Source organism: Delphinus delphis, chromosome 6 (genome assembly GCF_949987515.2).
Source record: "Delphinus delphis chromosome 6, mDelDel1.2, whole genome shotgun sequence".
NCBI classification, from domain to species: Eukaryota; Metazoa; Chordata; class Mammalia; order Artiodactyla; family Delphinidae; genus Delphinus; species Delphinus delphis.
The window spans coordinates 29119102-29191190 of NC_082688.1; the positions used below are offsets into that span (position 1 = coordinate 29119102).

The following is a 72089-nucleotide window of genomic DNA, read 5'->3' on the forward strand; positions in this document are numbered from 1 at the left end:
GAAATAAAAGGACATGTTATATTAACTTTGCTTGTACTGAGTGATGTAGATTGTAGTTTCAATAACTAAGCACAGCCCAATTAAAGTCATGCATTCAGTGCTGAAATGTAACATTAAATCAAACACTAGACATTTTAATTCATGTTTTAGTACTTTCAGGTGGTTGTATGAAAACATTAGTCATCATAAGCTGCTCACTGTGCTCAATAATGTAAGATCACCTGTTTGTCTTTTCAACTCACACCTGGAAATCACATTCATTCTGCCTACTGCTCTCATCATACAGTTTGGAAAAACAGAAATACAAGGTCATAATTTAATTTCACATCACCTCCTAATCTTCCAAACATTTTTTTCTTTTGAGATACAGATATATAAATAAATGCATTCTCATTATGAAATCAGTGATTTTAGAAAGTTTTATGAACCAAATAATCCTTGGGTTATTTTATAAATTAACCATATTTTAATTATAAATATATACACATTTTGTAAACCCTGACTTTATGGAATATTGGTGTTTTATATTGGGTTCATTTGCCAGCACCCTGATGGAAATGTCATCTCATTATATATTAAAAAACTTAAAATATATAACTTTGGAATAAATAATACTTGGGAAATATTCTATTTTTGCTATCTATTAACTGAGGAAACTTGGTCATGTTATTTAAACTTGCTACACTTCTGTTTCCTCATCTGTAAGGTATAAATACAAGCATCTTTCTTCCATGGCTACTGAAAGGAATCATCATTATATATATATATATATATATATATATATATATATATATATATATATATATATATATATATATATATATATAAAAGCCCTTGGTAAATGGCATCTCTTATAATCAACTACTTCTCTTCTATATGATACTATTTTTTTTTAATGCCAGCCATAATGATTCCTCTCTTCCCATCCCACTTTATCCAATCATTGTCAGTTGATATCTTTCCACCTTTAGGCAGAAAGTGAAATTACTAAAATAAAATTCACAGAATAGGGGTCTAAATGTAGCATATTCTAAGTGGATTCTTTAGTCCAAATTTCTAAAGTGTTTCATGTGAGACCACTGCTGTTAGCAGTATATACTTAGAAAAAGAATTTCCCACATATTCTAAGGTTTTAAAATATTAGAGGATTTAACATGCAAGTTAGCTCCTGAAGAGATAATGAAAATCTTCTAGAAACCTAAGGCCTGGGAAGTAAACTCTAACCTAACTACCATCTGAGAAGAAAATCTGAAATGCCCATGTAAACATTGTAGAATAAGAAAAATCATAAATCCTGTTTGAATGAAAATACAGAATCCAGCAAGATTCCTTGCTTAATGCCTAGTAATGAGAAGAAAATACAATCTTACTTGAAGACTACTAAATAATACTTCAGATGAAATAAAGAGATCATTAATTTATAGATTCAAAGAAATAATATACATTCAAAAATTATAGGAGCTGTAAGAATATATATGTTTGGCATAATAAAAATACAATATTAATATGTGACTTTTTTCATACTATTTCCATAGTTATATCGTAAAGAGGCATGTATGTAGGCAGAATTGCTGAAGCCATTTTTGTAAAATAAGCTACCATAATGGAATACCATACTTACCTATGAAATTTTCCCCTAAAATAGAAAAAATGGAAAATGCCAAGTATTGGTGAGGATATAGAACAACTGCAACTCTTCTCACTGCTAGTGAGAGTATAAGTTAGCACAGCATTTTGGTAAACCGTTTTACATTACGTACGAAAGCTGGATATATGCATACTCCATTACCTAAAATTCCACGTCCAATTATATATCCAATATAAATGTACATAGAAATAATTTTATCTAAAAGAATTAAAATATTCATGGCAGCATTAATAGTAGTCAAAAAACTGAAAACATCACAAATGCTCATCAGCAATAAATGTTTTTAAAATTATGGTATATTCACACAATGAAATACTGTACAGCCAGAGCCAGTGTCACATGAGTGCCACCTGGGAAGTCACATAGAGCCCTTCACTCAAAAGGGCCTTGTGCTTGCTTGGTTGACTATTATGTTGTCACCATCTCAAATTCTTAATAAATTTTAAAAGGGTTTCTGAAAATTACGTAGCTGGTCTTGCATACATCAATGAGAACATATAACCTACAAGTATGTGCAAAGATATGTATGAATATCCCAAGCAAAATATCACATAAAAATACATATTTTATTATTCCAACCAGGTAAAGTAAAACAGACAAGATGAATTAATTCTATTAGAAGTCAGGGGAGAGTTTAGTAGCTAGAATTGGATCATGAGGGAGATGATTCTGGGATATTGGTGAACCACATTTCATAATCTGAGTCTCAGTTACATGTGTGTTCACTTTGTGAAAATTGATTGAGCCATATTCATAATACCTGTTCATATTGCTTTATGTATACTACACTTCAATACAAAAATAAAGTGAAGATCACTGAAACCTTGGTGTGTGAAAATAAGTAAAAGTAGGAGTAGGAAGAGAAGGAGGAGGAGTAGAAGAAAGAAATGAAGAATGATCTACAAAATTTAAATACAGCATAATAATAAGCCAGTCATTATTTCATATACTCTGATGATGGTATAGTGCTCTCGGACCACCAATTCTTAGTCTACCTTTCTTGGCTTGTATCTCTTAATGAGACTCAGGATTGGGCATTTATAAATACATGGCCCTGTTCTTTGTTTTGTAGTTTTTAATGTTTAATCAACTTTATTGAGTTAACTTACATACAATAAAATTCACTTATTTTACTTTTACAATTCAGTATGTTTTGATGAATGTGGATGACCAGGAACCATCATCACAGAGTGTTGAACACTCCCACCACCCCAAAAAGGTCCTTCAAGCTCCTTTGAAGGCAATCCCCATCTACCACCGCTAGCCTGAGCAACCACCAATCTTTTTCCTATTACCACAGTTCTGTCTTCTCGAGAATATGAAATATGTGGAGTAATATATTAGGTAGGCTTCTGAATTTGGCCTCTTTAACACAGCATAAAGCTTTTGAGATTCACCCATGTTGTTTTGTGTATTAGTAGGATTCTTTCCTTTAAATTGCCAAGTAGTATTTCATTGTATGTGCCACAATTTGTTAATTTTCACAGTTAATTTATTTGTGGGCATTTTGGCTGTTACCACTGTTTGGTAATTGGGAATAAAGCTGCTGTGAACATTAGTGTACAAGTTTGTATGGATCTGTATTTTCATTTCCTTTTGGTAAATACATAGGAGTGTGATTGCTAGGTTATACAGTAAGTATATACTTAACTGAAGTGCCAAATGTGACTCAAAGTGGTCATACCATATCGTATTCACACCAGCAATGTATGAGAGGATGAGTTGTTCCACATCCTCTATGACACTTGTTATTGTCAATCCGTTTGATTTTAGCCAATTTAGTTGATGTGTAGTAGTAACTTCCTGTGACTTTATTTGTACTTATCTAATGATGAGTACATTTTAGATATCTTTTAATGTGCTTGTTATTCATATATCTTTATTGACAAAGTTTCCTTTCAAGATATTTTTTCCTATTTTTAAAAATTTATATGGTTTGTCTTCTCATTTTTATTTGCAAGAGTTCTTTACGTATTCTGGATATGAGACCCCCATCAAATACCTGTTTGGCAAATATTGTCTCCCAGTTTGTGGTTCACCTTTTCATTTCTTAAGTATCTTTCAAATAGGAAAAAGAAAGTTTATTACTGATGGTGTTCAACTTATCACTTTTTTCTTTTACAGTTCATTTTTTTTTTTTTTTTTTGCGGTACGTGGGCCTCTCACTGTTGTGGCCTGTCCCGTTGTGGAACACAGGCCTTGGACATGCAGGCTCAGCAGCCATGGCTCACGGGCCTAGCCACTCCGCGGCATGTGGGATCTTCCCGGACCGGGGCACGAACCTGTGTCCCCTGCATCAGCAAGTGGACTCTCAACCACTGCGCCACCAGGGAAGCCCTACAGTTCATTTTTAAAGAATATCTAAGAAATCTTTCCCTAACACAAGGACATAAAGATTATATCCTATATTTTTTTGAAAAGTATTATAGCTTGAAGTTCTTATATTAGGCCTATAATTCATGCCAACCTTCTTTATCTTTTTCTTTTTTTTTTTTGGTACATGGTGTGAGGTAAGTTTTGAGGTTTACTTATTTATTTTCAAATGAACATCCAGTTATTTTAGCACTATTTCTTGAGAAGATGATCACTGACATATTTGCAGAAGATCAGTTTACCAGCCAATCTCTGGCTCTGGCCCTTTCTCCCCATACAATCCCATAAGAATAAGTTCCTGTATTCTTATTCTTCCACTATGGGCCTAGACCCTGCCAAGTTTGTTCTCCTCCCCTTGCATGGGCACTTCCAGAAACCTTAACTGGGGCCCCAAGGCAAATTCCACCCTCTACTCCCATCCCTCCACCACCAACCTTGGCCCTCCAAAAGAAGGGAGAAACAACACCTGAATTATGATATGCTCAGCCATTACCACTCTGGTGATCCACCCGGCCCTCCTTCAAGCTGAAGCTGACCTAGATTATCTCTTAAATCTAAGCCATGTACTCTGTCTTAAATAATGTATTTGTTTTGGAAACACTTTACTGCCATACCTTCACCTCTATCTGATGCTGTGCCAAGATGCCCAAGGTTACAGAGAAAGAACAAAGGGCAATCAATGGTCAGTTGACAAGAGCCTAATCACAGCCCACACACAGACAGAGAAAGGGCAGGGGTACACATCATCACTGCCAAGATTCTGGGAATCTCATCCTACAGTATTAATCTAACTGGTGGCCTAGGTTGCAACCACTGACCACTGAGAACTTCAGCATCAAAGATGTGCCAGGGAAAGGGGCATTCTGGTGTTGTCTGCTGCCCATCCACAAGCCTAGCTCTGGATAGCATGGGGATGGGGTGGAAGCAGTTCCCCTGCAGCCCTTGCTATCCTCTGAGAAGGATCTAAGTCCTCTCCACCTCCTCCCCATTCTGCTGGACAGCTTCAGTTTCAGGGAAAATGAAGGAGAATTCTGGGTCCATACCCCTCTCAACCTTGAGCCCTGGACCAGGCCCCTCCAAAATGCTTCAGGGTATAATGGGCAGAGGTTTGATAGGTAGGCACAGGGCTTTGCCTACTTCCAACTAGCCCATTACACTTTCAACATAGAAATGATCCTAGTCACTAGCCATGCCCTCCATGGCCTTTGCACCCACCCAGCTCCAGCACACTGGGGTTGCCCAGTGCTTATATGTCTCTCTTTCTCCACTACTCTGGAACCTAGATGTCATCTTCCAGAGGGTACCACTCAATAAAATCATTTGTGAGTTAGCCATTCTCAGACCTGGCCTTGCCAGGGTAATGTTTGCCCCAAAACCCAGTTGACTGATCCCCTGAGACATTCTGTAATTGCCTCCCAGGGAGGGCATGTCCTCCCTTTCCATCCCTTTTCCACCAATCCAAGTCCTCACCCAAGGGTTTGTGGACAAGAATACCAGGACCAATACAGTGTCTACAGACACACAGCACCCTTTCAAAATCAGGCAGCAAACAGGCTAAGCATCCAAAATATTTATTGGGCTACTTCATGGCTAAGATTCTGGTCTAGCTGGGTAAAACCTTGACCTTGATGGACAGTCATTCCTTTTCTTAATGCCCAAGAGGCTAGGATGGAAAGAGGAAGATGTATCTAGAGTAGCTCTTCCTGTTTCCTTCCCATTCTGATCTTCTCAACTTATCCATGTATCTCTCCATTCATGATCATCTGTCACCACACTCTCCCTGACTCCAGGCTGAGTGAAGGGGAAGCTAATTACAGTCCTAACTAAATTATCTGGGAAGACAGAGACAGCACCTATTTTTTGGTAGGTGGGTAGGGGTGGAAGGCTGAAGAATTAAGACTGGATCACATATTGTCTTCATGGATGTGAGGAAAATAACAATAAAAGAACTTGCATCAAAAACAAAACAAAATATCAATGACCATATATGTGTGAATCCTTTTCTAACGTCTCTATTTCATTTATCTGTATATATCTTTTTACCCTAACCCAACATTTTCTTGATTACTGTAGCTTTATAGAAAGTCTTAAAATCATCTAATATAAATCTTCGAATATGGTATTTCTGTTTGAAAATTTTCTATTCTAGATCCCTTTGAATTTTCACATAAATCTTGAATTTTAATTAGGTTTGCATTGAATCTATAGATCAGTTTAGGAAAATCTGACATCTTAACATCTCTTGACTCATGAAAATGATGAATCTCCCCACTTATTTATGTCTTCTTTCATTACTCTCCCTGAGGTTTTACAGTTTTCTTGCACAGAATTGAATAAATTTATTCCTCAGTATTTCATGACTTTCTTGAATATGGTATTTTTAAAATTAAATTTCCAATTGCTTGTTACTAATATATAGAAATACAATTTAGTTTTACATAGTAGCCTTGTATTTTGTGATCTTGATAAATTCACTTATTCTAGTAGTATTTTTGTAGGTTCCATAGGAATTGCTGTATAGATAATCATATCATTTGTTACATGTTTTACTTTTTCCTTTCTAATATTTTTTTATTTTATTCCCTTTTACTGCTCATTACTAGGAAAGACCTAGATTATAAAAGAGAATACAGACAATATCTCTGCCTTACCCTAATTTTAAGGGGGAACTGTTCAATTTCTCACTGTTAAGTTTGGCATTAGCTGTAGGTTGTTCATGAATAATCTTTACTGGGTTGTGAAACTTTTCTTATAGTCCTAATTTGCTGAGAGTTTTTGTTATGAATTGGTATTGAAAACTGTCAAATATTTGATATACACCAATTGAAAAAATCATATGGTTTTCCCTTTATTTTCTTAATATAGTGAAATATATTGTTTGGTTTTCTAATGGCAAACCAATTTTGCAATTCTGGGATAAATCATACTTAGTCATCAAGTATTTTCTTTTTTTAATATTTCTGGAGAGGATTTGCTAATATTTGTTAGTGATTTTGGCGTCTACATTCTTGGGGTATATTGATTAATACTATTCTTTTCTTGGTAATGTCTTTAGTAACAGGTTAATGTTGATTTCATGAAATAAGTTGGGGATGTTTGCTCAGGAAAAATTCATATAGACTTATTTTTTTTCCTTACATGGGCCTCTCACTGTTGTGGCCTCTCCCATTGCGGAGCACAGGCTCTGGATGCGCAGGCCCAGCAGCCATGGCTCACGGGCCCAGCTGCTCCACGGCACGTGGGATCCTACAAGACCGGGGCACGATCCTGCGTCCCCTGCATCGGCAGGCGGACTCTCAACCACTGCGCCACTAGGGAAGCCCTCATATAGACTTTTATGATTTCTTCCTGAAGTGTTTAAGAGAAACCACCAGTAAAGGCATCTGGACTTGATGTTTTCTTTCAGGAAAATTTACTGTTCATTAATTTCATTTTCTTTATAAATGTAAGTCTTTTCACATTATTTATTCTTTTTTTTTTTTTTTTTTGTGATACACGGGCCTCTCACTGTTGTGGCCTCTCCCATTGCGGAGCACAGGCTCTGGACACACAGGCTCAGCAGCCATGGCTCACAGGCCCAGTCGCTCCGCAGCATGTGGGATCTTCCTGGACCGGGGCATGAACCCATGTACCTTGCATTGGCAAGTGGACTCTCAACCACTGCGCTACCAGGGAAGCCCCACATTATTTATTCTTGAGTAAGCCTTGGTTGTTTGTATCTTTTAAATAATTTTTAAATTTCATCTATGTTGTATAATATGTTGAGATAAAATTTTAATAACATCCCACTCATTATCTTTCTAATGTCACTATTCTATACAGCAATATCTCATTTTTCATTCCTGTTATTAGTAACTTATGTCTTTATTTTTCTTTGTGACTCTGTTCAGATGTCTATCAATTTTAGTGACCATTCCAATAACCCTTACTTAGCATCAGTGGTTTTCTCTATTTTCTGTTTTTCTATTCCATTGATTTCTGTTCACATTTTTATTATTACTTTCATTCTGCTTACTTTGCTTTTCTTTGTCTACATTCTCAATCACTTTGGACTTTTATTCTTTACTACGATAAGCATTATAAACATCCTTTTATGCATTGCTTTAACAATTGCCCACATACTTTGATATCTCCTGTTTCCCTTTTAATTCTTCAAAATAATTCTAACTTCCTTTAGATCTCTTCTTTAATTAATGTCATTTACAAAAATGTTTTTAAATTTTGAATTATGTAGAAATTTTCTAGATCTTTCTATCAATTTCTAGCTTAACTACATTTTGGCTAGAGACCACACTATAATTTCAATATTTTTAAACTTGAGATTTATTTTTATGGGCCAGAATACTGTCTGTCTTCATGAGCTATCCATGTGATCTTGAAAAAAAATACGTATTCTGCTGCTGTTGAGTGGAGAATTCTATAAAGGTGAAGTGGGTTGACTTATTCACAGTGTTACCAAGTCTATTAAATCCTTACTGACTCATCTATTCTTCTATCAATTTCTAAAAAAGGAGTGCAGAAATATGGTCCAAATTCCAATTTAGTGTCTTTTTCTCTGCCTGAAGAACTTCTGTTAACATCAAGTGCAAGTCCGACAGATTTTTTTCCAACTTTTAACATTTTAGAGATGCAATTTCATTGTCTTCTTGCTGGCATAAGTTTTCACAAGAAGTCTGCAAAACTTTCATTCTTCTGTAATGTGTCTCTTAGGTTGCTTTTATAATCTTTTTCTTTATTACCATTATTTAAAATTTGATTATGTTTTGCCTGGAATGCGTTCTGGGATTTTTTTGTTTGTTCTTTGTTTCCCACATGGGATTTGTTGAGCTTCTTTGTTGAGTTAGAGTTTTCATAAAAATTGGAGCATTTTCAGTCATTCTTTCTGGTTTGTTTTGTCTTGATTCCTTTCTATTTTCTGGACTCAAATTATACACATACTGAACCACTTGAAATTTTCCCACAGGTCACTGAGTCTACCTTTATTTCTCTCTCTGTGCATCATTTTGGATAGTTTCTATTCTTACATCTCCGAAGTCTCTGAACTTTTCCCCCACAGTCTCTAATAGTCTATTATTTTTACCCAGGCATTTTTCATTTCAGATGGTGTATTTTTCATCTCTAGAAGTTTCATTGTTGTTGTTGCCTTTGCAATTGTCCTTCCATTTTTTACTAACTTCCCCCCCTAATTTGTTCATAGCTTGCTTTGTATTATCATGCATATTTATAACAAATATGTAATGTAAGTAAGTATTCAAAATATTTATAAAGTTTTATAGTTGTTGTTTGCTTTTTCTTTGTAATGATTCTTATTTTTCATGTTTCTTTGCATGCCTAGGAATTTTTCATTTGATTACAGATTGAAGTTTAGATTGTTCAGTGCTAGATTTTCTTGTATTCATTCAGTGTGCATTGGACTTTGTCATGGCACACTGACAAATGCCTTGGGATTAGTGTGATCCTGTCAAAGCTGTTAAAATAGACTCAGAGCAGCATTTACTCTCCCACTGACTTAGCTCCATTATTAAGTTGTGACACTTCTGAGGACTTACAAAGGTATTTTTCTACCTGGTAGGAACACAAATCCTTCCCAACACGTGGGAAAACAGGGAATTTTTCAGCCTTTCTGGTATTTATTTTCCTGGCATTATGGAGTTTTAGCTCATGTGGGTACAAGTCAGTACTTATCCAAAAATTTAAAGGAATTACTCTGGAGTTGCTCTATATTCCTGTATATCTCCCCTTTATGCAGGAGCCGTGGGGTTGACAGGGTCTTGGTGCTCCGGCTGGGTGTCAGGCCAGTGCCTCTGGGGTCGGAGAGCTGAGCTCAGGACATGGGCTAACCAGAGACCTCTTATCTCCACGTAATATCAAACAGTGAAAGCTCTCCATTTCAATGCTAAGACACAGCTCCACTCAATGAACAGCAAGCTACAGTGCTGGACACCGTATACAAAACAACTAGCAAGACAGGAACACAACCCCACCCATTAGCAGAGAGGATACCTAAAATCATAATAGGGTCACAGACACCCCAAAAACACACGACCATACACGGACCTGCTCACCATTAAGACAGGATCCATCCTCATCTGCCAGAACACAGGCACTAGTCACCTCCACCAGGAAACCTACACAACCCACTGAACCAACCTTAGTCACTGGGGGCAGGAACCAGAAACAACGGGAACTACAAACCTGCAGGCTGCGAAAAGGAGACCCCCAACACAGTACGTTAAGCAAAATGAGAAGACAGAGAAACACACAGCAGATGAAGGAGCAACGTAGAAACCCGCCAGACCAAACAAATGAAGAAGAAATAGGCAGTCTACCTGAAAAGAATTCAGAGTAATGATAGTAAAGATGATACAAAATCTTGGAAATAGAATGGAGAAAAAACAAGAAACGTTTAACAAGTACCTAGAAGAACTAAAGAGCAAACAAACAATCATGAACAACACAATAAATGAAATTAAAAATTCTCTAGAAGGAATCGATAGCAGAATACCTGAGGTAAAAGAACACATAAGTGACCTGGAAGATAAAATAGTACTACTGAATAACTACTGAATAACTACTGAAGAGCAGAATAAAGAAAAAAGAATGAAAAGAATTGAGGATAGTCTCAGAGACCTCTCTGAGGTTAAAGGCACAAACATTTGAATTATAGGGGGCCCAGAAGAAGAGAGAAAAAGAAAGGGACTGAGAAAATATTTGAAGAGATTATAGTTGAGAACTTCCCTAATATGGGAAAGGAAATAGTTAATCAAGTCAGGAAGTGCAGAGTCCCATACAGGATAAATCCAAGGAGAAACATGCAAAGACACATATTAATCAAACTATTAAAAATTAAATACAAGAAAAAATATTAAAAGCAGCAAGCTGATCTTTCAGCAGAAACTCTGCCAGAAGGAAGTGGCAGGACATATTTAAAGTGATGAAAGGGAAAAACCTACAACCAAGATTACTCTACCCAGCAAGTATCTCATTCAGACTCGATGGAGAAATTAAAACCTTAACAGACGACCAAAAGCAAAGAGAATTCAGCATCACCAAACCAGCTTTACAACAAATGCTAAAGGAACTTCTCTAGGCAGGAAACACAAGAGAAGGAAAAGACCTGCAATAACAAACTCAAAACAATTAAGAAAATGGTAATAGGAATATACATATTGGTAATTACCTTAAATGTAAATGGATTAAATGCTCCAACCAAAGGACACAGACTGGCTGAATGGATACAAAAACAGGACTCGTATACATGCTGTCTACAAGAGACCCACTTCAGACCTAGGGACACATACAGAATGAAAGTGTGGGATGGAAAAAGGTATTCCATACCAATGGAAATCAAAAGAAAGCTGGAGTAGCAATTCTCATATCAGACAAAATACACTTTAAAATAAAGACTGTTACAAGAGACAAAGAAGGACACTACATAATGATAAAGGGATCGATCCAAGAAGAAAATATAACAATTGTAAATATTTATGCTCCAACATAGGAGCACCTCAATAGATAAAGCAAATGATAACAGCCATAAAAGGGGAAATCGACAGTAACACAATCATAGTATGGGACTTTAACACCCCACTTTCACTAATGGACAGATCATCCAAAATGAAAATAAAAAAGGAAACACAAGCTTTAAATGATACATTAAACAAGATGGACTTAATTGATATTTATAGGACATTCCATCCAAAAACAACAGAATACACTTTCTTCTCAAGTGCTCATGGAACATTCTCCAGGATAGATCATATCTTGGGTCACATATCGAGCCTTGGTAAATTTAAGAAAATTGAAATTGTATCAAGTATCTTTTCCGACCACAACGCTATGAGACTAGATATCAATTACCAGAAAAAAAATGTGTAAAAAATATAAACACAGGGAGGCTAAACAATACACTACTTAATAACTAAGAGATCACTGAGGAAATCCAAGAGAAAATCCAAAAATACCTAAAAACAAATGACAATGGAAACACGATGACCCAAAATCTATGGGATGCAACAAAAGAAGTTCTAAGAGGGAAGTTTATAGCAATACAATCCTGCTTAAAGACACAAGAAACATCTCAAATAAACAACCTAACCTTACACCTAAAGCAATTAGAGAAAGAAGAACAAAAAAACCCCAAAGTTAGCCGAACGAAAGAAATCCTAAAGATCAGATCAGAAATGAATGAAAAAGAAATGAAGGAAACAATAGCAAAGGTCAATAAAACTAAAAGCTGGTTCTTTGAGAAGATAAACAAAATTAATAAACCATTAGCCAGACTCATCAAGAAAAAAAGGGAGAAGACTCAAATCAACAGAATTGATTGAACTGCAGAAATACAAAGGATCATGAGAGATTACTACAATCAAATACATGCCAATAAAATGTACAAATTCTTAGAAAAGCACAACCTTCCAAGACAGAACCAGGAAGAAATAGAAAATATATACAGACCAATCACAAGCACTGAAATTGAAACTGTGATTAAAACTCTTCAAAGAAACAAAAGCCCAGGAGCAGATTGCTTCACAGGCGAATTCTATCAAACATTTAGGAAAGGGCTAACACCTATCCTTCTCAAACTCTTCCAAAATATAGCAGCAGGAGGAACACTCCTAAACTCATTCTACGAGGGCACCATCATCCTGATACCAAAACCAGAAAAAGATATCACAAAGAAAGAAAACTACAGGCCAATATCACTGATGAACATAGATACAAAAATCCTCAACAAAATACTAGCAAACAGAATCCAGCAGCACATTAAAACGATCATACACCATGATCAAGTGGGGTTTATTCCAGGAATGCAAGGATACTTCAATATACGCAAATCAATCAATGTGATACACCATATTAACAAACTGAAGGAGAAAAACTATATGATCATCTCAATAGATGCAGAAAAAGCTTTTGACAAAATTCAATACCCATTTATGATAAAAACCTTCCAGAAAGTAGGCATAGAGGGAATTCACCTCAACATAATAACCGCCATATATGACAAACCCACAGCCAACATTGTTCTCAATAGTGAAAAACTGAAACCATTTCCAGTAAGATCAGGAACAAGACAGGGTTGCCCATTCTCACCACTATTATTCAACATAGTCTTGGAAGTTTTAGCCACAGCAATCAGAGAAGAAAAAGAAATAAAAGGAATCCAAATCGTAAAAGAAGAAATAAAGCTCTCACTGTTTGTAGATGACATGATACTATACATAGAGAATCCTAAAGATGCAGAAAACTACTAGAGCTAATCAATGAATTTGGTAAAGTAGCAGGATACAAAATTAATGCACAGAAATCTCTTGCATTCCTATACAGTAATGATGAAGAATCTGAAAGATAAATTATGGAAACACTCTCATTTACCGTGGCAACAAAAAGAATAAAATACCTAGGAATAAATCTACCTAAGGAGACAAAAGACCTGTATGCAGAAAACTATAAGACACTGATGAAAGAAATTAAAGATGATACAAATAGATGGAGAGATATACCATGTTCTTGGATTGGAAGAATCAACATTGTGAAAATGAGTCTACTACCCAAAGCAATCTACAGATTCAATGCCATCTCTATCAAAGTACCAATGGCATTTTTCACAGAACTAGAACAAAAAATTTTCACAATTTGTATGGAAACACAAAAGACCCCAAATAGCCAAAGCAATCTTGAGAAAGAAAAACTGAGCTGGAGGAATCAGGCTCCCTGACCTCAGACTATACCACAAAGCTACAGTAATCAAGACATTATGGTACTGGCACAAAAACAGAAATATAGATCAAGGAACAGGATAGAAAGCGCAGAGATAAACCCATGCACATATGGTCACCTTATTTTTGGTAAAGGAGGCAAGAATATACATTGGAGAAAAGACAGCCTCTTCAATAGTGGTGCTGGAAAAACTGGACAGCTACATGTAAAAGAATGAAATTAGCACACTCCCTAACACCATACACAAAAATAAACTCCAAATGGATTAAAGACCTAAATGTAAGGCCAGACACTATAAAACTCTTTGAGTTTTAGGCAGAACACTCTGTGACATAAATCACAGTAAGATCCTTTATGACTCACCTCCTAGAGAAGTGGAAATAAAAACAAAAATGAACAAATGGGACCTAATGAAACTTCAAAGCTTTTGCACAACAAAGGAAACCATAAACAAGACGAAAAGACCACTCTTAGAATGGGAGAAAATATTTGCAAATGAAGCAGCTGACAAAGGATAATCTCCAAAATATACAAGCAGCTCATGTAGCTCAATATCAAAAAACAAGCCACCCAATCCAAGAATAGGCAGAAGACCTAAATAGACATTTCTCCAAAGAAGATATAGAGAATGCCAACAAACACATAAAGGATGCCCAACATCACTAAATCATTAGAGAAATGCAAATCAAAAGTACAATGAGGTATCACCTCACACCAGTTAGAATGGCCATCATCAAAAAATCTACAAACAAAAAATGTTGGAGAGGGTGTGGAGAAAAGAGAACCCTCTTGCACTGTTGGTGGGAATGTAAATTGATACAACCACTATGGAGAACAGTATGGACGCTCCTTAAAAAACTAAAAATAGAACTACCATATGACCCAGCAATCCCACTACTGAGCATATACCCTGAGAAAACCATAATTCAAATAAAGTCATGTAGCACAATGTTCATTGCAGGTCTATTTACAATAGCCAGGCATGGAAGCAACCTAAATGTCCAACAACAGATGAATGGGTAAAGAAGATGTGGCACATATATACAATGGAATATTACTCAGCCATAAAAAGAAACAAAATTGAGTTATTTGTAGTGAGGTGGATGGACCTAGAGTCTGTCATACAGAGTGAAGTCAGAAAAACAAATAGTACATGCTAGCACATATATATGGAATCTAAAAAAAAAAATTTTAAAAAGGTCCTGAAGAGGCTAGGGGCGTGACAGGAGTAAAGAGGCAGACGTAGAGAATGGACTTGAGGACACAGGGTGGGGGAAGGGTAAACTGGGATGAAGTGAAATAGTGGCATGGACATATATACACTACCAAATTTAAAATAGACAGCTAGTGGGAAGCAGCCGCATAGCACAGGGAGATCAGCTCAGTGCTTTGTGACCACCCAGAGGGGTGGGATAGGGAGGGTTGGAGGGAGAAGCAAGAGGGAGCAGATATGGGGATATATGTATATGTATAGCTGATTCACTTTGTTATAAAGCAGAAACTAACACACCATTGTAAAGCAATTATACTCCAATAAAGATGTTTAAAAAAAAAAGGAATTACTCTGCATATGTCAAGAGTTGCCATTTTCTTTAGCACTCTGCCCCCCAACTTTTCACTACCTCTTCCTCCTTGAACTCTGGTCTCTGTCTTCTCAAATTCACACGACTGACACTATTATTGTGTTCTCTCTCCCTTCTCTAGAGCCTGGTAACCACCTGATAATCTAAAGGTGATCATTTACTTCTCTTTTATCTGAAATCACAATCCTGTGCTTCCTGTTTTCCAGTGTCTGAAAAAAATGTGGTTTCACATATTTTTCTATTTTTCCTGTTGTTTAAAGTAGAATGGCAATTATCACTGCAGTTAATTTATACATAAAAGTAGAAGCTCAATAATCCTGTCTTTTAAAACAAGCAATAAACTTACAACCTATTTGATAAATTCTCATTTGTATCTAGAAGAACTTGAGTTCTCTCTTTTGGAAATTAGTGTAAGTAAAAATAAAATTATTTCAGTGTATTATTGGCTTTTAAGTATGGCCACAGGTGACTAAGTGGTACTAGTCAATTTTAAATCCAGATTTCCAAAACAGGGACAGTAAATTGATGGCATGTATCTGAGATAAAAAAACATTGCCAGTATATTGTTGAACAAATTGTCAGAAACAGAAATTTAGTAAGAGGAATAAAATGATGTTCTATTTCTTGTTTTCCTGATCTGCATAAATTTTGAGTACAAGATTGTTCCGTTTCTCTTCAAATCAAGAATGGTAATTTAATACCCGGCTCTTATGTTCCTTGTATAATAAGGCTTCTTATAAATCAAATGACACATGTATGGAATGAAGTGATTTCTCATGGTAGTTCTGTATGTCTTAATTATAACAACTTGTTTCTCTATTTGTCACTGACAAGATTCTTTTATTAAAAGGATTAAAATGTTCCCATTGTCTGGGAAGTTTTAATACATATGGTCTCAAGGTAGCATACATTCTCCATAAATCTAGAAGTCCGTTTTGTCACTGCTCTTTTCCCCCGCTTTTAGAATGCATGATTCATGTGTACTGGATGCACTCATTTCAGTTGAGACTTAAAAGCATTAGACTTACCTGAACATTTAGAATTAACAATCAGATAGCTATGCATACGACATATATAAAGACATTCTCAGAGCGGCATTTCTATACATATAAGAATACACTCTAGTCAGTAATTAAACTTGCCAAGGCACAAGATACAGATATGCTGATCTAGGAGTAACTCCAAAACGGCTCGTGTGATTAACTCTAGCCGTCCTCCCTCCAAATCTTGCAAGCACTGTCCTTGGTTCCTTCCCTTTTGAAACATTTTATGGTTCCTCTGGTGTTACTTCTCCCTTGCTAAAGCACATTAATAAAACTCTCTCCAGAACCTGACCATAATGGCACCTTAATATCAGACTTCCAGCCTCCAAACAATGAGACAATAAATTTCTGTTAAGTCACTCAGCTCACGGTATTTTGTTATGGAAGACTGAGCTTACTACAACAATGTTTATGATACAATTTAAGTGAAAAGAGCTGTTTATAAGCCTATCTAAATAGCATGATCACAATTTTATTTTTAATATATTTATATGTATACATGATTTTATATAAATGTATCTACATGAAAAATAGGTAGTAAGATTATGTGTGTGGTCTTTATTTTGTGTTTTTACTTTCACTATTGTCCTATTGTCTGCAATGTAGAAAACTCTACAAACATTTTGAGATTAAACTTTATCACGTACTCCATCAACCGTCTTCCCCATGCTGTGTGCTCTTTCTCATGTATAAATAATAAGCAAAGCAAGACTTAGGGCTTACTATGGGCTTTTGCTTCCCTGTTACCACCCAGGCATTCTCAAATCCATCCCACTCTTTCCATTCCCAATACGACTTCCTCTGTCTGGACCTCAATTTCTTTTTCTTTTATCAATGATTGGCCTCCTTACTTGTGTCTTACATCACCCAAATTTATTCTCCACAATGCAGCCAAACTGAATTACTTCTCTAAAACATAAATCTTGGCTGTTTTCTTATCTTCCTTAAATTTCTTTTAAAGGCTTCCCACTTATACACAAAATAAAAATAAAAATTTTAGTTAGCATGGTTTACATACTGCAGTCAAACAAATTCCTGAGGAGGAATGAGTTTGTGGCTTTTCTAGCTCTAGCTTGTTGTGACTTCTCCATTGGGATGCCAGCAAACTGCATTCCTGTGACTTAGGAAAGAAGACATGGATATGGTTAAGTGCCACCTGAGGCAATGAACTCATTGCAGAGTATGTTTTGGCACAATCATGATTTTTTTTTCCTCTTGAGAGAGGTAGGCCAAGGAAATTAGGTGTTTAATGACTGATTATCTGTATAGGATAATCTGTGTAGGATTATATATTATTAATTAATATCATTATGCTCTGGGGCTCTTTAGAAAATCTAGCTTAAAAGCATGAATATAATAAACAAAAGATGGGTATTTCAAGAAATAAGGTAATATCATTTTTCTAAAATTTCAAAAAGTTTATCTAAGTGTTTTATTAAAAAAATTACGTATTGAGCACTTCCTATTTACCAGGGACTCTGGTCTTTGGGACAAGAATATTAGTCAGAAAAATGAGACAGACATTGTATTGATAATATGTATAGCTTTAAATAATTAATATCACTGTGTACAATACACTGCTGTATGATAATATCAAGTTTAGCAAATCCAAATTATCTCAAGTTGCTGAGTTAGGAAAAAAACTTTCTGCATACCATTTATTATATCTGCCTACCTGGTCTAGGAATAAGCATTTTGCAACATACTGTTCAGGTTGAAAATGCTCCTGATATCAGAGTGCAGTAGGGGAAATAATTGCTTCACCAATGATAATTGAAAAGATAGCACACAAGTAAACCTTAAAGGTGAGGGGTTATACCTTGTAATTTTTTATTCATTACGCTTAGCTATTTTCTAAGGAGGGAGGCTTTTGCCAGCTACAGAGACCTTAGACATTAACTAGACTCTGAGATTCCTGGAGGAGGGTAAGCCCTGAGAAAGAGGAGATAAACATATAAAGATGGAAACAGTAATTTCACAAAATCATCTTTGTCAACAGGTTTTACTTCCTAGTTGCTGAGTGGCACCACAGGTCACATAGCCATATATAAGCTTCAATTTTTAGGAATTTAAAAGCAGTTTAAAAAATATACTACCCTTTTTATTATTTCAGGATCGTATTAATATAAAGTGAAACTTTGTCTCAATATTGGCTAATTTTTATATTTAAATGTTAATGCAGTTGCAAAAGACTTTTGACTCATACCAACAAAAGCTTGAAATTATTCATTTTGAGATTAAACATGTAAAAGTTCCTTAAAGATATATTTTTTAAGGATAAACTTTTTAAGACAAAATTTCATTGTTAATATATTTTAATTATTTAATGTCTTTTTTATTTTTAATTAAATTCAACCCATATGCACTACAACTTGCACTTTGTTTATCAATAACAAAGGTAGTAAATAAATACAGGGTAAGATATCAACAGATAAACATTCTTAATGGAAAATCATCCATATAATTCGTTGTCTTTTCCCTTCAAAAAAAGTGTTACATGTGGAAAAGGAAAGGACAGACAGATGAAACTATTTAAACAAAGAAAAACCATTAACCTGGGCTACAGGTGCATATTCCAAGGGAGTAAGTAAAATAAACCCTGCTACAAATGCATGATATTCCTTTTCATTACCCTTCCATAACTTTTCTGCTTGACCTGATTACAGAAAGGGAATTATAATTTAGTGTTGCCAGCATTCATTACTAGTGATATGAGAAGGAAAAAAAAAGAAAAATATTTAGTTGCATCAATTAGTGATAACTAACATTTAAAGAGTGCTCTGAAATTCACAAAGCACTTTTTATACACATTGTTTCTTTAATTATCAAATTAACCTTTAATTAATGACCTTCTCAAAAAAGCTTTTGCAATTGATCACCCACCCACTGTTCTCTCCTTGTGGTATTATGAAAGTAACACTTAAAAAAGAGAGAGTCTATTGTAACTATTACTAAGCCAGTGAAGCTAGAAGATGAATTAAAATGTAATAACTATATGAAAATGAAACCACTGAAATCTAATACATAAGAAAGGCATTATTTCTTTGGCATTGACTTAGGATATACCTTTTCATATATACAATAAAAGGAAGAAATCATTTTTAAAAATGTATAATGTTAGTCACAACTATATAAATAAAAAGGAACTTTATACCATTTAATACTGCAAACAGAATTGAAGGCAAACAATAAACTAAGACAGAATACATGTAACATATATAAAAAGAGTTACAATTTGTAATACTATATTTTATCTGTATTATGTTTTAATTTATACCTGATTTTGTCCTCAAAATGGGGTGTGGTGGACTTAATATACAAGCAACTTCAACATAAAACAAAACTAATGATCCAGGGGGGAAATATGTTGGACATGAATAAGAAATATAATGAAAATAATAGAAATGGCTGATAATATACAAAAAACTGTTCAATCATAGCAATAATTAAACATGCAAATAAATAATAATATACAGATTTCTCCTATCTTCATGAAAAATTCTCATTACAGCATTATTTTTTAATAGTAATATATGGGATAAATCAAAATGCCCTTATAAGGACACTGTTAGTTTAAAATGATGAAATAAATCAGGATTTGAAATGTTTTATAACTTATGATATTGATGTGAGAAAGTTAAGTGAACATAGCATTAAATAAAATGTAAATAGCACATTTTATGTATGTTCATATATATATGTAGAGACTTTAATATGTAGTATCTCAGATGAATACATATATATCAAATACTGGAAAGGAATCAAATCATAAATGTTTGTATTAAACCAAAGACTTCGCTTGGAGAATCCAGACATGCTTACTATGAAAATATTCATTTTAAAGTAAGTTTTGGACAGTTTCTATAACTACAGAGGAAAATAAAATTTATTAATTTTAATTGCAAAAGTATAAAAATACTTTTTAATGAGAATTCTGATTAAGATAACCCTTTTGAAACTTTTATCTTTTATTTGATGTTAAATAAACAAGATTGGAACAGAAATGCCACAATGTTAACAATTATCTTTTCAAAACACAGAGCAGAACCTTAAATCTAAGAGCAGCTTTTTCTCAAGCTATATGTTAATTTTCAAATAGGGAAGACAGAGAAAATGCTAAGTAGGTGTCTCACTGGGAAACTGACAAGATAAATAGAAGAACAGATCAGAGCATTTAATTTAACATCTGCAGCTGCTTTAAATGCTGTTTGACAGGTATTACATTTAAATCTGTTGGGAAAAACTGATTATCCAAAAGAACACACACACACACACACACACATATGTGTGTATATATATATATTTCTGTTAAACAGAATAGCTATAGGGTACTTGTGGTTTATAGCAAAGATGTTTAAATCCTCCATGTCACTATTTTACCTTCAAAGATATTCTTAGAAAACTATATTTATTTCCCGTACCAAGCTCCAACAGCAAAATGCTGCCACAATTCAGACTGCATATTTTAAATATAATTCCACAAATAAGCCCAAAATGAGCCTTTCACAAAAAGTTTTTTCTTGGCTGTAGCACTAAATCTACTGAGCTAAAGTCTTTTCTCAAACACAATTTATATCCACACTGATTATTCAGAAACGGATTACCTAGTTTATGGGTTTTCTAGGTGTTTGACTTCTTTCCTCTTTCAGCTTTTCTTGCCTTTCAGGTTGCTCAATAGCTATGCTACTAACCTTAGAATGCAGCTCAAACCGAGCATAAATTCTGAGGTTCAAATAGACCTTATTGAAAATGTTAACTAGGTCACATATTAGATGTGAAACCTTCAACAAATAAGTTTGAAAAGCACAGCGTCTAGGAAATAAAAATAGTGACTATTGACTACTTATTATGTACTGGTCACTCCTCTAAGCTACCTTAACTCCTTTAGTCTTCACAATTAATAATAAGAGATGAGGACAATGAAACAGAGAGGTCAATACATTGCCAAAAGTCAAGGGTTGTAGGTGTTAGTTGTACTTCAAAGTTAGGAAGTTTGAGTGAGAACATGATCTCTTTACCACTCAATCCCTTTAATAAACATTTGCATTGCTGAATTAGATAGTCATGACAGCTACCCCACTTTTTATTTTTATTTTTTTACAATTTAAGAAGATACTGTTTTATTAGTTACATTTTGCTGATTCTTTCCTTTAAAAATTGGGCTATGGTCCTAGAAAAATAAATGGATAGACATCTACCCAAACAAGATATATAAATGGCCAATAAGCATGTGAAAAGATGCTCAACGTCATTAGTCATTAGTGAAGTGAAGATCAAAACCACAGGGAGATATCACTTCATACCTATTATGCTAGCTATTATAAAACAATAAACAAACAAACAGAAAATAGTAAGTGTTGGCAAGGATGTAGAGAAATAAGAACACTTGTGCATTGCTGGTAGGAATGCAAAGTGATACAGCTGCCACAGAATACAGTTTGGCAGTTCTTCAAGAAGTTAAAAATAGAATTACCATATAATCCAGCAACTCCACTTCTGGATATATATACAGAAAAGAATTGAAAGGAGGAACTCAAACAGATGCTTCTATATTAATGACCACAGCAACATTATTTACAATAGACAAAAGGTGGTAACAACTCAAACATCCCTCAACAGATGAATGTATAATTAAAATGTGGTATGTACATATAATGGGATATTATTTAGCCATAAAAATAAATTCTGATTTGTGTTACTGAGGCAGGAAAGACAGGGCTGGGTCCAAGGACAGTCTCCTCATGTATAGGCATTAGGCAGAAGGCAAAGCCACCTCCTTGTTTTGCACTTAATGAGGCCATGATGCATGTAGGAATGGCATCTAAAACAGAAACTTTGTAACAGCTGAGCAAGAAATTGACCATGGAAACTCTGGAGTGCACAGCATATAAAAATGTACAGGTTGCTGATGATGCTTTACGACCTTCCAAGTGTGGCCCTCGACTAGTAAGGGAAAATTTAAGGGAAAACAGCTCTTAGAGCTCATGTGCAGTGGCTTCAGGAGATAAATGCACAGGACCAGAAGTTGATGCAACCTGGTGCAATCCAGGCCATACCTCAACCCAACCCCCAATGAATATTCTGTCCCTAATCAAAAAGACCCCTACCCATTCAAAGGGCTAAAAATAAGATAAAAAGTGGGGATCAACAACCCTGCAGGGGGCGCTCCTCACTCCCTCCTACACTCTTCTCCTATGGAGTGTGTAACTTTCGTTTCTGCCCTAAATAAACTGCTTCTTTGTTCTCTATGTTCCTCAGCCTCAGTGTGCGTGTGTGTGTCTTTATTTTTCCTTGGTGCCTTTTGGATAAGTTGAACAAGAGCCTGGACTTCTGATAAACCTCTTCCAGTATTACTACAATATGAACGAACCTTGAAAACATTATGCTAACTAAAATAAACCAGACACAGAAGGACAAATACTGTATGGTTCCACTTACATGAGCTGCCAAGAATAGCGAATTCATAGAGGTACGTAGCACAGTAGATATTATCAGGGACTGGTCGGGGGGGATGGGAATCACTATTTAATGGTTACAGAACTTCTGTCTGATGATGAAAAAGTTCTGGAAATGGATAGTGGTGATGATTGCAAAACACTGAGAATGTAGTAATGGTAATAAATTGTACACTTAGAAATACTTAAAATGGTAATTTTTGTGTTATGTATATGTTACCACAAAACAATTGCCCCCCCAAAGCCACCTTATGAATTCCATTCTACAAAACAGATCTAAAAACACCACCTCTCCCTGTTTCATCATTTGCCACCTTACTCCAAGCCACTATCATCTTTAATACAAAATTTTGCAATTGTCCCAAATTGATTTTTCTATTCCTATCCTTGTCCACTTCATTCTATTCTCCATACAATATCTAGCACCAGCCTTTTAAAATGTAAGACAGATCATGTTACTCTTCTGCTTGAAACCTTCCAGTGACTGTCTATTTTATATGGTTCTTTACATAGTTTTTAAGAACATACATGATCTGATTTCCCCATTAACTTTTTGATCTCACCAAGGTCAAATCAAAGTAAGAATGATGGAAATGGTCTGCCCTGGGGAGAGGTTAAGTTTTACCACTGACATTGCATATAATCGCCAGATACATGGTGACAACTGAAAGCAAAATTACTTTTAGTCAGTTTTATATAACTTTATTACATTTATATAACTTTATTACAAGTTATAAATTTTCTGCAGAAAATACACCCATTCTGCCTTCATCCAGGATTGGGCAGCTGCCACAGACTCCTTGCTATCCCATAGACTCCTAGCACTTTTACTTTCTTCACTCCACTCTCTCCAATTTGATCTCCTAACCTGTTGAATCAGTTGACTAAGTAAGTGTATGACTCAGGGCCTTTGCATTTCCTGTTCTCTCAGGTTGGAACACCAGTTATCTGAGAGGCCACCTCCATTATCTACAACAGACATTATCTCATACGTCACTTTCTCTATGTGGTCTTCCCTGACTACTCTTCTGCAAAGTACACTGTCACCATCATACCCTAAATTCTTTCCATCTTCATTTCTTAGCAGTTTTTACCATCTAACATATATATTCCAGTTATTTACTGTGCTTATTTCTTGTCTCTTCCACAGGAATAAATGCTTCCTGAGTGCAAGGATTTTTCACCTGATTGTTCAATGTTATAAATCCAGCAAAGAGAGCACAACCTGGCTCACACTGAACATTTAATAAATTCTTGTTCAATGAATGAGTGAAGGAAGGAAGGAAGGAAACAAGTCATTGGTGCTTAACTATATAACAAGTCATTGGTGCTTAACCATTAGATCCAAATACCACTATCTGCCTATCCAGAACACATATGAAAATGTTTATCACTAATAATTGAAACAAAATAAAGTTAAATGATAAGCATCCATTTTATCAATTATCAAATTCAGAAACATATATAATTGCAAATGGGTTAGCAAAGGAAAGTGAAACAGGTCTCTTTATACTACTTGAGACAATGCTAAATGGTATATTTTTTGAGGGCAAATTGGACAAACATAAAAACAGTTTTAAGATGGCCAAAATTCTCACTCAATACTTAATATTACTTCTTTTAAAATTTAAAGGAGGGCTTCCTTGGCGGCCTAGTGTTTGAGGGTCCGCCTGCCGATGCAGGGGACATGGGTTCGTGCCCCGGTCCGAGAAGATCCCACATGCCGCGGAGCAGCTAGGCCCGTGAGCCATGGCCGCTGAGCCTGCGCGTCCGGAGCCTGTGCTCCGCAATGGGAGAGGCCACAACAGTGAGAGGCCCGCGTACCGCAAAAAAAAAAAAAAAAAAATTAAAGGAAATACCCATGAATGCTATATTTATTTTTAATATGTTCATATGTTCACATATATATATATATATATATATATATATATTTGGGTGTGTATGTATGTACCTGTGGGCCATGAAGATACTTCCTTCCCAAGAGACCCTTCAGAGGTACTCTATTCATCTTTTAGTATATTTCTGTGAATGGAGGCCACCATTAGTTCCTATGAAAAATAGATGCTGTGTTCAAGAGTAATTTGATTACCTACAAAGGACTCTATGGCTGACTAAATTAGACCTCTGAGGAACGAACTATTTGGTTTAGTTGCAAAACAGGAACATATGAATGATGACATCAAAGGGAAGTTGGACATTTGGAATATTGTAGTATAAATTTGCCTACTGCAATATTCTAGCCACCTACCAAGACCTGATTTACAAATATGTTTGAATCTGTCAAACTGTTTGAGAGGTTCATATCATGTTGGCATATTTCCACACATTATTAGGGTATGCACATCTTTTAGTCACTTGGTAGTGTTTTCTAAAACACTGCTTTTGCTTATCTGGGAAGCAGGAAGTAAACCTGTAAAATAAGTTATTTATAGATTCAAATAATATATGTGAATGAGCTTTGGGACTACTAGAATGCTTATGTGAAAATGAAAATCATCGTTCTAGAAGAAACAGTAAAAATATTCCAAGTGTCATCTAGATAAGTATTAAGCAAAACAGGCAGAAAATATGTATTAATTCCAGTGAAAGATTTCCTTCCAATTAAATACTCTCTGCTAAAAGGTATCTGACAACAGTAGAGGTCCCTGATCTATGAAATCATCCACACCCACTAAATCTGAGCCTAACTAAGTAAAGCACCATGCAGGAGAAGAAGAATATTCTATAAAGTAGTGAAAAAGCATTCTGATTCATACTGTATCTATAATTATCACTATATAGTAGCATTAATTCATAATTATAAATGGTGCCCACATACTATTATAAAGCTCAAGGAATGTGATCAGCCTCCTTCAGCCTTCAACTAATTTTTAGATAGCCTTTTTGTGGCTTCAAGAAAATTGACAATACTGACACGCCATTAAGTTTGACCTAATTTTGCAAAATTTCACTTAGAAGCAAATGGTGAACTCAAGTTGAATGAGTGAATTGATGAATGAATGAATTCATTAATAATCCAATAACACTTATCTCACCTATTTTGGCTGTTAGAACAGAAATATCATAGATTGGGTGGCTTATAAACAAAGAAATTTATTTCTCACAGTTTTGCAGGGTGGAAGTCCAATATCAAGGCACCCACATGGCTGTGTGAGGGACCGCTTCTGGGTTGCACACTTCTCATTGTACCCTCAAGTGACAGAAGGGCAAGCTAACTCTCTGGGGTCTCTTTTATAAGGGCACTAATCCCAATCACCAGAACTTTGCTCTCATGACCTAATCATCCCCAAAGGTCCCACCTACTAATACTATCATCTTTGGGGATTAGGATTTCAACATATGAATTTTAAGGAAAAATATTCAGACCCTAGCAATACTTAAAAAACAAACATTTTTTTAAACAAAGAACTTTTCTTTTGTCCTGTAACATATAATGTCACCAGCCTATTAAAGACTCATCCTCTTTTTCTTCTGAAGAAATGGAGGCTTGGAAATGCATCTCAAAAATATCTCCCAGATATTTAAAGTATTTTATTGTCATTATCCTTTTAAATTATTACGACTATTATATTTCATCATCTATCCCTACATTACTGACTTCACCATTAACATAATACATAATCTTTTAAGTTGTTTAAAACTATTTCTAGTCTAAAACATCATCTTGCTAGGAAATTATGGCATTGTCTCTCAAATTCTTAGCAAACTATTTGAAAATAAGAAACAAATTAGTAACTCCAAAAGGGAAGTCTGAAAACCGACATAATGCCTGAATATGAGTGGTATTTTCAGTAACTACAGGACAATGGTATTGAAGTCAGAATTCTCAGTGATGAACACAGGTTTTACCACCATAAAAGTCTGCTAGACTGAAAAGAAAATGGGTGCCTCTTTATCTTTCTGCCTCTACCTGTATCTAGTTCAGGCACTCAGAGTCTGTACCAAAGAGATAACTGGGCAGTCAACCATCGATTTCTCAACCATTGATTCCTCTAGTGCTAGAGCTTTGTCCCTATATCCTAACAAATACCTCTATTTCTACATTAATTTACTGCCTGAAGTTCTTAGGAAACAACTGCACAGAAAGTGAATGAAAGAACCAAAGGGAGCAAGGTGGATCCTAAGTTGCTCATGCACAGTGACGTGTAGTTCTAACAAGTATATCATTTAGGTAGGGTTGAAATTAGGAACACATCTCTGGTTGAATGCAGCTTAAAAGTTTTCAAGTGTTAGTCACAATTTCTACAAAAACTATTTATTAGTTTTAACAATTACTTTTAAGTCATACATACTTTCCAGTAAGACATGTTCCAAGGTGCTGGTTCCCAAGAGAAAAACTTTATAACTCCACTACATTCCCTTCTCTTAGCACAATGAGTAAAGGTGTGGTTAATCACCTATCTACTTCTTCCTAGTACTTGACATGTTCAAAAATTAATTGTTTGTACTTTGAAAATGGTATGTCCCACATCCAGTGTGGTGTTTGGCATTTTTATAGTAGTGGCAAAAAAGTATGAGCATTTAAAGCCAGTAGCAAATTTTTTTAATGGGGTAACAGTAAGGAAGGTGGGCCATGAGACATGGGGTGGGTATGTATGCTGGAGCCAAGAAAAAACAGTCACAATTCTCAGCAAGACAAAATGAGAGATTTGGTTTCCTCATGAGAAAGATAAAGAAGAACTGAAAAGGAGAGAAAAGAGAAGCATGAAAATGTCCAGAGAATTCCAGGCTACAGAAGTTTAAGTGGGTATTAAAAGTCCTCAGTGGCCAAAGGCTCTTTACGAAACAGGGTTGCTAATATTCAATTTGAAGGTGTTTATGTTGCTCTGATATCACATTCCCCTTCCCATCTTTTCCCAAATCTTCAATAACATCTAACAAACAATTGCATTTCTTGGGTTAAAGTGGTGTGTGTGTTTATGTGCGTGTTGTGGGGGGGACGGGTGGTGTTATGTTTTATTTTTCCTCAAAAGCAAGGGTTTGGCTCATTTTCAAGTCTACGTTGACATTATGTAGGTCAGATGTTGCACATATAGAATGGCAAGAAAGCATATCAACCAAGGAAGTAAGTGAACCATGAGAATATGAATCATTTTTACCGTCTTCCAAGACACTTCAAAATACTTGGGGACAATTCTGGAATTCCAGAGCATGAAAATTTCCATTTTAGCCAATCATATCTAGACCTCAAGTGGGAAGAAGAATCTAAGACCCACGTAGCACGTGAGTTACAATGAATAAATTGATAAATATTTATAGCATTGAGGAGACCAGTGAAACCAATAGACCATTCCCTCATTTACATATAGGAAGGAAAAGCAAAAAGAGGTGAAGTGATCTGATTAACTACATCAGCAAGAAGGTGGCAACATCAAAAGTATAACCCAGGATCTCTGCTTCATAGCATTCAACAATACCAGAGCTCTTTGTAATAGTCTAAGATTCTATGACTCAAATCTCTCTGCTGTAATAAGGCTATACACTCTGAATTTAGATAAGGAACATTCTTTAGATAAGGAAGATTCCTTCAGATTTCCTATCTGAATGCATTTCAATGTATAAATGGATTTGAATGTAAGGTCACACTTCAAAAATCATGCTCAGAGTACAGTGTTTTTTCTATCCATTTATCCTGGTTTATACGATACATGCTTAACTAGCATATTACCTTGGATAGAAATGTTCTTCCCTGGGTCTCTTAATATTAGTAGATATTTTTGAGCTATACTGTTAAATAAAACATATAAAACCAAAACAGCTTTTCTAATCTATTGCTTCCTAAGTTTTAACTTAATGCCTTCCTTAGGCAGGAAAGTTATAAGTAGCTGAAAAAAGGGAACTACAGTATAAGTGCTATTACTGGAAATGCTGAAATACATATAGAACTGTGTTTGATTCTTTCAGAATTACTCATTTTATATTGTCTGCTTCCATTCTTTTTCCAAGCATTAGAATGAGGGATGCTAAGAATAGCAGTTACAGCATTCTCCATGAGTAAAAATGGACTGGGTTTCTATAAATAATGTATTTTAAATTAACTAGCTGCAACATCCCTGACATGCAAAATCCTTCCTGGATCTGAGTTTCACAGATATAAAATGTGTATACAAAATATACTCACCACCATGCATTACTACTACAGACCTTTATTCTTTTGCAATTGATTGTTACCCAGCTTATACTAAGAAATTGTTCAGCTGTGGAATTTGAAGTGTGTTCATATTTATGTTTTCAAACTTCATAAATATTACAGAATATTAATAATTGTTCCCTGGAGACAAAAATATGGTGCTTATTTCTGAAATTATTATACAATCCATTTGAACATTTTTGAAGCACTGGAAAAGTGAAATAATTAAGATAAGAGTAGTGATATAACTCTTTATACCTCAAATTTAAAATAATAAATTCAGGAATTTATAGATGATAAATATTTTGGATATATTTACTAGAAACTAAATTCTCAGAGACAAGAGCCCAGATGACTTCGTTATCTCTTAACTGCTTCCTTCCTAAGGCATCCAAGCATTTTCTTTATACTTCCTATCTGTATTAACATTATTAAATTATTTGTAATTCTGACTGAGTTCCATATTTTTCTGTAAAAAGTGTTTTAAACGTGCCTTGATAAATAATATCCAATCTGATCGTTATTATGATACGTGCAGGTATGATATCATGATTCATAATAAATATATAGCTGGTCTTTGTTCCTTCTCTGGCATAGAGTTCCTAAATTGAAATTTGAAATTTCCTAAGTGATGACAGCAATAAAGTTGTCTTTTGTTATGTTAATGAGACGACACTTGAACAGCACTTAAGGTTGAAGGTTGGTTGCCAGGAGAACAAATCTAATGGTCAGAGGGTTAGACTTTCCAGTCCCACCCACCCTGACCTTTCAGGGAGGGGAGAGGAGCTGGAGGTTGAATCTGTTGCCAATTGACAATGATTTAATCAATGATTCCTATGTAATGAAGCCTACAGATACCCAAAAGAACTGGGTTCAGAGAACTTCTGGGTTGGTAAACATGTGGAGATTTGGGAAGAGTGGCAGAATTAGAACATGGAAGCTCCGTGCTCTTTTCCATATACCATGCTCCATGCATCTCTTCCATCTGGCTGTTCCTGAGTTATTCATATATACTTTTACAATAAACTGGTGATCTAGAAAGTAAAATGTTTCTCTGAGTTCTGTGAGCCACTCTAGCAAATTAATCTAACCCAAGGTCTTGGAACCTCCAATCTGTAGCTGGTCAGTCAGAAGCACTAGTAATACCTGGACTTGTGACTGGCAGTGGAAGTTGGGGTCGGAGAGGCAGAAGTCTTGTAGGACTGAGCCCTCAACCTGTGGAATTTGATGTTATCTCTGGTTAGATAGTTTCAGAATTGAGTTTAATAGTATGGCACTCTGCTGGTATCTGAGAATTGCTTATTGGTGTGGGGACACTCCCTGCCTCCTAATACACACACTGGAATTTCAGGAACCCAAAAGAGCAAGACACTATTTCATAAATGAGTAAATAGTTTTCTGAATTTGTCAGTAAAATTTTCATTACCTTAGAATCTTCTGTTCTTGCTGCTCAATAGAAAGCAAGAGAAATTTCTGTGATTCTGAATCATCAAATCCCAACCAGTTTGTCCAGCCTCCCCAGGTTCCTGAAAGAAACATGTGGAAGAGAGACTCAGGGCAAAGGGCCTTTTTACTTCTATAAGGCTCTGGGAACTCATAATCATGGTATATTGGGCCAAATTACATATAAGCACAATAACTGATTTTAAGATTCATCTTGACAAAAACAGGCTATTCACTTTGTCCTTCTCCCTTGAGGCCATAGTAGAGTTTAAGGGTAAGTATTCTGAAGGCAGATTGTCTGTGTTCAAATCCTACCTCAGATACTTCCTGGCTCTATGGCCTTGAGCCTGCTACAAACTCTAGATTTCTGTTTGATGTATATAACTCAAGGATTTGATGTCAAGGTTTAAGGAGATAAGGCTTAGGAAGTGCCAACCACAGAGCAAGACACAGAATTAGGATTCAATAATAATACTTGTTATTATCATTTTCATTTTTATGAGTTCATGAGCTCTTAGTATTTCAATAGCAGAATAAAAGTAGAAATAGAAAACCTAAAAAAAAAAAGGCCCAAGACTTAAGACTCGAGCACAGATGAAATAAAATACCATTTTCCAGCCATTTTTAGGACAGGTCTACATACAAGCAAGAAATAGCCCCAAACAGTCCCACCACTCCATATGGTGGAGAGCTGTTTGACCTCACATGGTACAACCAAGCTAGTTTGTTCAAATACGGTTCATGGTCCTGTCTCCAAATTACTTGTGATGTTTGTTAAAAATATTAAGTAGCAACTATAATATTACTAAGCCCACAAATGCAAAAATTTGGATTAGATAAGGAATATTTCAGATTTTTATTCTGACTAAATAAATGGAATATATAAATTTGAAACTTACTTATGCCATAACTTTCAACTTCAGACTTGGGACAAACTGACAATACACACACACACACACACACACACACACACAAACACACACACTTACTCTCTCACACACATACACTTAAATAAATTTAATCATTGTAATTCCAGTTAATCTCAGTTACATCTGTTACATTATGGATGTATGTCTTAGTTATTTAAGGTATGAATCTAACTTACTCCCTCTCCTTACCCCACTTTTGTTCAGACTGATTCTGTATTCCAATACTAAAGTACCACTGGGAAAGGACTGTAGAGTACTAGTTTGTATTCTTCCGCTAGGCTGTCGTCAGATGAAATGCATGTCATCATTTTGGGCCATGATAGGCCCATATTTCATAACCTTTAGTGACTCCCAATTTTCTACACAATTACATCTAAGCTCCTTCGTAAGACACACAAGACCCAACACTGACCTGCTTTCTTCTACCTTCTCATTTTCTTTATCTCCCTGCTTCAATTTCTATCCAGAAACATTGAACTGTTCCAAGCTAAAGACACAATCTTTTATTGAATTTGTCTTTGCTGATTTTTCTCTTTCTACTTGGAATATTTTTGTCTTGCTTCTTCAGTTGGCCCATTCTTTTTCATTTTTAAGATTCAGCTCAGAAGTCACACTTCTTAAGAAAATTGCCCTCACTGCCCATCTGAATACACACACACACAAAGGCATACCCTTATTGAGATGGGTATTCCTCTTCTGGGTCTCCATAATACTCTGCCACTGGCTTATCACAACACATTTTAATTATCTATTTGCGCTCTCCTGCTTGCTTCACAGGAATATGATTAGTGCAGTTGTATAGTGCCCAATTCTCTGAAGGGTTCCACACTTGGGTTTCAATGATATACAGTCACTGTCTTGAAATTTTTAATAATTTCATCTTGAATTTGTGTTTCATAAATGAAGTCTCATAGGACAATGGAGAGAGAGAGAGAGAGAGAGAGAGAGAGAGAGAGAAAGAGAGAGAGGGAGTGTGTGTGGTGGAGAGGGGGCTTGGAGCCTTGGTTAACAGGTATCTGACCTCCTATTGCCTTCTACCTCCCTGAATCGGTTCTCTGTCTCCCATTCCTCTGCCACCTGGTGCCCTGGACCCCACTCCATCTCCCCCTCCTGTCCAGTGACCACTGCAACTCTGTGCTCCAGCTGGGGCTGGAGAGTCTGGGTGTATGGTTCTAGGATATATGGCTCTAGGGTGTCTCTGTTGGGGAGTATAGTGGCTGTCTCCACCCTGGGCTGGCACATGACTGTGCATTCAGAGAGTGATTTGCCCATCCCTGGTCCCGAAATCAAACAGTGCCTGAATAGATTGCAAGCTCCTGAGTGTAGGCTATCCATTGGGGGTTAGGTCAGTGATCCAGGGGAAACAAGGCAATATGAAATATTAAATCTGGATGTTTAATGATATGTATAGCATGTTTAATGATACATTGTTAAATATGTTTATGACTGTGTAAGAAACCAGAGTTTATATATGAAAATTTTAAAGACAAAAAATTCCAAGTTATGGGATTAGAGACCATTTTATTTTCCTGGTGCTTTTTTTTGTTGTTTTTTTTTTACATTTTCTAAAATGTAAAATTCTAAAATGAGCATTACTGAATTACTCCTGAAATAATTTTTAATAAATGCTTTGAGAGATAAAATGGAGAAACATTTTTTTTGTGGTTAAAGCTTTTAAGTATCAATTAAGTAAGTTGCATGGGGGGGGGAGTAACGGGAATGAGGAAAATTTGTTTTAGAAAATGGCAACACTACATGTTCTGAAGAATTCATGAGAAAGGAAAGTTGTATTGGAAACTGATAAGCTCAACTTAGAAAATAGTGAGGGAAACTTTGGACTTAGAAACTAGTAATAATTAACTGGAAGCTGGAAGTTTAGTTATGAATTTCAAAAATGTTACAGCTAGAAATATGGATTGGGGAATATCAGCAGATAAATGCAATATAGCTATAAAGGGCATAGTTTAAAAATCTGTTTACGGAAAGCTAATTTGTTTAAATGGCTGAGTATACATCATGGAGTTTTACATTCTGAAGCAGTGGCACGAGGAGATTTATTACTAGCATTAAGTGGGTAAGGTACATGTTACATCCTAAGGGCAGTGGTGTTAATATGCATATTTATAAGAACAAGAACTTCCTTCTCTATATTTTACCACCTAAATACACCTCTGATTGTTACAGTAATTTAACCTTCACCTAATTTCACTAAATTAGTTTAAACATCAGCTAGTAAAAGTTAATTGAAGAAAATGTAATTGGATACCTTGAGGACCGCCCTACTATGCAATTAAGCAATCCTTTGTGACTGATAGTTTTAATGAGACATCAGTTCAAAGTAAAAGCTTGGAAATATATACTACTGACTTTTGTTACTGGGCTTTAGATGTAGCAAATCCTGATGGGCAAAATAGCTTCATTTTTTAGTCAAGAAATAATTACTGAGTACCTGCAAGGAAAACAGCAACATTCATCGGTGGCCTCCATATTTTTTTTTAATATTCATCCCATTACCATTGTAGTAGTTCAAAATAAATACCAGTACTTAGAAAGTTAATTGACTATGGAGGGGTCAAAAAATTGCTTATATCAGGAAATACCATTTTTACTTAATTGTGTAATTTTGGAGTAGTTCAAGGATGACAAGTGAAGGAATAAGACTAGATTAAAGGCCAGCCATGGAAGGAACATATAACACAAAGAAATACAATCAGTGCAGGTGCTATATTTAAAGTCTTATATTTGAGCAATTTCAACCAGAGGGCTTGATGTCAAACCCTAAACACAGGGAAACAGCCATTCCAATTTATATCTATGAACTCTAAACTAGATGGCTTTCATAGTAGGACCTACAGAATATATTGATACTGTAGGGGAGCAAAATTTGCCACCCCAACTTCTGTCTCTTTGGCATGAGAATTTAGGTTATTTTAAAAAATAGAGGACTCAGGAAGTTTTTCTTTTAACCTCCCTGTTAGCTGTCTAAAGAATTTAAATAAAGGGCCTGTTCCTGGAATAGAGCTATCACCAAAGATATCTGCAAAGATAGGAACTAGGTGTGGTGATGGAAACTCAGCAGGCCCTAGAGATCAGTCTACTCTGTGTCACTGTCTCTGCATGGCCTAGCAAATATTTGCTTTTCCATCTCCATGTGAATTGCCTTCCTCTCAAGTCACAAAACACTACCCCAACATACTCTTTTGTCTTTAGCTGAATAGGATATTTAATGTGAGGGTTTCAGCCATTTTGGTGAGTTATTCAGTTTTCCTGGATCTCTCCCAGGTTTAAATGTTATTAAACTTTTGTTTGACTTTCTCTTGTTAATCTGTCTCAGGTCAACCAAGTTCTTAGGCCAGCCAGAAGAAACTAGAAGAGTAGAAGAAAATTTCTTCCTTCCTGACAACAAGAAGCACACAAAGTAAGAACTGGTTCCAGGTTCGATCAAACACTTATTTTTGGTCATAAGTGAAAGATGGTTTCACTATTTCCCAGTGAGGGAGGAGTAAAATCATACTCTATATTATTTGCTATTTGATATGTTAACATTTTGGTTAAATAAATGTGGCTTTCATTACTTACTACTGTTAGAATTAACAAAATGGAGTCATTTGCTCCCCACAACAGCAAACCAAGACCTAATCGCATATCCAGAAATGTGACCTTTAAAACAGTCAATCTGAAATTTCTTGATCAACACTAGTGAGGTAATCTGCAAGATAAAGACCCCTGACATTCCCTTCCACCAAAAGAACAGCCTGGCTGGAAACAAACTTTTCTTTTGCCAATACTTTCTTGTCCCACCCTCCTTCTGCCTATAAAACCTCCCATTTTGTACAGCTTCTCTGCGGACCTATTTACTACATGAGATGCTGCCAATTCATGAATCTTTGAATAAAGCCAATTAGATCTTCAAATTTATTCGGTTTAATTTTGTTTTTTAATATTACAAATGGATTATGGTATGATTTATTATAAAGTCCAATATTTATTTTTATTTTCTGACTTAAATATTTATGCATTTCTCAAAACTGTCCACATTAAACATTTGTGAATTCAAAGTAATGAAACATACTGATTAATATAAAGGCATTTTATTTATTTTTAAAATAAATTATAATTGACATAATGTTATATTAGTTTCAGATGTACAATATTTGATATTTTTATACATTATGAAATGACTACCACAATAAGTCTAGTTACCATCTGTCACCATACAAAGCTGTTACAATATTATTGACTATATTCCCTATGCTGTACTTCTTCGTGACTTTATTTTATAGTGGGAAGTTTGTACCTCTTAATCCCTGTCACCTATTTCTTCAGTCCCGCACCCCTCTCCACTCTGGCAACCACCAGTATGTTCTCTCTATAAGCCTATTCCTGTTTTGTTTCTTTTGTATTTTAGTGAAACATGTAAGTGAAATCATACAGTGTTTTTTCTCTAATTTCACTTAGTATAACACCCTCTAGATCCAATCATGATGCTGCAAATAGCAAGATTTCCTTCTCATTTATGGCTGATTAACATTCCATTATACATGTATTAATATTCCGTTATATGTATATATGTGTGCATGTGTGTGTGTGTGTGTATATATATATATATATATATATATATGTATGTCACATCTTCTTCATCCATTCATCTATTGAAAGACACTTAGGTTGTTTCCATATCTTGGCTATTGTAAATAATGCTGCAATGAACATAGGGGTACATATATCTTTTTGAACAGTATTTTCATTTTCTTTGGATAAATACCCAGAAGTGGAATTGTGGGATTGTATGATACTTTTATTTTTAGTTTTTTGAGGAATCTCTGTACTGTTTTCTATAGTGGCCGCACCAATTTACATTCCTACCAACAGTGCAAAAGGGTTCCCTTTTCTCCACATCCTAGCCAACATTTATTGTTTCTTGTCTTTTAGATAATAGACATTCTGACCAGTGTATGTCACTATGGCTTTGATTTGCATTTGCATTTGATTACTGATATTGAGCATCTTTCTATGTGTCTGTTGGCCATCCGTATCACTTCTTTTTTTTTTCGTATCACTTCTTTAGAAAAACGTCTATTCAGGTCCTCTGACTTTTTTAATCAGACTTTTTTTTTTTACATTGAGTTGTATGAGTTCTTTATACATTTTGGATATTAACCCCTTATCAGATATATAATTTGCAAATATATTCTCCAATTCATTTTGTTTGTGGTTTCCTTCACTGTGCAAAAGATTTTTTTAGCTTAATGTATTCCCATTGTTTATTTTTGCTCGTTTTGCCCTTGCCTGAGGAGACAGAGCCAAAAAAAAAAGAAAAAACACATTGCTTAGACTGATGTCCAAGAGATTACTACCTATGTTTTCTTATAGGAGTTTTATGGTTTCAGGTCTAAATAAAGGCCTTTTAATCTAAAAATGAAACTGGCTTGTAACCACAAGTCTTTCTGTATTAAATTTGCTTCAAATTATTACTGAAGTCAAAAAAAGAAAAAGCAGTAAACTTATACCAGAAAAAAAAAAGATGGAATTAAAAAAATCACACTTTACATGGGTGAACAAAATTCTAAGTATAAATTTAAAGAAAATATCCTTTAAGAACCTAGCCTGCAAAGTTTTATCACCAAAAGCTAGGCTAAGACTTTTCTTCTGTAATTCTAAATTACTGAATAAAAGGGAAATTTCCAATGGATTATGAGGGAGAAATACTGCACATCTAGAATTTTATATTAGCCAATTGTCTTTTCTCTATAAGAGCAGCAGATTGATAGTTTTGGATATAAACCAGCTTATTCCTCTTAAATTGTTGTCATTCAGCAGAGTGAGTTATTAATTGAAAAAGAAAATCTAGTCTGTGAGAGTCATAATATAAAATATTTGGTAATCTCTTAAACCAGTATCAAATACTGCCAAGTATAAACAGTATATCACAATTAACATAAGTCAAAGAATTGATTTCAACTCTGTAATTTTGAACAAGTTACTTATCTTCACTTAATTTAATGATTTATGCAATCAGTATATCAGTACAGTCAGCCCTCTGTATCCATAGGTTGTGCATTCACAGGTTCAACCTATCTTGAATTGAACTGAATCCATGGATGGTGAACCTAGGTGGATACAGAGGGCCAACTGCACTACTCCATTTTATATAAGGGACTTTAGCCCCCACCAACTTTGATATCCATGGGGGTCCTGAAACCAATAACCTCTGATACTGAGGGATGACTGTACCAACTCTTCCAAATCCTATTTCAGTGTGAAAGGGACTTTCAAAATGCTGTAAAAGATGATAATTATAAGTTTAAAATGTCACTTAATAAGCAGCAACTACTGTTCTAAGTAATTCATATAATTAACTTATTTTGTCCTGGAAACAGTACTGTAAGGTATGTAGTATTATTATTGACTATTTTGCAGGTAATGAAAACTCTGGTACAGAAATGTTAAGTTTTTTGCTCAAAGTCACAGGGCATTAAAGTGGCAGAGGCAATATTCAGGACCAGGCATTCTGGACCTGGATCCTGTGTTTTGAGCCATTATATAAAGAGATTTTTAATACTTACTCAGGAATTTGCAAATTATAAAGTAGAAAAAGAGGAATTTTTTGCAGTTTTTTTAACATAGATTTTACACATTTATTTACTTCTTTATAAATGTAGTTGACATAGTATAAGCTTCCCTATCTATTAAACTACTCTATTAGGTTAAACTAATAAAACAACTATATTTCATATTTATGAAAAACTAAACTTTGTTTTTCTCTCAAATTTTGACACATTTCAGAATGTGACCCCAAAACATCTCTAATTTCCTTCTCTCTGTAATATAGAAGAGGTAGGCTTCCATTCCTTTCTACGTTTCCCCTATGTGGTAGATAGAATTCTAAATTGAACACTAAAACTCCCATCCTCTGATGTACAAACTCTGATAATCTCTTTCCCTTGAGTTCAGGAAGAAACTGAAAATATTATGGGATATTGCGTCTGTGATTTGGTAACCTTATATATTAAAGGTGTATCAATATTGCAGATATAATTAAAGTTCCTAATATACTGACTTTAGGTTAATCAAAAGGGGCGTTTCCTGAGTGGGCCTGACCTAATCAGGTGAGTCCTTTAAAAGATAATCTAGGGCTTCCCTGGTGGCACAGTGGTTGGGAGTCTGCCTGCCGATGCGGGGGACGCGGGTTCGTGCCCCGGTCCAGGAGAATCCCACATGCCGCGGACCGGCTAGGCCCGTGAGCCATGGCCGCTGGGTCTGCGCGTTCGGAACCTGTGCTCCGCAGTGGGAAGGGCCGCAGCGGTGAGAGGCCCATGTACCGCAAAAAATAAATAAATAAATAAAAATAAAATAAAATAAAATAAAGATAATCTAGAGGTTAGCAATGGAAAGAGTCAGGGAGAATTCAAATGAGAGATTCTCCTGCTGGATTTGAATAAATAACTTGCCAGGTTTTGAGAAAACCATGTGACTAGAATCCAAGGGCAATCTCCAGGCTCTGAGAGTGAGCTCCAGCTAACAACCTGTAAGAAAATGTTCACTTCAGACCTTTAACTGCAAGGAAATGAATTCTGCTAACAAACAAGGTCAGCTTGCAAACAGATCTTTCCCCAGTAATGCCTTCTGATGAGAAGGCTGACACTCTGATGTCAGCCTTGTGAGACCCTGAATGAAGGATCCAGCTAAACTGTGCTCAGACTCCTGACCCACAGAAATTATATGGTAATAAAACTGTGTTCTTTTAAGATGCTAAATGTGTGGTAATTTGATATTCAGCAAATAAAAAGCCAATACATCCTATATTCAAGTTTGCTTTTTTGAAGCCCTTTTACAAATTCAACTGTTTTTTGGCATTATCTACTATCTGTATAAAAAATGGCCATTTTATACCTACTGTTAGGTTTCTCCTATTTTCCCCCACTCAAAAGCCTTTTCTGATGATTTCATATCACTGATCTTCCATAATCTTCTTGAAACTTATCATTCTGACCTATACAACTATATTATGTAATGCTAGTCCTATTACATAGTTTTCTCTATTGCAAAATCAAGAAATTTTCTATTTTGTACGATAGGTATTGACAATTACTCTCAATCTGGGTAAGGTTGGTGTTTCTCTAACATTTTAATAGCATAGACTTTTTTACTATAAAGTGTTTTAGTGAACTTCACTGTATAAAACATATGTAATGCATTTTAAAAAGAAGCAGCTATTAAAATTATGTATAATTCAGTTTATGAAAAATTATAGAAGGGTGTGTGTATGCATATACATGAATAAAAGAGATCTCTGAATGAACACCAAACTGTTGCTGATGCTTATCAGTATAATGAGATTTTACGTGATTTTTATTTTCTTCCAAATGACAGTATGTAAAGTTCAAATTATTTACAGTAAATCATACATTATTTTATAATCAAAGCAGTTCCCTGTGAAAAAATAGAAGGGAAATTGTGAGAAAATATATACTAAAATATTGACAGTGATTATCTTTGATTGATGGGAAAATGAAAAGTGTTGTTTTCTATTTTTATTCTTGCAATTTAAAATTATAATTTGAGTATATACCCTATGAAAACAGTTTAAACAACATAGCGTGCATAGAGTAGAAATTAAAAATATTTATACTAACACTTGTATCTCTGTACTCAATCCCAATGTGATTCTTCTTTCAATTAAAACACACTTTTTTAACAGTTTGATTGTCCTATACCTTCACATACATAGTTGTAGGGGAAAGAATGACAAGCTGTCTATATCCTGAGAGGCAGAGAAATAATTTAGTACTATCTTTACATGTGTGATGTGTGATGTGTGATCAGTTTCTTCTTTTTCCTCTAGGTCCCAAAAGGAGGGAAGAAGGGAAAGAAACTCTTGGCTAAAGTGTGCAATTTGATGCATTTTGACATGTGTATACACTTGTAAAATCACTGCTGATATGAAGGTACAGAATATTTTCATCACCAAGTGTTTCTTTGTACCACTTTGCAATCTTTGCACACTGTTACTGTCACTATAGATTGGTTTTCTTTTTCTAAAATATATATAAATAGAATCAGCCATCATAGACACTTTTATTTCTTGGCTTCTTTAACTTGGCATAATGATTTTAAGATTCATCATTTTTTTATTATTTTTTATCAGCGGTATGTTCATCTTTACTGCTGAGTCACAATCTTTTGCATGGATATTTCACGTTTTGCTTAGCCATTCACCAGTTGATGAGCGTGTGTTGTTTTCAGTTTTTCACTAGTATGAATAAAAGCTACTATGAATATTCTTATACAGTTCTTTGCGCAGACTGTTTTCATTTCTTTGGGGTATACCTACGAGTGGAAAGGCTGAATTTCGTGATACGTGAATATTTAACTTTTAAAGAAATCACTAGACAGATTTCCAAAGTGGTTGTACCATTTCATATTCCCACCAGCAGGGTATGAGAAGTTGCTCCCCATTTCACCAACTGTGAACTTAAATCCTTTTAATTTCAACCATTCTAAGAGTTGTGCCTTAGCATCACATTGTGTTCTTAGATTGTAATTCCCTCATGATTAATGATGCTGAGTATGTGTGCTTATTAGACATTTGTATATACTCTTTTGTTAATCATCTGTTCATATCATTTGCCAATTTTTCTATGGGATTGATTCTTTTCTTATTGTTGCGTTTTAAGAGCTCTTTATATATTATGGATACAGGTCCAGTCTTTGTCAGATTTATTAAGAATATTTTATTCCAATCTGTGTCTTGCTATTTATTTTCTTCATGGTATCCTTCAAAGATCAAATGTTTTCAACTATGATAAATTCCAATTTATAACTTACTGTTATTTTATGCTTCTTCCTTTATACTACTACCTAATAAATATTTGACAATGTTAAAATCATAAACTTTTTATAGAAATTTTATAATTTTAGCCTTTATATTTAGATCCATGGCTCATTTTAAGTTTATTTTTGTGTATGGTATGAGGTAAAGTTTGAGGTTCTTTTTTATTCATACAGCTTTCCAATTCTTCAGGCACTAACTGTTTATAAATCTTTCCATTCTCCATTTAGTTACCTTGGAACCTTTAGGGAAAATCAACGAAAGCTACATGGTGATTCTATTGCTTTACTTTTTATTCTGTTCTTTTGATCTAGTATCTATCATTTTGCCAACACCACCTCCTCTTATATACTGTAGCTTTATAATAAAACTTGAAATCATGTAATATAAGTTCTCCACCCTTTTCTTCTTTCTAAAAATTTCTTTGAGAGACTTCTAGTCTGGACAATACAGTGCAGAACCATTTTTTTCCCTCTGCTCATCATCAAGCACAACTATAAATCCTAGAAATGACACAAGAAACAAACATAAGAGAATTCTAAAGGTAGTAAGAGAAAGGTAGGGAGTTGACCACAGGAATGGAGGAATAGCATTATGTCAGGGGTCTGGTATCCTCCCAACCAATAGAGGAAAGCCATACAGAGGTTTCCCACCTCCAGCTCTCCCAGCTGGGGAATGAGGGCAACCAGGGGGCACTGATAAGACAGACCATTTCCACACATGCTTTCCCCACCAAGAGACACTCCTGGCGGTTCTGGAAAACCTGTTCTGCCTACTCATGCAACATCAACAGAGACCAGAAGGAGTCCAAGCAGTACCAGATAAAATGAGCAGACCAAAATAAGATTGCAAAGGCTTTCCAAATTAAACTGCCATTGGAAACACAGCCCCCTCTCCTCAAATACACAATGTTAAAAGACCCAAAAGGATGATATAATGATTTTAAATGTATACACACCAAACAACAGAGACTCAAACTGCATGAAGCGAAAACTGATAGAGCTGAAAGAAAAAAGAGACAAATCTGAACTTATAGTTGGGTACTTCAACCCACGTACCCCCCACAAAAATGGAAGGAACTCTTAGAAAATCAGCAGACACATATAGGATCTGAACAATGCCATCATCCAAAAGAATATATTTTACACATATAGAATATTACACTTAACAACATAAGATTGCAAATTTTTTCAAGTGCCCTTGGGACATTCAACAAGATTGGCCATATCCCAGGCCATAAAATAAATTTCAATGCATTTAAAAGAACTGAAATCATACAAAATGTGTTCTCTAACCATAATCAAATCAAGTTAAAATCAATAAAAGAAAGACAACTGTCAGATGGTTTTGCATTTTGATTACACTGGTGGTTAAAAGAACCTACACAGGTAATAAAATTGCATATTTTTTATGCAAATGGTTCAAATGTAAATACTTGAGTACAGTGTTAAATAACTGTGAGAGCAGGCATTATTGTCTTGTTTTTAATCTTACAGGAAAAGCATTAAATATTTCAACATCAAGTATATATTAGCCTTATGTTTCTCCTAGGTGACTTACAAATTGAAAGTCTCTTTCTTGTTTGCTGAGATTTTTTTTTTTTAATGAATAAGGAGTGTTGAATTTTACCAAATTCTTTTTCTGCATCTATCAAAATATGTTTTACCTCCTTTGTTAATATGATGAATTAACTGATTAATTTAAGCACGTTCAAATATCCTTCTATTCCAGGAATTGAACCTATTTGTTCATAAGGTACTACCCTCTTAAATATTGTTGTATTCAATTTGACAATACTGTTAACGATTTTGTGTTTATGTTTATGTTCATGGTGGATATATGTCTGCATTTTTTTTTTCTAATTTCATTGTCAGGATACATATTTAGAGTTAACTGGTCTCAAAAGGTGTCTCAGAGAGGGAGAGTTCCATCCTCCTCTGCTTTATCTGAAAAACTTCAGGATTGAATGTTTGATGGAACTCTCAGTGAATGCATCTAACCATGAAGAGTTTTTTGTGAGTTTTTTTGATAATTAATTCCTTTTTGATTTGTGATATATATATATGGGGAGGAGCGAGAGAGGGGGCAGAGAGAGGAGGGAGAGGGAGAGAGAGAGAGAAAAGAGAGAGAGGGAGGTGTGTGCGTAGGTCAAAGATCTGCAACAGTCAGAATTTGAGCTAGAGAAGATCGATGGCTTGGTAACTGTCTGTTGGCGAGAACATAACTGCTTTTCCAGCAGCTCCTGGAGCAGGTGCATCCACTGATTCGCTGGGACTGTCCTACAGCAACCTGGAGACGATTAGGCGCAAGTCTTGCTGGGGTGAGGAAACCAACTTCTGGAAGATTCCCGAGCCCATCATCGTAAAAACCAGTCTCCCAGTAGTTTCAAAAGGGCCACAAAACAAACCAGCCCCCCAAATCTCGGCAGCCGAGAGCAGCGAACCAGGCGTGCAGGAGGAAGACCGCTGCAAGGGATGCTCAGTCAGAGAGACAGAGAAAATACTGCCCGTAACTACTTCCAGTCCAAGCCGGCCAGCCAGATCCCGGCCAACGACCCTCTGAAGAGCCTCACGCATCACAAGCCGCCACCTGGCCTCCACGGCCGCCTCAACAACAACTCTGGCGTCCTGCCCACTCAGGCCCCTGAAAGGCGCCAGCCTCTGCCCTTCAGCCTCCAGCCCTCGACATCGCCTTCACCGAGGCCAAGCGTAAGGAAAGCAAAGCCAATTCTGGCTTCTGGCAGCGGCCTCGGTTGGCACAGCTGCCTTGGGGCTTCTGTGAGGCTGCAGGCCTCGGTCCCTCCCCCCCCCCCCCCCCACACACACCCGTGACCCGGAAGCCTTAGGAGACACAGGCTTCGGGAAGAAACGTTCCTTCCCTCTTCCCCAGAGAGCCCACCTCTGGCCGGGCTGCGAGCCCCTCGGAGGCTGGCCCGTGCTCCTTGGAGAGGCCCGCCTCGCTCTCCACGCCAGGGCGTGTTCCCTTCTGCTTACCTGCCTCGGAGCCTGCCTGCCGTCAGTGCCCACCCGCGACGGTGTGAGCCTCGGTGAGGCTCGGTGGGCTCGGAGCCTCATCTCTGTCTCAGGGCCTCTGACGGAGTGGGAGCAACTTCCACGTGGCTCAAGCGCAGCATCTCGGCGCCTGGGAATGGTATCCCCAGCTGACGGGCCCCACGTCCTGAGGTAAGCCCTGTGGAGGTACTGGAGGAGGCTTGGAGCAGAGGGCCGATGCGGCCGGCTCGTGGCTGGTCTGCCTGCGCCTTGAGGAGACCGCTCCGCAGTCAGCAGCTCAGTCAGCTGCCGTGTGGGGGTGGGGAGGACGCGCAGCGTCTTCTGTAGCCCTGCCTCAGATTTTCTGAGTCATAAAGACAGCTTTCCCCTTTGTTAATTTTGTACACTGCTTGCCTCATTTCTGTTTTATTGATATATACTTTTATCTTTTTCTCATTTCTACTTTTAGTTTCCTTTGCGTTTTTTATTTTTGTTACTTATTTAATGCAGAATTTTGGGTCATTAATTTCAGACCTTTAAATTTTTTTTTAATATGAGCACTTTAAAAATTTCCCTCTAATAATTTTCAGTGGCCTCTCAAATTTTTAATTTTTTTTGCCCACACAGCAAGGCATCATAGTTCCCCCACCAGGGATCGAACTCGTGTCCCGTGTCCCCTGCAGTGGAAGCTGGGGAATTCCAGCCACTGGGCTGCTGGGGAACTCCCCTGCCTATCCAGATTTTGTATGCTGTATTTTGTGTACCATAAAGTTGAAATTATTCTATAATTTCTACTTTGATTTTTTGTTTGTTTGATGGATGTTTTCGAAGTGGGTTTGATTGAAAATACTTAGTTTTCCTAGATACGGTTATTGATGTCTAATTTAATTATAGTGTGATCAGAGAGAGTTTATTCCATATGATTTCAATTCTATTAAGTTGATTTAGACTTCTAGCGCAGTTTTTGGGCCATCTTGGTGAATATAATATGAGTGCTTAAAGAATGTATTCTGACATTATCATATGTAGTATTTTGTAATTATCCATTAGATCTAGGTTGTGCATGCTGATTCCATTAGTTTTTTTGTCTAGCTCAATCAGTTGTTCAAGGGGACTGTTAATTCCACAATCATAGTAGGAGATTTTGTCTAATTCTTTCTTTAATACTGTAGTTTTTGCATCATGTGTTTTGAACGTTGGTTCTCAGGTCATACACACTTATGATTGTTAGATCATCCTGATGAATTTAGCCTTTTACCTTTGTTAAATATCCTGCTTTATCTCTGGCAGTAGACTTTTCTTGACGCTTACCTTATCTCGTATTAAAATAGGTAATCCAGGCTTCTTATTCTTAGGGTTTGTATTATATATAATTTCTGTACATCTGCTCTCAATCTATTTGAGCTTTACATTTAAATTTCATCTCATATTTAACATACAGTTAGGTCCTGCTTTTATTAATTATTCTGTTAATCTCTGCCTTTTAGTTAGAGGGTTTCATCCATAAACATTCTGTCATTATTGATATCATTTGATTTAGGTTCACCATTTTATTGTGAATATCCCCTCTATTTCTACCCTTTTCTGATTTTCTGGTTCTTCTTTGAATGAATTTTCGAATTCCATTAGAAATTATCTATTGGATTTTTTTTGTTAGTAGTTGCTCTGGGATTAAGTCTTTACAGTCTATATAGGGTTAATATTTTACTACCTCACATGATATATAGAAAACCTGCAACCATGTGGATCCATCCATGTGTTACCATAACCTCATCATTCTATGTATGTTAATTATTATCTCGTGCTAAAAATGTTATACACCAAAAAGACACCATTATATTTTTTGCTTTAGTCATGTGTGTGTTAACTACACTAAGAGAAAAATTTATATTTATCAATATATTTATTATTTAATCTGTTCTTTCCAGATGGTATGTATTTTCCTCTGGTACTATTTCTTTTTTTCCGACTGCAAGAAATTATTTTAGCATTTCTTTTAGGTGCAGTGCTGGTGACAAATTTTCTTACTCTTTTATCTGAAAATGTCTGTATTATTGCCTCCATAGTTTCTGATATGGAGTCTATGGTGATATGAACTATTCTTTCCCTGTGTATAATATTCCATTTTCTCTAGCTAATTTTAAGATTTTCTTTTGCTCTTTGATTTTTAGCAAGTTAACTTTTCTTTGCTGGGATTTAGTTTTATTTATATTATTCCTAGTCCAGGTTTACTGAGCCTCTTGTTAGTGTAAAAATACGTCTTCCATACATTTGGAAAGTTTTTTGGCCTTTATTTCTTCAAATTTTTTTTGTCTCATTCTCTCTTGCCAAACCTTCTTGAGTTCATATTACGTGTATTTTATACTTTTGACATGTCCCACAGGTTCCTGAAGCTCTATTAATTTTTCTTCCAAACTTATGTCATGGTGTTCTGAAGACTGCATTATTTCTGTTGATCTACCTTTAAGATTACTGATTCTGTCCTCTATGATCTGCATTCTGCATATCCAAAGAATGTTTTGTTTAGATATGTATTTTTCTTGAATTTCTATTGAGTTTCTATTTATTTTTTTATTCTGCTGAGATTTCCTAGATTTTTGTATGAGTGTTTCTTCTTCACACTCCCTCAACACACACACACACACACACACACACACACACACACACACAAGCTGATTTAAAAGTCCTTCTATGATGATTCCAACATCTGGATAATTTAAGGGTTCAAATCTGTTGATAATTTTTCCTTTAAGAATGAGTAACAATTTTTTCTGGTTCCTCATACAAGATTAATTTTGACTGTATCCCACTGATTCTGATATATTTGCATTTGGTTATATTCTTAAGAATGGTGATTTTTTTGGTTTTGTTTTAATAGGCAATCGATTTGGTTACATTTAAATTTCAAACCTTTTATTACATCTCAAATCTCTGTTCAGTTATTTTAGAACCATTGGAGGCTACCTTGAGTCTGCCCTATGCATTTATGGGTCAGGAGCAAGCCAGAGACTTGGGTAGAGCTTATAATTTGGGTCTCCTCCTCTGTGGCTTTCTCCTTTCTGGAAGTCTCCTCTCAGTTTTTAGAAATACAGTTGCTTTGAGATATGTCTTCTGGTTTTTCAGGTCAGGAAGTCTGCAGGATTTCTCTAAGAATTATAGTCACTTCACACATCGAAAATGTTGGTCTAACTTCAAACTAAAAGCCAGGAGAAAAAAACCACATACTCACACAGTACCATTCTTTATTAACAAGTGTCAATTCAGCTCCTGAATGTACCTTCATTTGATTATTCTCCATTGCCTTCTAGTCATTCCTTTTTTGTAGTTTGTCTGGAGTTTATAGTTGCTTTACACAGGAGAATTGGGTCCAGTAGGAGCTACTTGATCATGCTGGAAGTGATAGTCCTTGTCCTTTTCTTTTATTCTTTCTTATTTTGTACCTCCATGCAAGGAAGCAGGAGAAGAGGAGCCAGAAGCTGCAGGGCTGGGGCTGGCATGGGTTTCCTGCTCCCCAGTGAATGATATGTGTCTTCAATTTTAGGCAATGCTAAGATACATTTGCACAGATGTCACAATTTGCATTATGTGTATGTATGTGTGTATATATATATATATATATATATATATATATATATATATAGGAGTTCTGAATCATATCTTACAACATCTCTTTATAGCTTTTTATCCTCAATATATATTACCTCCTATTCTAAGCAGGATTCATAGAAGGGTTGTAACTTGAATATATTTAAATGCTCAGGAAATAGCAAGGCTTCAAATCAGTCATGTTCTTTGTCTCATATTTTATTTCCATTACAACAATTGATAATAAGTTAATGGTTACCTTTATTGAAATTAATGTTACTGTTGCATTATGTAATTTTCAAACTTCACTAAGCTCTGCAAATATCTTCAGTGACAGCATATTCTGGATATGTTCAGAAACAATAGCCTGGATTAATTTAGATGTGTAGAATCATCAACAGAAAATTCAAAATTGCTTTTATAAGTATTTGAAGGGAATTAAAATCTATATATAATCTTTATATTGCCATTTTATTCTTCAGAAATACCATATGCTTACTAATTTAAGATAAAGTAGACACCTTAAACTTGTTTGTAAGGGAAAATACAGTCTGGGTGTCAGTTTCCATGGTGCTTGATTGACTAGCACAAATTAAAGCACATATCTGTTTTAATTAATTACTTGCAATGAATCAATCAAAGATGAATAGGTGAACCAAATAAATTTTGCTAAATATATTGCCATGGGTATGTCATTAGGAAAAAATTCATAGCTATCATAAAAAAAATACTGGTTCAGATTCCAGCATGCTTATTGGGGCGTTAAATATTCTAGATACATGCTCGTTTTCAATTCTTGGGTGATACAGTGAGGCAACTCCCTAAAATTTGAAAATGAGGGAATTAATTTTTACTGACCTCTGACCTTAAACAGAGAACAAACATTTAATAGGGGAATTTGGTAAATTCTTAAATCACAGACTTTTACAGTAAGTTTTAAGAAAAGTTTACGGATTTCTCCTAGTCAAGTTATCTGAGTGTAGCTTAAGGCCAGGTTGCTCTGTAGAAGCAAGACAAATTTAGGCCACAAAAAATGACATTAGTACTCACAGAGGGAAAATTAAAGATAGCCAGAGAAGATAAAATAACCCAAAGGAAAAGGAGTCTATTTAATAAATATTGAAATATTCTAATAAATATTGAAAATAAATGTTTTTAAATGCATTGAAATTGCAGTGTTCAGTGCATATTGAACATGGTCAATGTGCAATCAGAAATTCAAAGAAACTATAATCGCTTTGATTCTTATGTACCTGGGCAATAAGATGTAAAGCAGATAATAACTGATATGTGTATATTAAGTGCTCACTACGTTTCAGGCTTCACATGCATTATCTCTTTGAATGCTAATGGCAGTGCGTTTAAGTTCAATAGCTTTGTATAAGTTAATAAATTGAATTTCTGTCGTCTACTCTGGTATTGTATACATCTATTAGTTTTATATTTGTTAGATTAGGCATGTAAGGACAGATTTTTCTCTGGGCATTGAGCAGCAAGCCTGAACTTTCAAATAACTTTTATATTAGTGAACACGTCCAAACTAGTTGAGATAATATTTAGTGTTGCTATTTAAATTCATCATTCTATCCCTTGTTCTTTAATTCAGTGACATTGAAGTTCATGTAAAAAATATATACAAGATATATAAAGCTTAAAATTGTGTATTACTAGCATGCATAGTACGTAAATCTAGAATCATGATTATAATAAAATATAATTTGCCATTCACAGAATAAGCTAAATGGTGAGTTATAGAACAGCAATAATAGCTAAAATCATCAGCAGTACCGTACAGAATAAGCAAATTGAAATTAGTGGAGGACAGAGAATGTCACACTGTTGGAGCAGGGAACACAATGGGAAGAAAACATAAGACAAAACTGAACATGTTCTGAGCAGTTAGCCCAAGAAAGGGATTATGATATGCAAGGGGGCAAGCTTAACTGGTTCATGATGGGAGATAGAGAAAAAGAGTTTGACTAGAAAAAAGGGTGAGATTCTGGGCATTGTATTCAGGTTAAAGACTTATTTCCTTTAGCAAAGACAAATTATTTTACTTTCTGGGTAAATTTAGGATTAATTTTTGTCATAAGCAATGAAGAATTTTCCAATTAGTGGAATATATCAATACTATACCAGACACAGATTTTTTATTTATGTGTAAGGAAGAAGCTTACCTGTATTTTTATATGGATTCTGCTAGAAGCAGTACAAACTTCTGTTACTGCTGCTAGATAATTTAAAAATTATCAGTGATTTTTCATATTTTATGTATATGCAGATGTGTCTATTTATGCACTCTAAGAGAGATTGATTTGTCCCAGGTCACACACTTATCCAGGATTCATATTGAGAGTTTCTGACCTTTGTCTGCTTTCCACTCCCTTATAATGCACTTGCAGTGTTAGGTTGGGTGGTCCTTGATTAGGAGTTAAGGTATATGTCCCTTCCAGGCTTGAATTCTTAATTTTTATATATATCCTGACAGAGGGCTTTAATATTCATAAGATAATTTTGTCATCTGCAGTGAGCAGGTGATGTTATTTCTAATCCTTTGAATATTTGAGAAAACTTTGTTTTCTTCATGCAGGAAAAATATAGTTGGATTTACATTATTGGTTTGTAATATATTCATATCAAATTTTATTAACATTATTTATTTATTTCATCTTATTTTTGACTTTAGTGTTGAATTTAATGTTATAGAGGCAAATTCTGAAGCCAGTTTAACAGCTGTTGTTTTTTTGCTTATGACTTGTTAGGACATCTTTAGTGATACTGTTGGTTGTTTGGTTGTTTGCTTTGTGGGGTTTTTTTGGTCTGTTTTTTTTTTTTTTTTTTTACTATTTATTTATTTTTTTGCCTTCACGAGTCTTAGTTGCAGCACGTGAGCTCTTTTAGTTTTGGCAAGTGGGATCTAGTTCTCTGGCCAGGGATCAAACCCGGGCCCCCTGCATTGGGAGCAGGGAGTCTTAACCACTGGACCACGAAGAGAAGTCCCGACCTTGCTTTGTTTTTTTTGTTTTGTTTTTTTTCTTGTGTTTATTTGTTTTATTGATTTTGCCCTCATTTCTCCTTAAGATTCTAGCGCTTGTATTAAGCCCTCATAAATTTCAGGACAAGTTTCAGTTGGTGCTCAAGTGCAAGTGGATACATTCTTTTCTTGCATTTAGAGTTCTGCCATAAAATCATCCCTCTAAACAAAAAGCCCACAAAAAATATTGTTTTAAAATTCCTTGATAGATAGCAACATTTATATCCTTGTTTTGTTTACTATGTGTACATCTTTATTCAGTAACCTTGATATCTGAAACTGAAACTGGAACTGAAATGTTGTCTTCCAAGCCCAGGACAGTCTTGCAGTTTGTCTTCAAGGATTCTGCCGTAATTTGTGCACACTAATAGAGGTATCTAACATATGTGTATTAAATTAAGTAAAACAGGGAATTCCCTGGTGGTCCAGTGGTTAGGAATCTGCATTTTCACTGCCGAGGGCCCGGGTTCGATTCCTGGTCTGGTCAGGGAACTAAGATCCCACAAGCCATGTGGCATGGCCAAAAAAACCCCTCCAAAACAAAGAAAACTAAATTAAGTAACACAGACCTTTCTGAAATTAAATTGTTTGCAGTTAACATATGGATTCTTTGCACTTTGTCCCAAATAGAAAGTTGTTGATAATCAGGAATTATACCAAATCATTTTAAATATCTCTAGAGCATTGTTCTTAATTAATCTATTTGTGTACCTATTCATGCATACATCATCTAATTTAAAATAAATGAAAATGTAAAAATATTTTAAAATACATCAGGAATTGTGGTATTGAGAGACATTAGCTGAATCTTTGGTGATTCAAAGTGAGAGAGGAATAGAAGGTGGGCCGAGATTTAATAGTAAGTTTTTAACAGAGGTGCAAGTAAAGAATTATGGGGCTTGCCTGGTGGCGCAGTGGTTGAGAGTCCGCCTGCCGATGCAGGGGACACGGGTTCGTGCCCTGGTCTGGGAAGATCCCACATGCCGCGGAGCGGCTGGACCTGTGAGCCATGGCCGCTGGGCCTGCTCATCCGGAGCCTGTGCTCCGCAACGGGAGAGGCCACAACAGCGAGAGGCCCGCGTACAGGGAAAAAAAAAAGAATTATGGATGCCTAGAGGAGGGATTGTCATTTGCTTGAAATGAGCAGTTGTTTGCATGTCTCAAATACTATTTTAACTTTAATATTCCCCAAGCAAAAGATTCTTCATAGGAAATCCATATAATCCATTTACCTACTATAGAACTCACTAGTGATTTTTATTTGTATGCCTCAATTAATGATTTAGGTTAATTTCTATAATCTAAGTGATCTATATTTTTGGTTGAGAATAAAGAAAAATGATGTATGTGTTATTTTAATTTTTTTAAACTGAAATAAATTTTCACATAATGCTATAGAGGAGGAATGTATATATTAAAAGCTTCTTCCTTCAGAATAAATTCTCCTATAAAAAGAGGAGAGGGAAGGAAAGGAGGAAATATTTTCTTCTTTTCTTATTTTAGGTCCTCAATCTAGTCATAGTAACCTGGTCTTCTTACAAGATGCTATTGTTTATATGTAGGCAGAAGTATCATCTTTTTTTTTTTTTACATTTTATTTATTTATTTATTTATGGCTGCGTTGGGTCTTCGTTCCTGTGCGTGGGCTTTCTCTAGTTGCCATGAGCAGGGGCTAGTCTTCATTGCAGTGCGTGGGCTTCTCATTGCGGTGGCTTCTCTTGTTGCAGAGCACGGGCTCTAGGCATGTGGGCTGCAGTAGTTGCAGCGCCTGAGCTCAGTAGTTGTGGCTTGCGGGCTTATTGCTCCGTGGCATGCAGGATCTTCTCAGGCCAGGGATCAAACCTGTGTCCCCTGCATTGGCAGGTGGATTCTTAACTACTGCGCCACCAGGGATGTCCCAGAAGTATCATCTTATTGGTAGTAATAACTCAGAATATAATGCAAATGCACGTGTTTATTACTTTATACATTTTTCTCATTTCTTTAATCATTTGTTATCATCAGTTTATGTAAGAAATCACATTAAAGTGTATGATGAATATAAACCTAGATGCTTTCTTTGTCCCTAATACATTAAGCCAGATAGTTAAGATAAAATATGTATGCCGACTAGAATTCAATGAAAAACAAACTATTAAAAAATGATATATAGTACTTGAATGGATGTTCTGAACCCCAATTTCTGTTGTGGGAATGTCTCCCCACAACAAGCAATGCTCTGACACCAGCTGGGTGTCCTACAATACAGCTCAATTCTGACATTGTGTCCCAGAGATAGCATCAGATCCCACTGGTTAAAGACTGCCCCCCAGGTTGTCACCCATCCTGACCAATCAACTATAAATCAGAGGTTCTCACAACTCCCTCCTTGGAGCGATTAATTTGCTAGAGTGGCACGTGGAACTCAGAAACATTTTACTTACTAGGTCTTTGGTTTATTATAGAAGAATATAATTCAGAAGCAGATAGATGAAAGAGATGCATAGGGCAAGGTATGTGGGAAAGAATGCAGAGCTTCTGTGCCCTCTCAGAGAGCATCATTCTCCCCAAATCTCCAAGTGTTCACCAACCCTGAGATTCTCAAAACCCAGTCCTTTTGGGTTTTTATGGAGACTTCATTACATAGACATTTTTTATTAAATCACTGGCCATTGGCAATTGATTCAACCTCCAGCCCCTTTCCCCTCCCAAGAGATGGGGGTGGTGGTGGGGAGACTGAAAGTCCAAGCCCTCTGACCACGTGGTCTTCTGTCCTGGCAACCAGCCCCATCCTCATTAACATAACTAAAGACACCTTTCTGGCTCTCATCACTTAGGAAACAGGAGTTTTAGGAGCTCTGTGCCAGAAATGGGGCTGAAAACCAAGTATATTTTTCTTACTGTAAATCACAATATCACAGTACTGTTTCAGCATTCTGGCTACGGATGTGTTGTAGTAAGAGCATGTGTCAGGAGCTAGGCAAACTGTGATTTAAAGTTATTTTACTTCTGTGACCTTTAGCTTTCTTATTTGTGAAGAGTACCTTTCTGAATATGCTGTTGTATTGATTAAAAACATTAAAAATAAAGTGATTAGGAGAATGAATTAGTAGTATTACAGATGCTTCAATTATAGAGCAAGGCCAAATCCACTGAGAAAAAATGTACTTTTAGACGTTAAAAGAAGAAAGTATTTATAGATAATTGGTACTAATTACTTGTTCCCTCCTGGAGCATTTTAAAAGCTTTTGTGGAGTTAGTTAACTTGTATTTGTTTAGATGGGACTCTTGTCACGAAAAGAAAAATCTACTGTAAATAGTGCAACTAACTTCCTAGGCTTCCATGCTTCCCTTTTGGAAAATCTGAGCCAAATCTGTCACTCACTTCTGGCAGCTATAAAGGATATTAGGTTATGGTTTATAACCTAATAAGCCAGGCAGGTTTATGCCTGAAGCTTCACTCCTGGCATCATCTGCTGATCTTCTGTGGTGGTGGGATTTTACGTCACACAGACTCTGCTCCAATTCAGCTGTGCCATTTAGCAGCTGTGTGAACTTGTTACCTCATTTCCGTAGGTCTGAATTTTCTACGTGGTAAAATAGGGTTAACAATACCTACTTGAAGAGATTTGTGAGGATTAAAATATATGATGCATACAGAGTACATGGTAAAGTGTCTAGAAAGTCCTCAATAATTAGGTAATTATTACTGTAACCAAGCAAAGGTTTGCTGCTCAACAGGCACGGAAGCCAATACCATGGCACCAGCTTTTGAGAAAAGGAAAAGCTTTATTTTGAGGTCAACCAGCAAGGAGATGGGGAGGCAGGGCTGAAATCTGTCTCCCTTATCTGACTTTCGGTCAAACTTTCATGATTTAGGGCAAGAGGGTTGAGATGCGGAAGCACTGGCAGGGCAGGTTTCCATTGCAGGGCTTGGGAACTCGGCCATTTATGGTAAAGTATGGTAATAGGGCTTCAATACTGGATCTTTCTGGACAACAGACCCTTCGCTTGTGAAAGGATTCCCTGCGTTCAGTTTCCAGTCATGTCATGGTCCTTTTGTTCCATGGAGGGGAGAAACGTTGGTTCAGGGTGTTGTATGAGGTCAAAATTTTCTCCTCTGAGCGTGCTTTGGCTGCATGACTTGTGGTTTCATTCTGTTGCCTCTGAAAATCAACTCATTATCTTGTTAGAAACAGGATGGGGCCAGTTTTGGGCTAGCTTTGTGCTTATATACAATAATTATATATATTTTAGTGACCTGTTACTTTATATCCGTATACTTATTTTTGTGTAAAAACCCCTATTTTCAAGAACTAGATAGGACATAAATGAATAAATAAACTCAATGTTACAATGATTTTATTTCCTTCACTTTGATGTTACTCATAATTTTAAGTAAAGTTAGTCATTTTTCTTTTACCCTCCCTATATTAATGTTCCTAATTTCAGATAAAAACATCGGAGATCAGTTATTTAGCTCAGCATCCAAGCCTTCCCTGATCCCTCTGCTCTCTAAACTTGAATAAGGCAAAATTTCCCTTTTCTTTTCCTTCTAAGTATTGAAAGCTAAGTCTCTGAATGAAAGGAAATAGAAACTCAATGAAAAGCCAAACTAATTTTACTTAAGCAGTTACAGCTTTCACCGTGAATGATTTGGAGCTCTTCAGTGTTACTTAGTGAATGTAATTACATGTATTTGTCTTGTTGAGAATTATATTGTGACATATGCATGGTAAGCAGGACTGCTATTATATAAATTATGCAAGATTTATTGCTCAGAGTCGCAGAGTACAAAATGAAAGCCTGTTTGAAGTTTTCTTGACAAAAATATTTTCATTATTTAAAGAAACCTTATGTATGTAAGTTACTAACCAATAAGACTAATCATAATCTCATTAATATTTATACATTATTTGAGTTCAGTGACAGAAATGCCTAAAATGGCTAGTAAGTGGAATGGGAGGGAAAAATGGGTTGGTATTCTGAAGAGCAGGACAGGGTTCAAAGTTCACTGGTGGCAAAATATAATTATGATATACTTTCCCCTCCTTTTATTTCCCTAGGTGTTTTAGTTCATCTATTTTTTCCCAGCATACACTTACATTTCTTCTTATATTTTCTTCTTACTGCATTTTTCTTGTTAGGATTACATTTCCCTTCAGGTGATGCTTCAGTATTATTCCTTTTTTCTTGTTTTCTTGAAATGGCAACTTGGTATGCAAACAGAATGAGAGGAATTTCATGGGGTGGTGGTGAATTGAGAAAAATGATTTGGGTTACAGTAGACACATAAGGAAAAAAATTCTCAGTTCCATGTTTGGTAGAAACCCTAGGGTATGTAACTCAGGAAAAAGGCAGTGGTGAAGGGAGGTCTCTATGGTCTTTCAACTGATATTTTCCTCCAGTGGTTAAATATGTGCCATCACTATTCACCAATGGCACAGTTGGTTCTATAATTATTTGAAGAATATCCAGAATTCAGGTAAGCAGTGAGCAGTAGTTTTATATTTGTTTAAACTAATATCATGATTAAAGATAAAAAAAATTTTCTGTTTTTTTTACTCCCAAATAATTTAAATGAGTAATTGAGAGTCAATAAATATTTAACTAACAGTAAGATATTATCATGAAACTGAGCTTACCTATCCACTTTAGCTAGTAAATTCTTTTTTTTTTTTTTTCGGTACGCGGGACTCTCACCGTTGTGGCCTCTCCCGTCGCGGAGCACAGGCTCCGGACGCACAGGCTCAGCGGCCATGGCTCACGAGCCCAGCCGCTCTGCGGCATGTGGGATCTTCCCAGACCGGGGCACGAATCCGTATCCCCTGCATAGGCAGGCGGACTCTCAACCACTGCGCCACCAGGGAAGCCCGCTAGTAAATTCTTGAGTTCATTCATCCCATACAAATTCAGTTTTATCTCCATATTTTAATAAGTGGGTAGCTTTAGGATATCTAGTGCTTAGAGGAAAGACTTTCATTTTTAATATTACCTTAGAATAGAAAGTAGATTCTAACTATGTACAGAGAAACTGTCAGTTCCTGAAAAATCCTCTGGAATAGGGTCAATGTTATTTCCACAGTTGAAGCTTTAATTACTGCTTTGTTTGTCATTTAACCTATTTTGTTAGTAAACCTCACTGTATGTAAGAGTTGAATGATTATAACATTTTACTATTCTCTATTTCATCATCATAGGAACCCTATGATCCAGGTAGGCCAGTAATATTATTTCTACATTTAATATGAGCAAAGATTATCTTACTAGCCCACTAGCATAAATCTAAAATGTTGGTAGGCTATAAATAAAACATAGGTCTTATGACATCAAATGGTATGTATGTCTTTCCTAGCAAAACATACTTTGTCTATTACTAGGAATTAGTTTTTATTTTAGAAGACAAATTTCTTAGTACTGTGTTCAAACAATCAATTTATGGTTGAATTTATACATGTTCTGCAAACCAGTTGGAATTATATCAAATGATCACTTGTAAATGTGAAATTATTTTTTAAAAGATTCACCTTTTTTATTTTGCCACTTACTAGCTACATGACCTTGAACATGTTACTTAACAGCTCAGTCTCAGTTTTCCCATCTAAAAAAAAAAAAAAAAAAAAAAAGGAAAAAAAGGAAGTAATAATTTTACCAATCTCAGACAGTTGCTTTGTAGGTTACATGAACCAATATGTTTAAAATATTTAGCATAGGGCCTGACACACAGTAAGTGCTATATAAATGTTAGCTGTTATTAATATCATCATTATTACTAATCCTTTTTAAAGTATGGAATCAATACTTGGATGAAGAATAAAGGTTGCCAGTGGGTTTACATGGTCTTTTAAGACAAAGGATAAACGATGAAGTTATATAGGAAGTGAACAAAATTAGTTCCAGGAAAAAAGGAATAAGAAAAATTATAATTAAGGATTAAATCTAGACCTCAGCTTTCTGTCAGTAAATCAAAAGTAGGAAACATAAATTGCATGTTTATTGATAACTGAAAAATGGAACAAAGTCTAGATTTAGAATATAGCTATAAAAGAAATTATGTGAGGACCATTACACAGTAAATATTAAAGATTTTCCTGTGTATGTTTAATATTGGTTGTCTTCAAATGTCACCCAAAGATGAGCAATTATTAATTGGGAAATTAATAAGAAAATGATTACTCAACATGGTACTCAAACACTGATTCTCATTATGATGTAGCTAGAGAAATAGAAAGTGATATAGTTGATCTTAAATCTATAGAATAAAGATTAGCACAGTTAGTTGAATTTGAAAATGAATAAGGGGGATTACAGACTTCAGTGTTTAGAATGCAGTCATAATCACAGTTGTGGCTTTTTTCAGCTGCAGCTGCAAAGTGGCCTTGAAGCTTTATTTCTTGGGTGCATTGCAGTGATAACCAAAATTCATAGTACATTAAGTTCTGTGGCAATACTTGGATTAGGACTGAACCTTTGCAACTTCGGTAGTTTTGGGGAAAGGACATTAGAGCTACTGTCTGCAACTGTTCAGGAAATTCCCAGCTTAAGGAGCAGTATAGAAGAACCTGGGTGAATGAAGAAGAGTTACAATAAAGAAAATAATTAAAGTTAAGCAGAACTCAGTAGGGAATCTCAAATTATAAAAAACAGAATTGTACATGAAGAGTTCTTAACCCTGAGTTTCCAGAACAAAAAAATCTTTGTTCTAGTTGTGGGTTGGTTTAACAGTTAATTTATTTTTCAGATATTTTCTCTAAAAATTCCAGAGAGATCTCTAGGGACGTGGGTACAATGGATTTTCTCTGAGAGTTGCACATGTACCTCCTCTAGAGTTCAAGAAAATACCTTGTATTCCTATCTATTGATTTATGATTTTCCCAATTTTGATTCCTTCTCTAGTGACCAGATCAAATATTTTAGTGATATTATTCAGAGTTCTGGTAAATTTTTAACTATGACATACAGAACTCTGTGAACTTTGTATGTTCCTCTTATGAATTAAAGTGAGACATAAGTAGGGCAGAGAACAGCATTCCAGTATTCTGTGGATGGGGGTGACCAGGTTGTCTAGGTTTATATATAGTGTTTAATCTTCTTCTTCCAAATTTTGATAGTTTTAATAAAGAGAAGTCTGTCTGTCTTGCTGTAATCTTATCTCTGACATTGACACTGTAGCAAGAGGTCTGTGAATCTTTAAGAAAACTTTCTGAGATACTGAGAACATAATATTGGTTGGAATGAACAAATAGAAAAAACCCTACAGTTTCCCTTGAAAAAGTTTGAGTAGTTATTTCTTTAACTTGTGGCCACATAGAATGTTCCAGCTGTGGTAAAGGTGGCCTGAAAAATATATGTTTTAGAAAGGAGGATTTTAAGATAGTATAAGAAAGTACAATTTTTATATTCAAGAAGTTAATTAATATTTTTCAGAAGTATTTGCCTTCATTACACATTATTTCTCTAGATGTGTACTCAAAGGTAAAAAACATTTTTGGTTCTTGTTCTCCATCTGCACATGGCTTTGCTAACATTTTAGTAATTTATGTTTTCCTTATCATGAGTGAGATTGAAAACTTTCCTTCAGTAACTCTACTGTCTTTAGTTCCAGTTTTCCATATATTTCCAGTTGATCAGTTGATTTAAGAAGTTCCCCATCTCTCCAAACAAATGGATTTTCAGATGTATCAATGTGTATGGCATCAATTTCCCAGACAATGTCAGACATGGAAGATACACAAAGCATGTTTAGCAATCGATGCACACATATACACATAATCATATATTTATGTTATATCTATTATGCATATATATGTATATTTTACACATAATTCAACAGGGTAAATATTCCTTACTGTATAGGTGTTTTCTTTATAAATCTTGACTAAACACTTACACTTAGCTGCATTCAAAACCATTTATAATTGTTCTTTCACATTGGTTGTTGGAACATTATATTGGTCTGTGGAAGGGCATATGTATTTCATACATATGGCTCATTTTTCTCTTTATCTATTAATAACAAGTACAAAGATATAAACCCAATCACATTAATAGTACAAATTCCATTAAAATAATTATTTATTCATCATGCATTCTTGTCTATGCCTGTGACCATTCATTACTGGAAAGGAAGGAGTTAGCATTAGGCCTGTAATCTCTTTATCTTCTATTTGGAATACCCAGAAAAGAGAGATAAATGAGTTCTAAAATCCACCTGAATCATTCTGATTACCAAAATTCTGATAAACACACTAATGGGGCTTAGTAGAAGGAATGACCTTTCCTATGAAATGCTCTTAGCAGTATGCACCTGTCTGCATATTTGTTACCTGTCAAACTTTGAAATCCTTCTGGGTTAGGAAGGAGAAGAAGCATTAGCAAGTATGCTGTTATTGCTCAGCCTGTGGGTGACCCATATATCTGAGCTAGAGAAACCCCACCATGGTGGGAAGTATGTGGGTCCAAAGAAGTGATACATAGAAATAGGGGAAATTGTGGCAAACAAAGGATGCTCATTAGTGAATCATGATCTCAAGTAAGAATACAATCAAGGGCTTCCCTGGTGGCACAGTGGTTGAGAGTTCGCTTGCCGATGCAGGGGACACGGGTTTGTGCCCCGGTCCGGGAAGATCTCACATGCCACGGAGTGGCTGGGCCCGTGAGCCATGGCCGCTGAGCCTGCGCGTCCGGAGCCTGTGCTCCGCAACGGGAGAGGCCACAGCAGTGAGAGGCCCGCATACCGGTAAAAAAACAAAAAGCAAAAAAACAAAAAAAAACAAACCAAAAAAAAAGAATACAATCAAATTATTTCCACAGGAGTACCTCAGAGCAAGAAAAGAAGACCATTAGCTATCTCTGTCAAATCTAGCGTTCAGTAGCGGCAGATGGCTCGGAGAAACCTCTGGATATGTTTTCTCCAGAAAAGCAGAATTGGACTCTTGATGATTTATGGGCTTTGCCCCAAAACTCCGCCTAGATAATCTGGTGAAAAGCTGTGACACAGTACCCTTGATAACTCAACTTATCACTAGCCACCTACTACCATTTGATTCATGGTTTATAGTCTATATTTACCATTCTGGTTATTTTTCTGATTACCTGAGAAAAATACTACCAATGAATCATAGAGTGTGAAGAATGCTGAACAGCAGAGCTTCTGTCACTCTGTGTGGCTGTTAATCAGAGTGATGCATTGCTAAGACAGCTGCCTGGGTGTGACAGAAAGCAGATTGCTTCTATCATCCCAGCATGTCAGAAATTTATTCGCTACTTTGAATGTATAGAATGTCAGTGTCAACAGAATGCATTTAAAGAAGGTACAAATGGAACCTGAAGAGCCTCAAGGGAGTTTGCATGTGATATGGTGTCCTAATTTTACCAATAATACCCCTCTGGAGATATGTAAGGAATATTTATGTGAGACCTTATATCACACCCAGATGGGGATATACTAGGGGACTGAATATACCTAAGTGACAGTTTCATGGGGCACATAATGTTTTAGGGTGCAAGTAGTTTCCAAAATTGCACAAAAACAATAAAATATCAATAGCGGTAATGTATATTGTGGCTTAATCAGAACTGGCCATGCAGCCTAAGATAATCTGTGAAAGATTTAGGGAGTCGGTCTTGGAATTCTGAGTGTGGCCAAAATAACACTACTAAAGCTTTGTCATTAGATGCCAAAGGCTTGCTAACCCAAATTAGGAATACTAGCGAGAACCAGAGGGATCTCTATTGAAGGAGAATGACCATGGCTGGAATCAACCTGGAAGATTTAATAAAGGTATAAGCAAATGGACAAATTGAATGATAATTCTCATGGAAAGTCATTACCAACGTTGGGAGAAGTCTTGTACTTTCATAGAAAGGACTAGTGGATATTCTAATATTTATTAGAATTCAGTATTTTTAAAGGTCAGTGGTTGAGAGTGCTAGAAAGGGAAACAGGAGGTTGTATTGATGGGATCTGTTGCAAGTCTAAATTAAGACATATTGTCCATGGAAAATGTGGCAAATATTGTTCTTTAATGCCCTGGGTCACAAAATAACATGGAATTTTTCTTCTCTATGATGAGTTGATTGGGATTGGGTAGATCAAAGAATGGCACGTTTCACTGTTACAATATTACATAATGTCACTTGGAAGCTGGTACCTGTAAAACGTGTATGAGGATATGTGGAATATGATTATAACCACAAAGCAGATCAAATCCAGAATTTACTGAAATATCAATGTACCAGTCAGTGAGGGAAGTGATACATAAGAAAATAATTTCTTTTGGAAAGAATAATTATACTATATATATTTTTCTTTTAATGAAACCACTGGGAAAAGGGCAGTAAGACCTGTAAACTCCAGTATACAGGTGAAGGCACATTGTACCTAGAGGGAGGATTAAAAATAACCTCTCTATTCAATGGAGAGAAGACGGAAACCATCTGTGTTCATATCATTAGACATCTCCTACAATTGGGGAAAGGTTAGGATCTGTGAAAAAGCCCAATCCCTGAGACCCAGGGAGATAATGTTTTTTAAACCTGTTTGCCATTACCATCTTAGCAAATCTGAAGCAACTGTCAGGAGCTTAGCTGAGCCTGGTAGAGTTGAACTGCCAAGAGTCAGAGTGGGCAACTGAGACAACAAGCCAGAATGAAAGTAACAGTGAAGTCCTTAATCAGTTACTGCAATAGTATAGAAAGAGGTTAAACTGGAGAAAACATCAAAACCTCCCTGTTCCATGTCCCCATATGGAATGGCTCACTTGCTGATAAGATGAATCAGCACAGATATGGTGGTCATCTCACTGTGGTGGTGGGGGGAACCTGAACAAACACTGCCTGAGTTTAATGAACCTAGATGCTGGAAGAGGGCTAGAGAGAAGGGCTAGAAGTGGACAAGTACTGAGTCAGAGTAGTGTCTTTAACATCTCCCTTCTTTCCCCAATGTAGAGGTCTCGACAGAGGCCTGAGGAAGGCATTTGCCAAATGGCCCAGTTAAAGAGGTTTCTAAATGGAGACCCCTGAGCTAGGAATGCAGCTTTGTGTAAGAGCCTGGTCGACAAGGAGGTCCTGAATCGTTGACTGTAACTTCCTTCAGACATTACAGGGCATTGGCTGTGTCTTGTGTGGGGAGGGCAGCTTTCCCCCATGAGGCCTGCAGGTAAAGCCTTTGTAAATGCCTATGACTGAGCTTGAAAAATCACTCATAGGCTTTTTGGCTGGGAGACAAACTCCTCACTAACAAGAAATGGCAGTCTACTACTAGTAGAAGGACAATCGTGTGAAGAGGGACCTCTTCTGAGACACATGTACAAAGTGAAAGCTGAATGTGGAGCAAAAATATGAGAAAAACTCTCTAGGAACCTAGCCCTTGCCTTAAACACAAGGTAAAGCTAGAAGAATTTGAAGACATTGGTGCAATAATGATAACCAGAGCAACAACAAAACCCAAATGTAGCCCAGCTTCTGACTAGTTTTACCAGCCTACATACTAATGACCTAGCACAAGAACAGGCATGCCCATTTTCAGAGGTAATTACTATTTACGTTTTTACTGTATTAATCATCATGTTTGACCTCTAATTAAAAATAAGGCAAATGAAATAAAGCAAGAAAAAGCAATCCACTGTCAATAGACAAAGCAATGAACAGAATGAAACTGAGGTAACCCGTATGTTAATACTAGCAGACAGAGAATATTAAATATCCATGACTGTTATCTTAAAAAATCTGCTAAAATAGGAAGACAGCCTGCACTAACAAGTGGGGAACCTCAGCAGAGAGGGGAAGACCATAAGAAACATACAATTGGAGATGTTATAAAGAACAGGACAAAAAGATGATGAGTATGTTTGATGGACTCTTCAGTAGACTTGACACAGCCAAGTAAAGAATCAGTGTACTTTTCATCTTGTTTATGGTACATTAATTCTTTACTTGGCTGTATCAAGTCTACTGATGAGTCCATCAATCATACTGTTCATCAGAATGGGAGAAGATATTTGCAAATGAAACAACAGACAAGGGATTAATCTCCAAAATATACCAACAGCTCATGGAGCTCAACATCAAAAAAACAATCAACCCAATTAAAAAATGGGAAGAAGACCTAAATAGACATTTCACCAAAGAAGACATACAGATGCCCAAGAGGCACACGAAAAGATGCTCAACATCACTAATTATTAGAGAAATGCAAATCAAAACTACAATGAGGTACCACCTCACACTGGTCAGAATGGCCATTATCAAAAAATCTACAAACAATAAATGCTGGAGAGGGTGTGGTGAAAAGGGAACCCTCCTGCACTGTTGGTGGGAATGTAAATTGATACAACCACTATGGAGAACAGTATGGAGGTTCCTTAAGAAACTAAAATAGAACTACCATATGACCTAGCAATTCCACTACTGGGCATATACCCTGAGAAAACCATAATTCAAAAAGAGTCATGTACCACAATGTTCATTACAACACTATTTACAATAGCCAGGACATGAAAGCAACCTAAATGTCCATCGACAGATGAATGGATAAAGAAGATGTGGCACATATATACAATGGAATATTACTCAGCCATATAAAGAAACAAAATTGAGTTATTTGTAATGAGGTGGATGGACCTAGAGTCTGTCATACAGAGTGAAGTAAGTCAGAAAGAGAAAAACAAATACCATAAGCTAACATATATATATGGAATCTAAAAAAAAGAAAAATGGTACTGATGAACCTAGTGGCAGGGCAGGAATAAAGACACAGACATAGAGAATGGACTTGAGGACATGGTGGGAGGAGGAGGAACCTGGGATGAAGTGAGAGAGTAGCATTGACATATATACACTACCAAATGTAAAATAGATAGCTAGTGGGAAGCAGCTGCATAGCACAGGGAGATCAGCTGGGTGCTTTGTGACCACCTAGAGGGGTGGGATAGGGAGGGTGGGAGGGAGGCTCCAGAGGGAGGAGATATGGGGATATATGTATGCATATGGCTGATTCACTTTTTGTACAACAGAAACTAACAGCATTGTGAAGCAACTATACTCAAATAAAGATGTATAAAAAAATTTTTTTAAATCAATGTATGATTTGATTTAAAAAAATGTATGATTGGGCTAAAATATAGCCCAATAACAATTACCCATAATGAAACAAAAGTAGAAAACAATGGTGAAAAACAGAACAGAGCATCCAAGAGATGTGAGAAAAGATCAAAACATTTAATGTGTGTGTCACTGGAATCTTGGGAAGAGAAGAGAAAGATAATGGTGTAGAGAAATATTTAAAGAGATAATGGCTCAGAATTTGCAAAGTCAATAAAAGACAGTATACCAAAGAGCTGATAACCTTGCAGAAACCCAAGAAGGATAAATACTTGAAAATAAACAAGATTTATTCAAATTGCTAAGAAGCAAAGCAAGGGAAAACTTGAAGGCAACTAGAAAAAATAAGAGAGTACATAAAAAGAAGAAAGATAATGTCTTCATAGTGTCAGAATATGTGCCAATGGGATGACCATAGAATACTGCAAGAAAAGAAACAAAATTATTATCCCAGAATGCTATAACCAGTGAAAATATCTTTCAAACTCAAAGATAAAATAAGGAATTTAAAATAGAATAGAAACAGCTGAGAAAATTCATTAATACTAGGTCAGGACTACAAGAAATATTTTAAAAAGTATTTCAGACAGAGTAATATAGTTCAGGATAGAACTTAAATCAACACAAAGAAATGAAGATGTCTGGGAAATGATGCAATTCAAAGAAATTCTGAGTGATTAGTTTTAATCACTCTAGAAGTGATTATATTGTCTAAATCAGGGATTGGCAAACGTTTTTGTCAAGGAATAGTGAGTAAATATTTTAGACTTTGATTTCTGTTGCAACTACTCGGCTTTACTGCTTTAGTGTGAAACCAGTTATAGAAAATAGGTAAACAAATGGATATGGCTCTATTCCAATAAAACTTTATTTAACTCTGGTGGGTGGCCATATTTGGCTTATAGATCATAATTTGCCACCTTCTTATCTAAAGTAAAACTAGTTTTGATATATTGTGGGTTTACATCATATGTTTAAAAAAGTAAGGCAATATTAGCACAGAAGATGGGATAAAAGAATTAAAAACATACTGCTAGAAGTTTCTTTAACTGTATGTAAAGCAGTATAATAGTATGTATAAGAAGACACTGATTGGGGCTTCCCTGGTGACGCAGTGGTTGAGAATCTGCCTGCTAATGCAGGGGACATGGGTTCGAGCCCTGGTCTGGGAGGATCCCACATGCCGCAGAGCAACTAGGCCCGTGAGCCACAACTACTGAGCCTGCGTGTCTGGAGCCTGTGCTCTGCAACAAGAGAGGCCACGATAGTGAGAGGCCCACGCACCGCAATGAAGAGTGGCCCCCGCTTGCCACAACTGGAGAAAGCCCTCGCACAGAAACGAAGACCCAACACAGCAAAAATAAATAAATAAAATTAATTAAAAAAAAAAAAAAAAAAGAATCCGCCTGCCAATGCAGGGGACACAGGTTCGAGCCCTGGTCCAGGAAGATCCCACATGCCGTGGAGCAGCTAAGCCTATGTGTCACAACTACTGAGCCTGTGCTCTAGAGCCCTCAAGCCACAACTACTGAAGCCCACGTGCCTAGAGCCCATGCTCCACAACAAGAGAAGCCACCGCCATGAGAAGCCCGTGCACCACAATGAAGAGTAGCCTCCGCTCGCTGCAACTAGAGAAAGCCTGCCCACAGCAACGAAGACCCAACACAGCCAAAAATAAAAATAAATAGATAAATAAAAGACACTAGTTAAAATGCATGTTTTAAACCCTGGGGAAACCACTATTTTTGAACAAAGGTATATGAACAAAGGTATACATATAAACCTAATAGTGGACATAAAATGAAACCACAAAACCCAAAATAATTGAAAGGCAAGAAAAAGAGGAAAGAGTAAATAAGAAACAACAAGTGAAACAAGTAGAAAATAAGCAAGATCATATATATTAATCCATCCGTATTAATGAGTATTATATAGGGAAATGGTCTGAATGCACCATATAAAGGCAGTGATAATGAGATTGGATATTTTAAAAAAAGCAAACCCAACTGTATGCTGTCTACACGTAACCCACTTTTAATAACATAAGACATATATAGGTTAAAAGTAAAAGAATATACCAAAATATATTACATAAACATTACTTAAAGCTGGAGTAGCTTTATTAAATACAGTGTTCAGAAGATGAGTCTGAGTCTGTTTTCATTTTGTTTTACTTTTTTGATTCTGCATATAAGTGAGATCATGTGGTATTTGTCTGTCTTTGACTTATTTCACTTAGCATAATACTGTCTAGATCCATCTATATTGTGGCAAATGGCAATATTTCATTTTTTATGGCTGAGTAATATTCCACGGTGTATATATACACTACAAAATTTTTAATTCATTTTGTCTACTGATGGACATTTAGATTGCTCCCATACCTTGGCTACTGTAAATAATGCTGTAATGAACATTGGAGTGCATATAATTTTTTTGAAATAGTATTTTGGCTTCCTTTGAATAAATAACCAGGAGTAAAATTGCTGGATTATAACAGTTCAGTTTTTAATTTTTTGAGGAACCTTCATTCTATTTTCCCTAATGGCTGCACCAATTTATATTCCTATGAACACTGTTTCCTTTCCTTCACATAATCACCAACACTTTCCTTTCCTTTCCTTCACATAATCACCAACACTTATTTGTTGTCTTGATTATAGCCATTCCAGCAGGTGTGAAGTGGTCGCTCATCGTGGTTTTGATTTGCATTTCCTTCATGGTTAGTAATGCTTCCTTTCATGCATCGGTTGGTCATCCATATGTCTTCCTTAGAAAAATGTCTATTTAGGTCCTCTGCCCATTTTTAATCCAGTTGTTGTTGTTGTCACTGTTTCGACGCTGAGTTGTATGAGCTCTTTGTATATTTTTTATATTAATCCCTTATCATATATATCATTTGAAAATATCTTCTCCCACTTAGTAGGCTACCTCTGTGTTTGTTGGTGGTTTCCTTTTCTGTTAAAAAGCTTTTTAGTTTGATGTAATTCCATTTGTTTATTTTTGCTTTTTTTCCCCTTGCCTGAGGTGACATATCCAAAAATTGCTAAGATTTATATCAGTGTTCTGCTTTTCTTTAAATTAATTTTTATTGGAGTATAGTTGCTTTACAATGTTGTGTTAGTTTCTGCTGTACAGCAAAGTGAATCAGTTATACATATACATATATCCACTCTTTTTTCGATTTCCTTCCCATTTAGGTCACCACAGATCATTGAGTAGAGTTTCCTGTGCTATACAGTAGGTTCTCATTAGTTATCTGTTTTATACATAGTATATGTATGTTAATCCCAATCTCCTAGTTCGTCCCACCCCGCCCTTCCCCCTTTAGTAACCATATGTTTGTTCTCTACATCTATGATTCTATTTATGCTTTGCCAATAAGTTCATCTGTATCATTTTTCTAAATTTCACATATAAGTGATATTATACGATATTTGTTTTTCTCTTTCTGACTTACTTCACTCTGTATGACAATCTCTAGGTCCATCCACGTCTCTGCAAATGGCAGTATTTCTTTGTTTTTTATGGCTGAGTTTCACTTTCATTCTTTTACATTGTGGCTGTCCAGTTTTTGCAATACCACTTAAATGAAGAGACTGTCTTTTCTCCATTGTATAGACTTGCCTCCTTTTTATGTACATTAATTGACCGTAAGTGTGCAGGTTTATTTCTGGGTGCTCTGTTCTGTTCCATTAATCTATGTGTCTGTTTTTGTGCCAGAACCATTATGTTTTGAATACTGTAGCTTTGTAGCATAGTCAAGTTCACGGGGTGTGATTTCTCCAGCTCTGTGCTGGATAGATTTGGATGATTCACACTGCTATGTCTTCTAGTTCACTGATCTGTTTCTTTGTATCATCTAGTTTACTGTTGATTCCTTTTATTGTATTTTAAAATTTTCATTATTGTATTCATCAGCTCTATTTTGTTCTTTATATTTTATACCTCTTAATTAAACTTCTCTTTATGTTCATTCATTCCTTTCCCAAGTTCATTGAGTATGTTCATGATCTAAACCTTGAACTCTTTTTCAAATAGATTGCTTGTCTACACTTCACTTATTTCTTCTCTGGGGTTTTTTGTTCCTTCATTTGGAGCGTATTCCTCTGTTGCCTCATTTTGCTTCAGTTCTCTGTTTTATTTCTACGTATTAATTAGGTCAGTTACATTTCCTGATCATGAATAAGTAGCCTTATGTAGTAGGTGTTCTGTGGGGCCCAACAGCACAATGCTCTCTGGTTGCCAGAGTCGTATGCTCTAGGATGCCCTCTATGTGGGCTGTAAGGGCCCTTCTGTTGTGGTGGGGCTGACTAATGTGGGCATTCTGTTAAGCAGAACTGTCCCTTGGTCTGGTTGGCTGCCAGGCCCTGCCTTGTGCTGAGAGTCCTGGCCTGCTGGTGAGCATGGCCTGGTCATGGTGTGACAGTCTCTGGGGCCAAGGTCAGGGGGCTTGTGACTGGTGCCAACCCACTGGTGTGTAGGTAAGGCCTTGGCTATTATATGCTATAGGGAGTACTACAAAATGGTGCTTCCAGCACCAGTGTACTTTTGTTAGAATGAGCTCCCAAATATTGATGCTGCCAGCATCTGTGTCCCCTGGAGGAGAGCCAGTTTCCTCCTGCTTCTCCAGAAGGCTCTCCAAGATCAGCAAGTGAGCCTGAACCAGGCTTCTTTCAAATTACTGCCTGGGCATTGGGACTCAGAGCATGTGAGATTTTGTGCTTGCCCTTTAAGTGCCAAGTCTCTATTTTTCCAGTCCTCTGGCTTTCCTGTATGCAAGCCCTGCTGACCTTCAAAGCCAGACATTCTGGAGACTTGTCTTCCTGGTGCAGGAACCCTGGGCTGGGATGCCTGATGTGGGGCTCAAACCCATCACTTTTTGGGTAGAAGGAACCTCTGCAGTTGTGATTATCCTCCCGTTTTGTGGGTTGTCTGACTGTGGGTGTGGGCCTTGTCTATACTATGTCTCCACCTTTCCTAGGCTTCTCATTACGTATCCTTTATATGTTTATTTATGGAAAATATTTTCTGCTAGTCTTCAGGTGTTCTCAAATTGCTGTGTAAAGAGTTGTATTTGGTGTGCGTATGGGAGGAAGTGAACTCAGGATTTTGTACTTTGCCATCTTGGCTACATCTCTCTTATCTGGAAAATCCTTAATTATTTGGAAATAAAACTCATGTTTCTAATAACCACAGGTTAAGATAGTTCCCCACAACAATTATTTATCCCAAAATGTAATCAGTGCTGAGGTTGGGTATAATGGAAACACTCAGATTTTTTCCTTCCTGAGTAGGGGAAATCCCAGCTCTTCCCTACTATGTGTTTCTTTCCTGAGAGTCTCAGTTACTATTCACACAAAACACTTCACTTCTGACATTTCTGGTCACTTAATATATGGAGGTTTTTCCCTACATCACTGAGTAATTCTGGGACACCAGCAGGGCATCCAAGAATTCAGCTCAATTCTGGCATTATCTACCCAGAGATAGCATCTGATCTCACAGGTAAGGGCTAAGTCCCATAAGACTGCCTGTCCCTCCTCCAGCCCCACCTCTCTTCAGATACCAGTAGCAAACCCAGGTTATCGTCTTGTGCTTTTGACCATCCAGCTCTAGATTAGGGGTTCCAATGACCTTCTCCTTGGGTTTGCTTAATTTGCTAGAGTATCTCATAGAACTCAAACATTTACTTACTACATTTACCACTTTATTAAAAAGATACAATGAATGATACAGATGAACATCCAGGTTGAAGAGATGTGTAGGGCAAGGTATGAGTTAAGGGGCACAGAGCTTCTGTATCCTCTCTAGGAGTGTCATTCTTCCAGCACCCCCATGTGTTCATTAACCCTAAACCTCTCTGAACTGCCAACTCTTGGGATTTTATGGAGGCTTCCTTGTGCAGGCATGATCAATTATAAACTTCATTCCCAACCCCTCTCCTCTCTCTGGAGGGTGGGGGTTGGGCCTGAAAGTTCCACGCTTGGTCTTCTTGGTGACCAGACTCCATCCAGGAACCACCCAGGAGCCACTCAGAGTCACCTTCTAGGAACAAAAGATGTACCTAATGCTCTTATCACTTGGGAATTTATAAAGGTTTGTGGAATTCTGTGCCAGGAACTGGGGGCAGAGACCAATATATATATTTTCTATTATATCACATTGAGAAACCCTCTTTCAGAAAATAGAAGAGGAAATAATGTAAAATTAATATTTTATGTTAACTATAAAAAATTAATGCCATCATTAGTACCAAAACCCTAGGAAGAAATCAGAAGAACCTTATAGAAGAATCAGTAACCTTAAGAAGAACATAAGTAAATGGATGCTCAATAAAATTATACAAACTTTAATCCAGCAGTATGGAGAAAAAATAATAATTATGTCAATGCACAGTTTATGCCAGGAATACAAGATTAATATTTGAAAATAAAGCCATATAATTTTCCATAAACATAAAGTAAAATATTAAAAACTATGTGATTATTTTGGATGTTTTATTGGTAATATGATATTTAATTGGGTATCTTAGGAACCATCCAGGAGGGGAAAATATCTCCTACCTCTCTGTTCTTTTGGCTGGTCTAATAATTAAATTGACACATGCAGTTTAATAGACAAAAAATTAATATTGTATGTACAGAGGTCTGACAGATATGGAACCCATGAAGTGACCAAAGCAAGCTGTTTATATACCTTTAAGATGAGGAAACAATACATTTGTGAAGAATTGACAAGACAAAGGTGTTTGGGCTTGGGGTGGTAAGTTGGTGAAGAATAACAAGGTTTGTTTATATAGCCTTCTCAGCCCAAAGTTCTCTATCTCTGGTGATGAGGATGACTCTCTACCTCCTGGTATGGGGGTGGGGGAGTGGGGTGGTATCTTTCACATGGGAAATTTATTTCCTGCTTTCAGGGGGACAAAGGAAGTTCAGAATGTCCTTCTTGCACTGGCTGTTTCCTAAGTAACTTTCATTCAAAATAAAATAATCTATAGATCAAAGTGGCATATTTTGGGGCAGCCTGCTCTGAACCGCACAGAGTTAAGAACACAAGGCATTCTAGTTTCTAAATCGAAATTTTGAGCAAGGCTTACAAAAAAGAGGACAAAATGTCCTTATCTATTTTAAGACCTCCATGTTGAACTTCAGCCATGAGTCCAGATTCAGTTTTTTAGGGTAGCTTTATTTCAGGCAACTATTGCTCTTCTCTGCCTTTGCGCTCTGGTCAGGGACA

General features: G+C 36.1%; 1 pseudogene; it reads left to right on the forward strand.

The window, feature by feature from the left end:
* Positions 1–22232: 22232 nt before the first annotated feature.
* LOC132427638 (kinesin-like protein KIF17 pseudogene) lies at positions 22233–44004 on the forward strand (annotated as a pseudogene).
* Positions 44005–72089: the final 28085 nt, after the last annotated feature.